The sequence below is a fragment of the Centroberyx gerrardi genome, chromosome 14, assembly GCF_048128805.1.
Source record: "Centroberyx gerrardi isolate f3 chromosome 14, fCenGer3.hap1.cur.20231027, whole genome shotgun sequence".
NCBI lineage: Eukaryota > Metazoa > Chordata > Actinopteri > Beryciformes > Berycidae > Centroberyx > Centroberyx gerrardi.
This window is the reverse complement of record NC_136010.1, coordinates 25147151-25219239: the sequence shown is the minus strand read 5'-3', so window position 1 is coordinate 25219239 and position 72089 is coordinate 25147151. Positions and strand designations below refer to the sequence as shown.

At 43.1% G+C, this 72089-nt stretch overlaps 3 protein-coding genes across 3 annotated transcripts in view; 1 reads left to right on the top strand and 2 right to left on the bottom strand.

The window, feature by feature from the left end:
* Positions 1-6754, top strand: part of LOC139911768 (LHFPL tetraspan subfamily member 4 protein-like) — a 19588-nt gene extending 12834 nt beyond the window's left edge. The window contains exons 2-4 of the mRNA XM_078288398.1: positions 3633-3869; positions 5875-5891; positions 6701-6754. Coding sequence (XP_078144524.1) covers positions 3633-3869; positions 5875-5891; positions 6701-6754 — 308 coding nt within the window. The remainder of the gene's footprint in view (positions 1-3632; positions 3870-5874; positions 5892-6700) is intronic.
* Positions 6755-19402: 12648 nt separating this feature from the next.
* Positions 19403-27747, bottom strand: LOC139911771 (SRSF protein kinase 3). The gene is made up of 12 exons (XM_071899388.2): positions 27701-27747; positions 26237-26340; positions 25427-25535; positions 24652-24739; positions 24357-24444; positions 23844-23950; positions 22968-23135; positions 22267-22338; positions 21656-21763; positions 20343-20412; positions 20055-20147; positions 19403-19587 (listed from the first exon to the last, which is right to left on the bottom strand). The coding sequence occupies exons 1-12, from the start codon at positions 27745-27747 to the stop codon at positions 19403-19405; spliced, it is 1239 nt and encodes a 412-aa protein (XP_071755489.2).
* A 5111-nt stretch (positions 27748-32858) lies between these two features.
* plxnb1a (plexin b1a) lies at positions 32859-63740 on the bottom strand. Its single transcript, XM_071899389.2, has 37 exons — positions 62868-63740; positions 62158-62400; positions 60427-60609; positions 57706-57834; positions 56060-56160; positions 55513-55645; positions 55114-55270; positions 54659-54767; positions 53444-53552; positions 52151-52987; positions 51285-51383; positions 50776-50898; positions 49776-49869; positions 49496-49665; positions 49190-49341; positions 48942-49047; positions 48020-48156; positions 47571-47744; positions 46862-47093; positions 45642-45884; positions 44937-45113; positions 44629-44777; positions 43808-43908; positions 43083-43300; positions 42549-42727; positions 42367-42433; positions 41374-41520; positions 40708-40882; positions 40358-40461; positions 40132-40216; positions 39609-39781; positions 39142-39302; positions 35843-35990; positions 35157-35221; positions 34405-34480; positions 34101-34175; positions 32859-33319 (listed from the first exon to the last, which is right to left on the bottom strand). Exons 1-37 carry the CDS (start codon positions 63735-63737, stop codon positions 33215-33217), a joined length of 6606 nt encoding a protein of 2201 aa, XP_071755490.2. The 5' UTR covers positions 63738-63740; the 3' UTR covers positions 32859-33214.
* Positions 63741-72089: the final 8349 nt, after the last annotated feature.

Genomic DNA, 72089 nt, shown 5'->3' with positions numbered 1-72089 from the left:
AGACGCCACAAACACAGATATCCTCCTACAGTGGTTTGAATGGTGTAGCAGTCATTTAAAAATCTCAAAATTCCAATTTTGGCACCTTTGATTGCTTTTGTTATCAAGTTTTTTAAAGGTCCCATATTCACCATTTTCCAGTGTTTTATTTTATGTCTTGAGGTCCATTCAAAGCTGTGTGTGTGGTGCCAAAAACAGTCAATCCATTTTTACACGTTCATTTTCCAGCATCTCTCTGAGCCTTACCAAGAACAGGCTGTTTCTGTCGCTGTGTCTTTAAGGCTCATTAATATTAACGACCATCTGTTCTGATTGGCTAACCGTTTCAAGAGTGAAACGTGAGACGCCGCGGCCCGGCGGCTACAGGTAGGGAAAACTCTCCGGTAATAAACAATGACAACCGCTCAACCGCTTTGAAAAAAACACTTTGTTAGTCTATTATTTCTTACAAAAATGATAATGAGCGAACCTTTGTGACGCCACAAAGTTACGGAAGTCCAAACGGCTCGTTTAGAGGCTCGCTTTTCTAATATGGATTGTGTGGATTTAGTTGGCGACCGTGCGTTTTGAAACTTTCACCATGTTTAGATAGACCATCCAACTCCTTTATAATCACAGAGGCAAGGGGAATCCTGTTTTACACCATATGGGACCTTTAACCTGAATTGAAAGTAGACATTAGTCGTTTCTTTGTGGAGAAAGTTTAACACATCTGGTTCCCTGAAAGCCAATGCAAATTAATCATCACCTTATGAAAACCTTGTCCTAAACGCCTGAAAAATTTGGGGTTTGTGTACATTTTTAAAGACCCCATGAAACGGCATCTTTACTTCCTTGATTTGATGTATTTCCTGTTGAAACAGGATGTTGGGGCGAGACTTAACACAGTGAAGGCTCATTCAAAAGTGTAAACCAGTGGAATATCAGTCAGGGAGAGAAAGGCAGTTTTATTTGTTGGAAGCGGTAAAGGGGCACATCTCCGGAGCGTTGCGTCTATCCGTCTGTCCAAACTTGCTGTTGACGTACGAGTCTTTGACGCTAACAGTCTCTAAAGATTCTGCCTCGTACATTTAGCCGTTTCCCAGCAGATCAGCGTAATCTGGTTAAAGCCCAAAGCCATCATCCTCTTGTGTTTTTACATCTCAGTCACTGATCTCTCTCTCTCTGTCTGTATTGGTTTGCCTCGCTCACCTCCTCTCATTTACATTCAAAAAGTAAGAGCAGACGCACAGCACTTAAAGCACTCACATGTTAACTGCACACCACTTGAGTTCGAGACGTTAAATCCTTTGAACATCCGTAGGGCTGAAGCGTAATAATCGACGTCTCGCCTGACGTTTTATCTTGGACCGCAAGTGACGTTGCCGGTGGATAAGACATGTCCGGTCTTGAATGAAGACCCAGTGTGATGTCTGCCATGCATGTCCCTCCTTTAGGCTGACTGCTGGTTAAACAGTGCTGGTAAGCAAAGACTATGGCACAATCAGCTCCCCAGTGATGCAGCTCACTTTGATGGATGAGGAGAGGTGCAGCGTATAGATTACCATTTGCATTGTAGCCTTGAAATTGCATGGGTGTATCTCCCCAGAGAGCTTCGTATGCATGCATCTGTGCATTTGTGCGGGTTGCATTCACTCACTTTTGTGTATGTGTATGTGTGTGTGTGTGTGTGTGTGTGTGTGTGTGTGTTTGTGCAAACGCGTGCGATTTACGTCTGTGTGTCTGCTTAAATGACTTACTGCCCAGTCTCAAGTGTCTCTGTGTGTATGCTGTGCATGTGTACGTGCATTCCATCATTCTACTGTCTCGCTGTTAACTCTTTACACCTTGTCTACCTGTATAGGTGTTGGCTTTGATGCACAGTCAGCTAAATTCTGTGCATATCTGCAGTGTTTAAAGCTGCACTAGGCAAGATTTTTCTGCACAAAAATGCAGCCGTCTTATCAGCCTAAATCATGAAGTGTGGCTGCAATAGAGAAGAGTGTCCTATCCCCACTAATTGAGACACTGTAGATTCACTGTAGATGGTGTTAGGTATGGACACTTCTCTGCCCACAGGAAGGGACAAATCAAAACTTAAGAGTGAAATCCCAAGTGTCTCCTAAACAGCAGTGAGCAGCACTCTGTCCAGAGAAAGCTGGACTCACCAAGATTAGATCTTCCTTTCTCTCATCCCTTTGGTTTCCTTTGGTATAAAGCATCACAGACTGGCTGGGGCTGTGACAAGCAGTTACCTCTCACTGCCATTTGTAGCTACCATGTGCGAAGTGTAGCTTATGATGAAAGATTCCGATGTTTCTGATGAAATGTTATGTTAGTTGACATGGAAATGATGACAAGGTATCATATGGTGTCCCATTTTTCAATGGTGGTGAGATGGCGCTTGCATAACCAAATGGCACCTAAGTTTTGAATATATGACTAGCTGAGGCTCAAATGAAGAGCTAGAATCAGCAGAGAAAATAATATGATTGACATAGGATTTGGATAAAGTTTAGTTTCTTACCATTAAAGGTTCCTTTGGAGAAACGAAGTGCATGTAGAACTGAAACAGTTAACAGTGTGAGCCCAGTCACCTTGATGGATGAGCTGTTTGGTGCTACAGAGCAGCCTGGGATTAGCCCGTCTCCCTATGGCTGAAGGTAGTGGAGGCAGGGTTAAGGTTCAGATGTGCGTCAGCATGCACACACACATATGAATGCACTCACAGAAACACACAGCTAAGCAAACGTGTGCTGCAAATGTAAGCATATGTACGGACACACACAGATACACACACCTCACACACCCATAGATGCAAAGACATGAGAATCAGTCTTAAAGGAAAACTCCCCCCTAAAACACTTTAACACTGTTACAAACGGTTGTTGGTGATGTTCCTTGCATTCCTGGGTCCATTTTGTTCTTTGGTTCTTTCTTATACCCATGGATATTTCCAGCAGCTACAATGCAGTCTGACAGCAGAAAATGTTTCAGTGATCTAAAAACGGTAAACATCAGGTTTTGGTGTCAGTCCCTCAGACTGAAAGAGCGAGGTGTGATTCAACAATCATACAGGGAGAAATCCATCGTAGAAGAGGCAGAGAGACCAACTTCTCCACTGACAGAAGCCTCAATAGACCAGAATGCAATGCAGCCACACGTTTTGAGTAAGGGTATCGCTATCACTATTTCCCTCTCCACCTACATGTAAAACCCACAGCTGAAAGCAACACATTCAGGCCCGTACAGTTAGTCATTATCCTAGTCTGCTATTTATGTATTTATCAGTATCATTTTTAACGGGGATGTATTCACATTCATGTAAGCTGAATTTCATTGTCATCAGCTGAATAGCCATGGAAATCCAGCAACTATCTCTCACCCCTCTCTCTCCCCCTTACTTCCCTCCATCTCCGCTCGTCCCACCTCTACTTTTTCACCCACTCCCTCTTTCCCTCTTCATCCGTCTCTCACCCGCTCCCCCTTGTCCCCCCACCCTTTTCTTTCTTTCTCCTCACATCGTCCATCTTTTACTCCCTCCTCCTCGTTCCCTTCCTCCTCTTACTCCCCCTCCCTGACCCTCAACTTCACTTTCTTTACCCCTCCTTCCTTCCTCGCTCCCCCCGTCCTCCTCCATCTCCTCCCCCCAGGAGTGTGCCTGGTGCTGGGCTGCATGATCTTCCCTGACGGCTGGGACGCCGAGGTGATCCGGGACATGTGCGGGGAGCAGACGGGGAAGTACTCCCTGGGCGACTGCTCCGTGCGCTGGGCCTACATGCTGGCCATCATGGGCATCCTGGACGCCCTCATCCTCTCCTTCCTGGCCTTCGTCCTGGGAAACCGGCAGACGGACTTCTATCTGGATGACTTGCAGACAGATAACAAAGGTGAGGGAGGAGTCGGTGGAACGCCAATGAATAAGTTTGTATTATTATTATTTTTAGCTCAGATGTCTGACCAGAGGAGTCATTCCAGTGTGGTGTGGGAGGATTTGACTCAACAGTCTGTAAAACCTGTAATAAAACCTGCCTCACCCTGCCTCAAGGAGCTGCTAACCCACCTCTGGCTTTCAATGGAGAGTTTTAGTGTCCCATGATGATCTAAATCCTTGTATTTTTTGGGGGGGGCATAAAATTGTCAAATTCAAAGATTAGATCAGGTCAATCCAAAGATAATGAATATCAGCACAAAGTATCATGATCCAAAAATATTGGCACTGGTATCAGCTTCAAAACCCATATTGGTCAAACCCTAACCCTAGTAAATATTAAAAACATATGTTAAAACTATGCTTCCTTATTCAAACAGCTCTTCAAACAGCTACACTACCAGTCAAAAGTTTGGACACACCACATTTTTCTTTATTTTTACTATTTTCCACATTTTAGAATAATAGTAGACATCAAAACTATGAAATAACACAAATGGAATTATGCAGTGACCAAAAAAAGTGTTCAACAAATCAAAACTATCTTATATTTTAGATTCTTTAAAGTAGCCGCCCTTTGCTTTGATGGAAAGGCAAAGGCTTTGGAAAGAAATTCACACATAGGATCAACTTCACTATTTATATTTGTCTGAGAAACACATTTCAAGCATTTAAGTGTAAGCCTTCAGATCAAAATGGCTTTAAGAGAAACAAAAACATAGTACATTCAATCAGGTGTGTCCAAACGTTTGACTGGTATTGCATTATATTTGGGGGACCATTAACAAAAAACAAGTTCAAGTGTGACTCCGCTCTAACCTGACCTCAGGAAACTGGTTTCAGTGCCGTATGAGAGTGGGAGAGAGTCCTCCAGAGTCTTTCTGACAGTTTGCACCATGTTGCATCAGGACAGCTGAATCGCATGGTTTGAGCTGTATGAAAAGAGAGAAGAAGAACAAGAAGGGAGAGATGACAGAGAGAGAAGAAGAAGGCAGTGGTGGGGAGTGGGGGGAGAGTGAAAGATATAAAGCAAAATAATAATAATAAAAAGTTCTTTGCGTGGATTACATGAGAATTATCTATTCGATTTGGCTGTTTAAACCCGCTGTACAACAATACCTAAAGAAGCAGAATGAGAGAGAGAGAGAGAGACATGACATAAGACAGACACAGTGAGCGAGAGATAGAGAAACATATATAGAGAAATAGAGAGAAAGCAAGAGAGAGAGAGGGAGAGAGAGGGAGAGAGAGAGTGGTGACATAAGATGTCTCGGTGCTCCAGCAATCTATCTCCATGATGGTTTCCATGGTAACTGGAGAGATTCCAGAGCGTGGGTGTGTCTCTCTGTTCTTATCTGATTAACCTTACTGACGGTCTTACACATTTAACGCATCTTCATCAGTTGTGTGAACTTGCATTTTTTTCTCTTGTTTATTACAGATCTTTTAAAGTAATAACGCGCAACATTTTCACATAAATAAATGTGTTTTGCTCCTCTCTGATTGCTATAATAGCACAATAGTGATTCAAGAGAAGAGAAACTCAAACTGCATCAACAGAAAATCCAAGCTCCGCCCACACAGTTTGATTGACAGCTGATCTCTGGGAAGTGCAGTGCAGAAACACCACAGCGATAAGCGCACATAAATGAAAAGAATGGGAAAAAAACAAATGAACTACAGCATTATGAGGGCGCACAAAAATAGCATCAGTAGAGCATACTGAGACTGTGAAAAAAATGAATGAAAAATGTGTACAATTGTGTACAACTTAGACACAGATAGCAAATAAATGGGGTTTTTGTTGTTGTTTTTTTTTCACCAGTAAGTGATGACCTAAATGCTTTGCTGATACTTACATAAGCATATTCATGTTTTGCACAAATATGCACTTTTCTGTTGTTGCCTTACTGTGCATATATACCAACCCTTGTGTTTTTGTTTTTGTTTTTTTTTCCTTGCAGATTTTGCTGTGTCAAGGGTAAGTCGACTTTGACTTTATGAATATTATGATCATTTACACTTGCTCCTGTATTCTGCATCACATAGATTTGGACTGTTGTGGTGTGTTGTTTATTGTGACGAGTAAGTTCTGTCCTGCCTGCATGTCTTGTGTTGGTTTGGTAGAATAGTGGATCCATTGGTTCAGTGACTTAAAGGGGCATTGAGCGATCTAGGACTTTTACTTACCAAGGAATTGCAACATCATGGACAGCTCTCTGGCACGGCCTACGGTGGCCTGTAGCTGACATAAATAACATTTTCCCAATGAAGAGGCGTAAGCTAGCTAATTAGAGCAGAAATCCAATAGAAACATCTAGTGAAGAGGTGATATATCACCATACTAAATCCTGGAGTAATAGGCTCTTGTCACAAACATGGCTGACGAACTTCCGCTTCGTCTTAATAAGGTACAAGTCGGTTCTCACCATTGCCAGCAATGTTAAGAAGCCAACTTTCTGTCGCCTCCCACTCTGTCATTGCATATTTTGTTTCAGCATAGTATATAACACAATAGAGGTGTTGTCACTGACATATCTTTCTGTTTCTGTTGTCAGACAACTGCACGACTGTAAAAAAGTGATTTGATCGAGGGTCGCAAAATGCTAACAGCCCAGAAATTACCGTTAGCCTTGGTTAGCCAGTTAGCATTTTGTGACCCTCCATCAAATGGTGTTTGTGTGTGTGTGTGTGAGTGAGCCCTATGGGGTAAATGTTATGGCCAAAGTTGCAGCAAAATGGACACTAAATTGGTGCAATAGTTTGAATCCTCTGTCTTGTTTTCCTCAGATTGAAGTTCGGGACAGAAGAGAGCCGAGGTACGGAGTACAGCGTCTTCACTGAGGGCAACGTCGGCCCTGGACAACTTCTCTTCTCTTCTCTTCTCTTATCTTCTCTTCTCTTCTCTTCTCTTCTTTCCACCCCATCCATCTCTCTCCTCTCCTCTCCTCTTTCTACTCTACTCTCCAATGATCAGGATACCACCCAATCTCAATGCAGACACTAAGTGTACAGCATTCTGTAAGATAAATAAAAAAAGAAACACACTGGGATAAACTATATTTTGAAAAAAAAAAAAAAATACAAGGTTGTACAGTGCATTTAACACTCGACTTTCTCAACAAATAACTTTATGATAAAAAAAAAAAGATTTACTGTATTTAAAGTCTTGACTTGTGTGAGAAATTAAACGAATCCTTCAGATGAAGAACCATATGTCCCTCTATAATTTTTCGATAGATAATGTCTTCAAATCTTGTTATTCAAAGACTTTAAGTTTGTGTGTTGTGCACATTTGTAGTTTCGGATAGCAGAAGTTATGTACTTTCAAGAACATTTACACTTCAAGTAATAGAGTCGACAATATAGCGGCAAGAACATTGAACATTGAAAACATTTCAACAGGGACTTATATGGTTCTTCATCTAAGGACTTAAAATGTGAGGAATTAAAAGGAGTACCCCATCGCAGCTTTACAGAACCTAACATCTCTGGGAGATTCTCTACTGTACATACTGAACTATGTAAATAGCATTACTGCTAACAAACAGACTACAACAAAACCTCATCTGACTCTAATGCATTCAAGTCTAGTATTTCTACCCTTGGTTTCAGTGTTCCCTGTGCCGGAAGAGCATCGCAGTGTGTGCAAATCCATTGTGTTTTTTATGACTCCTCGCTGAAACATGGTGATTTGTGGAATTAGAAAGGATATCTCGCTCGATATTCAACAGAAACGCAGAGCACCATGAGTCGAAGTGATCATGTGCGATCACAAATTTCGTCATAAAAAATGTTGAAGTTTTATAGGGGTAAATGAAGACATTGTCACTTGCCCTTGTATGAATATTACTTCAAAACAAACCCCTTATTGTAGTATTTTACCCACCCTGCCGCACTACTCTTACGCACCTACATTGCTCGACTGGATGGCAGCTGTTACTTTTCCACTTAGGTCAAAATCAGAATTAGAAATCATGGTTTGAGTTCACTTTGAAAAAAGCAAATTGCTTGCAATGACTTGCAAACCAGTTCAATCAGGGAAGACACGAAAGGTGATGCACAAAAGACAGTTTATTACAATGTAAGAAAAGAGCTTTGGCGTTGACCTCGTTGCAGGAAATAATTTATAGGGGATAAAAACCTATGAATTAATGAAATTCTGAAGATCCCCCCTGGGGAGCCATAGAGTGGTGGGGTCACCACACTGAAATGACAGGAAGGAAATCAGGTAGGCAAGTTTAAATGCCACCTGCCAGGCAAGATCATTGGCTGACAGAAAGCCTGAGCAGATAACCAAGCATGTTCATTTGTGAGCCAGAGACCCAGTGTGCAAAGCGGAAGGGATTGTCTTCCTGCTTGAACTTGCGCTAAGAGCTTCATTTGGCTCACGAACCCCTCTCCTAGTGTGCAGTTTACTCTTGTTTATCGGTCCAGCATGCAGCGAGCAGTTTACTCCACAGATGTCTTAAGGCTGCGTGTACATGGCTGTATGAATTGTGTCCTCTCTCAGAGGGAAGCCCCAAGTGCTGCATCGTTCTTAAGGCGAAGACACCTAGACGCCTTTTCGAGACAATGGGAATAAGCAATGTAGGGATAGAAAATTGGTAGGACAAAATCAAAGTGGATAACCTAATGGGCGTAAAGGAAGAAATGTGTCATGAAAGAATACAGTTGGTGAGAACTGTTGACAAAATTGCCCATCTACATTGCTTCAAAATGTTGCCTCTACATCATGGATATTAGTCACCTGAGTACTGTGACTTGGTATGTTACCGATAAATCCTTTCAACCATGCTAGATAGAACTTCTTGGTTACATCAGTGAAAAAATATTCTTAATGTAGCATCAGTAACAACCAATTGTTGTTACTGCGACATGGCAGACACATGGTCGTTTTTGTAACACTGACACTGATTATTGTTAATCCAACATCAATGAAACTTAATGTAGCACTCGAGACAATGACACCAGTGTCATTGGTTGTTATTGTAACATCCATGACATGAATTGTTATTGAAACATTTATGACAGTGACCATGAATATTATTGCAATTTATACAAGTTATTTCAACCAAGCAATCTGATTGGTGAAAGACGCGATTGGCTAGCCACGCTTTACGGGTTGCTTTGGCAACTCTTGTGGTAACAGGGCGCTAGTTAGCAATCTTTCTTATTTCTCCTGTTTTATATTCGTATGGATGTATATTACTTGGAAGAAAACTTTTCAGTTAGCGCACATGTGTTGGTAACCTCTAAAATCCATAATACCCACGAGGGAATTCTTTACTCTGATTGTAGGAACATTGATGATGCCGCCGGCACAAGGCCAGCACATCACCACTGTACCCATGGGCACAGTAAGTAATGCGCTGTTGGGTATTGTTGCTATAGCCAGTTACATTTGGTATTTTGACATCACTGACACTGATTATCACTATATCTGTGGCGCTGATGAAATTGTCGTTGCAGTAGGCTGCTGTATCCCATAGCACCACGGGGCCCTTATCCCTCTCAGAGCAGCACTTAACCGCCTAACGCACCAAACCTGGGTCTAGTAATCATCGAAATGAAATTTGTTGTGTAATAAAAGCACAACGCAGTTGTTTTGTATGAGAAATTGGCGAGCTTTGCCCATTTGGGGAAATCCAAACGGGTCCATTGTGGCAGGCGAGATCATTCATACGCAGAGAAGTAATTGAATCCATTTCAGAGAGCAATTCAACCCAGGTCCACCACACAAGGTGATCGTCTGTAAGCCTCTGACATCTGCAGAGAGCAGCTTATCTAAGTACCATCGCTAGTAAATATTTGGAAATTATGTCTAAAGAGGGACTGATTATACAACATTATATTATATTTATTCATAATCCGTGTTACACTGTATTAGGGATGCACTGATAACACTTTTTCACTGTTGACAATTCCAAGCACTAAAGTTTAACTATCAGATGACACCAAATGCTGGCCTGATCCATTACTTTTGTGGAACAATATAATCTTAGACCATAAGTTTGGGGTTTTTGGGCAAAAATGATTGAAACATAATCCATTTTTCTCCATTAGAGAGATGTAACAGATTCCATGTGTGAAAAGGCAGAAATCAAGTATTTTTCTTGACATGTTGCACATGGGTCTTGGTAATGGGTTTTCGTAAATTCTCTTATACGATGCCAAATTTTAGCCTGGTATCGGCCCGATATCTTAAACAAGTATGGGTATTGGTGCATCCCTACACTAATGAGCAGATAGCTAGATGTGCATTGTGTTTTTTAGAACGGTAGCTAGCTAACTCTCAGGAAGCTGTGTATACAGTACTGTATTAAAGGCTCATTCTGGAAATGATAGAACAATTGGGACACGTGAACTATCTCAAAATTATTACTCGATGCTCTAGTGATGTGGTCTTAGCTCAAATGACACATCGCTCCATAGCGTCCCTTGTGAGTCAAGTTTCGGTTTGACAAATTTGGACAAAGAGTGACGCTGTTCTCGGCTTCCAAATTGGGCCTTTAAGACAATATAAAAACAGCCCTTATGCTGAAGCTAATGATGCTGTCCCTCCATGCAGGCTCTGCACAGACCTTGTTTCAAAATGTGCCCTGGGCCTGCAGCTATCAACCATCGTAGTGTAGGAATGCTGGGCCCTCATTCAAGAAAAGGCTTCTTTGGCTTTATCCTCGACTTAACTGTACAAACAAATCCTAGGATAAAAACGTGAAAGTGAAATGGTATCTACAGACCTCATACATTTGGTATCGAAAGAAATGTCTTTGCTTTTGATATTTACAAGAGAAATCGCGGAAAACAGTGCACGGTCAGTTTTTATATCTAAAGTTTGCATAAACCGGGCCGTAATGTCTCTCTCGCATATTGTGATTTGGACATCTACAGCGATCCTATAGTGTGCATTTCTCATTTGGGAATACGATCATGGGCCCAGGACATATTTTACGACAAATCCGCAAAGAAAATAACAAAGAAAAAACCCTGAGGCCTAACTGGTCACGTCAGGCTTCCAAGCATCATTACCTGTGTGATCATTGGTCTGGTCTCCTTTCCGGGTACTCTGTTCCTGAGGACTTGACGATGAACTGAATAATACCTTAACAATGAACTGACGATACCTTAACCCTGATGAGCACATATTTGTACCACTCCAGGTGCCTCTAAGAACTCTTGATTTAATTCAGATGTGGTGCAGAACCAGCAAAACAAGTAGTGACACTGTAGTGTTTTTACTAAAGACTACATACTCTGACTGAGCTCTGAATCAAGTTGGTGTTACTGCAGGGTTGAGGTCAATTCAGTTTCAAACTGAAATGTCAATCCATTTGTCAACAATAGAATGTTTATTCCCAATTATTTAATGATACTGTGGATTCGATATGCTTTTGGGAAAAAAAAAAAGTTTTCATATTTAGAGAAACGTCCATAGATTTTTCTTTATTTTGCGATTGAACTGCATTCAAATACATTGAAGCTGAATTCACCCCAACCTTGAATCACAGAATCATATAGAAAGACATGAGGATGAATCAAAAGCTAATAAATGGATACAGAGTCGTTGAGAAGTCATTTCAAATCTCTAGCAGCAAACAAATGTTTGTTGACTAGTATGTAAATGTCATTCAATTGTCAATGATTTCATCATAGTTTTTATCATGCAATATCATGTATAAAGAAATGATGTTGGGGGTGGGGCGGGACGGGGCCGAGATGATAATGTCCAGTGATTTATGTTATGATAATAGTTGACTTTTTGTTAACATCTAAAATTCAAATGTTGCCAAAATATCATCAACTATCATGTGTCAACATGAAAAAAAGAAACTAATAATCTGTTTTTGTTTTGTATAACAAAAGAATGATATACTGATATTTGTCAAGTACTTCTGATGAGATCTTTGTTTTATGTGTTACTAAAGAAGCTTTCCTTTCTGTTATGGTTTACTTTCAATGTATTTTGGTTGAGAAGTATGATGATTGTTGTTCTGTCACATCAGACTTTACATCTCAGATTCAATTTTGACTCACTAATGGATGACTGCTTGTTGAAATCTCAACACCCAAAAATGTATAAAGTCTATTTATAAAGTTGCTTGATAGTGGACAAGTGGACAGAGACTGAAAGAGCCTGTTGCTTTTCATGGATTATGATGACATGCTGATTTTGATTTGAAAATTATAATGTCGAATTAATTCCTAGTTGTGAATAGTATTCCAACTCACCATGATGACAATTTCTGTTATTGAAACACATTTTGAGAAGGTCGAATAAAGATATTTTACATTCAAAAAGATGCCAATGATTTAAGACACTTTATAATCAATCAATCAATCAATCAATCATTTAGGTTCAAAGCGAAGCAATAAACACTATTATGATATGTGGATATACAGTATACATACAGTATTATACTATACATCCATAGCATATATAATGTATATGCTATATGCATAGAAGAGTGCCTGATGCCTATATCCATCATTTATGTACTAAGTTGTAGTTATAACAGGAGGATTTATGTAATTAGCAACACAGCCAGTGCATGCAGTCCTGCTGTACCACTGAGACTGAGTCACACAACCAAAAATATCATGTTAGTACCTGGAAGAAGTGCCAACTACCAAGAGGGTATAGTGAGGGCCAATGCAGACAGATGCCCACTAACAGGGTGGCATTGCCATTGATTTTCTGTGTGGTCTTCCTTCCCGAAAGTGAAATGTGGTTAAGAAGAGAGAGGAATTTGGCCTGGCAAGATCAGATGTAGGAACCACCACAGTTAGCAAACAATGTTATTCACTGAACTATGTGTTTTATCCATCTGAGAATGTAAAGCAGGACAAAGGTTTCACTGCCTTGCAGGCCAGGATCAGAATCATTTAAATTGCCATGTACAATAAATGTACAGTGATTTATCTTGGTGGCATTGGTGCAGAGAGATGCCGACAACTTCCAAGTTTTACAGGCACAGGCGCTGACCCAGCAGGTTTCTGTCATGCTGCTGTAGGTTAGAGAAGGAAATGAGAGGATGCTAATAGAAAAGCTGTTGACTTATGGATCCACAGCTTGTCATAACACTGTGATCATCGGCGGTTTGGTTGTCTGTGTGGTCCTCCTCTGCTGACCTACCCTACCTACCACACTGCTACACTGCAGCGGCACAACCTCATTCGCTTGTTTACAGCCGTACCTACCACAGTCAGCCTAGCAAACACTAAGGCATCTGTTGACTTACCTACCACACTGTATGACAGTCAGCCATTTATCAACGCATTTAGCTAGTGTGGAAGTACGGGTGCCGCCACCCTGCAATTCCTCCAGGATGTGGATCAAAGGTGCCGGAGCTGCGCAGCAAGCATGCAAATTACGGGACTTCTATAGTAGCAAAATGTGTGTATCTACCACACTGTCAGGTGGTCACAAGAGAAAGGTCAACAGAGGTACTGGGAGGCCATAATGCAACTTTAATGCTCAACACTGCTCACATCAATTTAGTGACCTCATCATTAATCCAATTATGGAGGAATCCTAGTTTTTGAATACAGAAATACATTTCCAACCGTGGTCTAAGGAAACATTACTCAATTTACACTCATACTCATATACTCAATTTTCAGTGAAATTCAAGTACAGAGTCCTGTGGTACAATTGTGTCACTGAGGTTTAGACCTAATTAATTATCAGTTTAGCTATTTGAATCTCAGTTCTCTGACTCCCTGGTTGATTAGCTGCCTTCATCTCTTCAATGGATACAGTAATATGCTACTTGGCTTGTTAGTTAACGTTAGCAACTGAACTGTCAGCAAACATACAGTATCTAGAGGCATTGACCATGGCTGGTGCCATCATGGGGATCCATGAGAATTGGCTGTGCACAAAGAATTGTTAAACATATAAAACCAGGCTAGAAAAAGAGATAGCCTACCTGAAGGTTGTGGTGTGGCTATAGGTCAACTGAATAAGGTTAAGTAAAAGTGAAAAACTGTCACAGTAACCTTGTTTCCAAATTTAGGTTACTGTGACACCAAAGCAAAACGAGTTGTGGCTAACAGAACTCTTAGCTAACGAGCCAGCAGGCTAATTGAGCATTAAGCAACTATTAACATGCGACTAGTCACTACTAATGCTAGCTTCTACTATACATTAGCTAGTGTGCTAATCAGATTGTTAACAACAAGACAGCTGATTAGATATAGGCTATGGTTAGCTAGTTAACAAGCTGCCTTTATACAAAATTAATCAGATGTATTAGTGATGAAATGATCAGTTCCCAGTCAAGCTGCAGAAATTAACCATGTCTATTTAAATTAGTTTGAGACAGACAAGTTGCATGTTCAGAAACACAACCAGCTGTTTACAGAGCTGAGGACCTCCAATATGGCCGCCAGATGGTGTGTTACGTCACTGGAAAGCCCTCTGTAGTATATTACATACATAGAAGCACTGCTTATACAATATGTCTTAGTATAAAATGTGAGCGTTGTGTTGCAAAGGTTCAGAGTGTTCCTGTGTGAGTGAGGGCGTGGGAGGGTGTGGTGGACATGAGGGTGGTTTCAGGGCCACCGCAACTTCCTTCCAGTCCCTTAATGTCCAGTTTGTTTTCTCTTCTGTTGGAGCGTGGTGTGCCGACCGGTTACTGCCTGGAGCCTGTCAGGAAGGAAGAGATCGGCCAGAAACGGTTATATGGTTTGTCGCATCTCCAGTGAAATTTGCCTATTCTTAGTTTGAGTGTGTGAGAGCGAGAGACAGAGAAATACTTTGCCTTTGTGTCAGAATCTGCATGAATTGATGTGTATGCATGCATGAGACAGCATTATGGTACATCCATCACATCCAGTCAGTATTAACATGATTTAATGTAGATTATTAACCTTCATTGATTCTCATTAACAGTACAGCAATGACCTGGCCTATACTGTGTATATACACAATCTATAAACACATTCACACACTCACAACAGGAAGCTTCCTGACATTGCCCTCAAATATTTGAGGGTTTCGCACCAGTTGTAAGACTAGATGCAGAAAGTATATAGCGATAAAAAATGCACCGTATTTCCTCCTGCACTACAGCACCCATGTTATGCTGTGGTATTGTAGTTATTTCATGCTATATGTACTGCAGCAAATGTAAACAGTTAAAAGCACAATATGTCCTGTGGAAATCGTGACGCTCTCTCTGTATATCAGATGACTTGCCTTGTGAGCTGGGAAAGAAACTGCCACTGTCCTGCAAAATCCTTGTATCTCAAAATGTCAAGCTTTCAGAAATAGAAGAACAATACATTCTGAAGTTCCCAATGTTTTTCATGCATTTTTGATGTTTCGGAATGTATTGTTGTGATAATTTGGCTTGAAACACTTTCTACACACAGGGGACAATGTCAGCGCAAAGACTTGTATTATGACAATGTCAGCAGTCACAAAAATAGGTTTAGCTTTAATGCTCCGGCAGCAGTCAGTTTGTGTGTGTGTGTGTGTGTGTGTGTGTGGGAGAGGGGGAGGGTGGGGACAGGGAGAAGGGTAAATGATGAAGACACGTATACAAACTCAAAAAAGACACAAACCCGAATATCTCCAGTTGGCCATCAACAGCATGATAGAAACCACAGCTAAACTAATGGACCGACATTATAAAGCCTGGACCGTCCTTTCACCCACATGGCCATACGCACCAAGCAAGGGCCAAGGGTAATATTTAGGGACGCATGGATACACAGCCAACATCCAAACACATCTTGCTCTGCAACAAAAGGTGGAGGGGCCAGGCTGGGATTAGCTGAGGGAACTAAACATTTGGTGAGATGATGTTTTTTTTTGTGTCAGATGTGTGAGTATAAATACAGGCCAGCGTCTACTAAGTCATCACTTTACTGGACTTTACTGGACATTCCCATGAGATTAGCACTGCTGGAGCTGGCTTACCTCTTGGGACAGACACTTAGAAGTTACAGTTAACTAACAAAATAGGAGATCAGGCTGCAGGTTAGAGTGCTGAAAGCTGGAAATACTGCGATCGGAAGAAGAAAGTTTTAAGATATCAGAAAATAGATCTTCTTTTATTTCATTTCATTTGTTTCACATTGCTGTCCATAGTGGAGGGAGGTGGACAGTGTGCAGAAATGTTGCCTCCAACACGTAATGTTCAGTGCTGGTCGCGCTCGCTGGTGTTTGCTGTATGCTTCTCCCTCATCCTTCTGTGGAGCAATGGATGCTCAGAAGCCTCCATATACCATTTCAAAGGTAAGAGCTATTTCTCTCACACACACAGAAATCAAATCAACACTTGCATAGTGACTTATAGTACGTGTAGCCATTTAGCCAGCCTCACCCTCCCTGACCTGGGACAGTTTCCCGTAGCGATCCAACCTTGCACCGGCCCTCCAGGGGCTCTTCAGAGCAGATCAGTGCGTTCCTATAGATCCCCTACACAAGGTGACAGCCATGCTCCCATGATGCCAGTTCCCACAGCCTGTAGGGACGCGAGGACACCAGCTACAAAAAGGGAAGTGAGAATTCAACAGTCAAAGGGGAGAGAAACAGAAAACTCACTGAAGAAACTAGATTCAGCCATTAAATGTGCCGACCTCTTACAGTAGAGTTTTATGTTTTCTGGCATAAGGAGAGACATTTATAGTCTTTGAAAACTGGAGGTACATTTGATTTAACGTCCCTGCTGTAAAATAAGGAGATTTTCACCCAATGGGCTAGGTGGAATAGGAAAGGAAAGGAAAGGAAAGGAAAGGAAAGGAAAGGAAAGGAAAGGAAAGGAGAATAGATTTGTACCCAAAAGTGCTAGACATGCAAGACATACTCACACTGTGTCATTTTGGTGCTGATTTCTTCCACAGGCATCTGCTCATATAAAGAAAAGTATTACAAACCAGGAGAGTATTTCCACAGAGGCTGTGACAAGTGCTGCTGTCATGAGTTTGGTTTCTTCTGTTTTGCGTGAGTAGATTATTCCATTCAATTCAATTCAATTCTATGATGCCTTGCTCCCAGAAACCAGTCTTGTCTTCTCTTGTCTTCTCTTGTCTTCTCTTCTCTTCTCTTCTCTTGTCTTCTCTTCTCTTCTCTTCTCTTCTCAGTCAATCAACCAATCAATCAATCAATCAATCAATCAATCAATCAATCAATCAATCAATCAATCAATCAATGTGTCTCTAACCTAGAGTCTCTCCTCCCCCACCCAGGCCGATGAAGCCCACCTCCTGGCCCAGAAAGTGTCGTCGGCTGAGGACAGAGTGTGGTTATGTGGTTGTTTACAAGGAAAACCCACTGGTGGAGTGCCGAGCCTACAGCTGGATAGGATGAAATACTGGGAGATCGGACACTTAACTATGAAAAAAATTTTCACATGTAGATATTGAATGATCTACAAAGTGCATACTGTATATAAACTATTCAAACGGGGGTTCTGGAAACCTTTTCAGCCCTACCATACAAATGAGAAGTTTGGTCTCATTTGGACCCACCAGACGCCGTCCCGTGACTCATTTTGGGACCAGACCCATATATATGGTATAACTTTGATAATATTAATGCATATTAATAAGGACAATTAAGTCATAATATGATGCTGATGTCTTACTGAGAACAAGGAGAAAGAGAGTCGTCTTTTTCTAAAGGTCAAGTTGCCATTTAATTTATACTCTTCATCCTACTGTGTTGCACTTGACAGCGCTTCATGCAGCGAAGTCTTGTAAGCTGTGTTTTGGTTAATAATTCAAAGGTTTGCGGGTAAAGTACAACGAGTAGAACGACTCCTTTCCTTCTGAACACAGCGGTTTGTTGGTTTACAGTGGCGAGCGGCCTTCTATACTCCCCCAGTTTATTGGGTTCAACGTGAGTTCACTCTGATGGTGATTGTCTTATGTGACCTGGAATTCACACCCTAAGGGCTTTGCTGCAGAAGACAATGAAAATATTATTCAGTTACTAGTTGTGTTTGAGAACATGTATAGCAAAGTTTCTAATGTTTAGAGAATTTAAATATCTTATATGCTGTATGGTGCATGAAAGTAACAAATAAACAAATGAAAAGAGCTATATTTGGCATTAAAGGAGCTGATGTTACCCATGATTTGAACTCTGGTATATCACTGGTTATGTTTTCACATGCCTGGTTTAATATGTTTACAGGACCGACCTCCTTTAGTTTGGTTTGTTTGGCCAGGTGTGAACAATGCCATTTGAACTTGGGTGGCACCTGAATCTTGGTCCTTTTCCAAGAGAACTGTGGTGGTGTTTGTTGGGAGTGAGAACGTAATCTGAACAACTACAGGAAACTACCCTTAAATGCAAGGGTTTATGGGTATCAGCAGACAGATGTTGACATGCGATAGCCAGCAGTTGGACTGATCCTCATATGCAGCTATTTCTTCATGTGTTTTCAACTGGTATGAACACCAGAAAAGAAGAGCTCAGACAAGTCCATCATGCTTAGCAAAAGTTACAGGGACTGGAATGAGCATCGAACTACTGCGAAGAGAAAGACACCCTAAGAGAAAGAAAACTTTGTGGAATAATGACTGAAACTTTGTCTCAAAAAGCATTACTAGAGAAAGTGTCCTCAGTAATCACGACAGTTTACATTTGTACTTCATCTAATTTTATTCCTAAACATTGTTCATCACATTAAAAAACAAAACAAAAAGAATAGCATCATTAGAGCAGCTTAATTATATTACATTTCTACATTGTTGCATAATTTCATTACCAACATTCATACAGTATCAACTTCAGTACAAACGTTTCATAAAAACTACATTGGGTCTTAAGGCAAGGTGTGACAAACAATACTAAAACTATCCTCTATCACAAACTTAGCACCAGTATTTTGTAACAACACTGAATTCTGAATAAGAATTGAACACAAACTTTTTTGACAGCTCTAGTCCTCCGTAGCACACATCAGACCTGTTGCCTGGGATAGGGACCTTGGATCTTCTTCGTAGCTTAATTTCTGGTCAAGGGAAGGATATTTTTTTCCTTTTCATGATATTGCAATTCAAGAATGAAAATGCTAGAATTTTAGCCAGCAGAGTCAGGCCGGTCAGTGTACCAAACACTCTGAGACTATCATCCTTTCCTAAGGAAGGGTTGCTGGTTGGGTGAAAGCATCCTGGGGCAAGGGTCAAAGAACCATAGAGCCATGGTGTAGGGGCAGATTTCCTTAAAGCTGCACTAAGCAAGATTCTCCCCATATACTCAAATTAAATTTTTCAAACAGTTACCCCTCACCACCATTTGGACCCGCCAAAGTGCGAATTTGCCTAGTGTAGCTTTAACATCTCCTCCTTAAGCTTTTAGCAGTCAGGCTGGGACTGAGTGGGACAGTAGGTTCAGAAGGAGGCCTGCCTTTGTTGGACAAAGACTCAGAGACAGGATCTAATGACAAGGCCCGGACGAGCTGCTGAAAACCACAGCCAGTGAGGACTAGAGATGGGGACGAGGGCTGCAGGGCTTTTGGCATCAGGTTATCAGGAAGCCAACCAAGGGTGGCGGAGGCACTGAGCGGCGGTGGCCCTCCTCTCCGGATGGTAGTCCAACATGCGGCGCAGGAAGTCTGAGAACACAGAGGCTTCCTCCAACAAGAAGTGGTATTTCTCCACCAGAATGTCATAGAGGCTCCAGGGCCTGAGCGGACCGATGCGACGCAGGTCACCTGGATGAAAACACATCACAAAAAGATGCTCACAAGTATGAAAGTTACCTATTTTCTTACGCTTGTCTGTATCATCAGTTGGGGTCTGTAGTACTGCCAGGTAAGGATGCTATTTGCAGTTATTTTTAGTTTCATGCAAATTTCTTTCCTGTACTCCTAATTTACACAGTCCTCAAATCATATTCATTAACATAATCTATATTTGAAGAGTTCCATTCCAGAACACAATGCATCCATTTTGGAAACAATCAATTTCTGAAGTCAATATCTCCGATGTGTAAAAGTGTTATCATTTTGTCAATCAAGGATTTAAGTTACATCTTATCCTTTATTAAAGTTCCATAAATTCATCATGTGCTATGAATCATTTTAGGTATCATTTTGGAAGAAAACGGATTAGTGCCACTAAAACAACAAAGTAAAAGCTGACTTAAAAGATTGATGAAAGGGTCAAACTGCATACCCACCTCTGCGGTTGAAGTACTCTGCAGCGTATTTGCCCGACAAGGCAACAGCTGCTGGGATTTTTCCAAAGAGCTCCATGATGTGAGCTATATGATCTGAGGTGGATGAATAAAAACAATACACACACGCACACACACACGCAGGCACGTGAACACATACACAAATATACACGTTACCATACTAGTGCATCAGCAACCACAAAGGAGGCTCAATGCAGCTACAGTGTAATCTCATTTAATCCTGTGTCAATATTTGTCACGCCTCTGTCGGCTCACTGTGCTGAACAGTACCTTCCTCCAGGGAAAAGGTCTTGCCGGCTTTGGGTTCAAACAGGGAATCTCCAGTGACCAACTCAAAGGCCTGGGAATGAATACGAGAGGAAATTGAAGGGTGAGATTGTGTGGTCCAGTACCTAGGGAAACCAAATCTCAACCCCGCAGAGCAATGACTCTCAGCCTTTTTTTTTTACTTTTTTTTTATCATGGCACAGAGAAAGTTCAAGCAGGAGGCTCTACCTTTTTGTCAAAATGCCCCAACACATATCATTAAAGGTACAGGATTTTTTTTCTTTTTATACACACACACTGGTGAAACATGTTTGCATCATTATCTTCTATCCCATCTTCTATCTATCTTTTATCCCAGAGTTTGCGATGCCGTACATATTTCCACTCAATCAATTGCACAGAAATGTCACAGTAAGTCTACAGAGGGCTTTCATGTGATGTAACACAACCTCTGGCGGCCGTATTGGTGGTCCTCAGCTCTTGGGTAACAATAACTGTGAGCAGCTGGTTGTTTCTGAATGATTTTGTGTTTAGATAATGTCAGCTTATTAGCTAGCTAATCTGGTCAGCTATGACTGTACTGATGTAAATATATCTGAGTTAGCCTTAGCAGTGGCACACAACTGTCATATTATGGCGTGATAAAAAAAAAACAACAACAACTTTAGAACCTGTTTTAAACAGATATCAGAAGGATAGTTAGGTCCTGATTTCTCAACTTTCATTTTGGTAGGCTACTACACGGATTTTCAGCGTTGGTGCAGGCCATGTTAACATTGCTTTGCTAAATGAGCCTGCTGGCTAGTTAGCTAGCTAACAGTTTGTTCAGGTTAACTGAGCTGTCTCTTCTCAAGCTACAACTCAGAGTGTTTTGGAATAGAGACTAGAGCTAAAGACAAGACAGTTTACTGAGTCACAGTAACTACATTTGGAAACAAATCCACCTTATCACACTATTCACTTTTACTGAGAACGTTACTGAATGGATCTACAGCCACACCACCAGTCTTTTACAGGACCTCCATGATGGTGCCAGCTGTGGTCGTTAGGAGGTTTGAGCCAATATAGTGAGCCATCATGGGTTGGTTGGCTGGTCAAGGTTCTCTCTCTGATGGTAAGGTAAGGTACAGTATGGTTTGGAGTGATGTGTGTAATGGCAGCATGTGTCAATGTGTGGTGGGGGGTGAGAGGAAAAGGTTGTGAAGGTATTTTGAGGACAAAGTTGAGGGAGAATGGTGAGGACTCTGAACAATGCTGTAATTTGTATGGCTGTTCCAGTTTCTCATGCTGTGTGGCTCCTGTGCCTTGGCCCTCACCATGCAGGCTACGCTCCAGATGTCAGCAGGCGGGCCGTAGTCAGATCCCAGCAAAACCTCAAGTGACCGATACTGACGGGTCTGGATCTCCTCACAGAAATGTTTGTACTGGTGAAGGAAAGAGAGAGACAGACAGAGAAGAGAGACAGAAAGCAGAGAAAGTTGCTTAATGTTTTTGGGCCTTGTGTGCAACAAAGTTTGGGTTTCTACTTTTTGGACGATTGGTTGCACTGTACACATATAAAACCAGTTAATCCTAAAAAAAAGTATCGGAATTAATTCAATATGGTAATTTGAACCAAATGTGATTACCAGAGGAGTGAGATAATTCCACTTGTTTCCAATGCAAATCGACTTGTTAAAAGAATTTTCATGAGTCACATGGTTTTCTTGAATCTGCCTTCTTTTCAAATATTGACACTTGCTTCTAAAAAAAATCCTGAAACAAGTGGAAATATCTCACCCAATGGCAGACTTTTTTTTACTTGATTTAAGAAAATATGAGACTAAATGACTTATAAAGATGGACCTTGTTGCACTGCAGGATTTCAGCAGTAATGTAATAGGTGAGAGCTTTATACTGGCCACATGTATACAGAGAGACTACTGACCACCCAGCAGGAGCTGCCCAGGTCAGCGATCTTCACTGTGATTTCCTTCAAACTGAATGGGTTCACCTGCTCCTCCACTGAAAGACACAACAATAAACCATGCATTAGAAGATATAATCCTAAGGAAACAAACAACTATCTATATATCTATACCAAAATTAAAATTGTGGCATTGAAAAATATAAAAATATATATTGGACTATGTCAATTAGGGTTACACCTTCTTACACCATCTTTTTTTTTTTTTTTTTTTACAGTCTATGGGTTACACCGATATATCAGTTTGCCAATATTGCCTTTTTATTAAAAATTCTGATATTGGACAGTCAGTGTTGTCTGATATTGTATGATGGATATGATGTAATTTGTTTGATTACATATAATTGCTCAATATTACACTGATTGTCCATGGGAAGCCCTTAACCTGAACTGATTCTAATGTTGCATTTTGATTGGATTCCACACAAGTATGCATGAAATTATTATTAGCAGTAGTAGTATTAGTATATGATGATCTTCATTCTGTAGCACAGAGCAGAGGCTTTGTATAACAGAAAGCCTCTTTGGCTCTAAGCACATCTGCTTTGTACACACACTTGATGAGCCTGTGTGGCTACTCATACAGCTCAGCCATCCAGGCTGTCCAGCTCTGAGACTTCACTCTTAAATAATCTGCAGCATCTGTAGCAATAAAAACCAACTGTGCCTCTGGACTTGGCCTCCGTCCCAGTCAGTATAGAGGGGGAGCTGCTGCCCCCTGCTGGCAGTTTGTGGGACAGCTCCTCCAGACGCAGCAGGATGTTCTCGGGCTTGATGTCTGTGTGGATGATCTTACACTGGGAGTGAAGGTAGTCCAGGCCCTCGAGCACCTGCAGAAGGAAGCAAACAATCAATACTGAACTGCTGCTTGACATATATGAGTCCATCAGTGGAGACTGGTGGCCAAAAAGATGACAACAGGGTTAAAATGCCGGACAGGGCTTGGTAAATAATAATAATAATATATATATATACAGCACTTTTCAAAATAGAGTTACAAAGTGCTTTACAAAGGATAAAAAACAGCACAGCAAAAGCAATGAAAAACAAGGTAAGCAATATAAAGAGTCATAAAAAAGGAGGTCAAAAACAATAATAAAAAAAAAAACTACAGCCTGAGCTCCTTAGGCAAGTCGTTCCAAAGTCTAAATTATGGGGTAAAAGGGTATGGGCCCAAAAATGATCCAGCCACCCATATGCATCAGAAGAGTGTGTTCTCTCTGTATAATGCTGCAGTCTTGCAAAAACCTTGTCACTCTTAAAAGTCAACTGTTTCAGGGGCTGAGAAAATCTGAGATCATCCCATCACAGTCCATTCATTTATGACATCTTACAGTGCGGTTGCAATAGCTTGACTTGATCCCAGGGTGATGCAACATTTCCTTCAGCAGAGACAATGTAAGCAGCTAAACTGGTATACAAGGATACAAGGTTTCTGCACGGCTAAAATATTAAACAAGCTGAACCTAGTTTTCTGCAACTGGGCACGTTCATTGAAATACATTTACTGTGTTCTCCAATAAACCCCTGTGCTTTACCTGAGTAAGTATTTGCTTGACCCAAGGCCGCGACAGTCCTGGATTCCCAAAACACAGCTGCCAGCTCCTGAGGTCCGGCCCCAGCAGCTCCAGCACCAGGCACACATCTGACCAGTGGGGGGGTTAAGGTCAGTTCTACAAGCCCACAAGCCATTGGCTAGCATTTCTCAATCTACTGTGTAATACTGTCCTCAGTAAGCCAACACATAATACCTGGACATTAACAATCGGTACATCTGACCATCTGATCTGGAAATCATGTTACATTAGAGTTTGTAAAAGGTAGATGAATACTTCTGAGATGTATTCTTTTCAAATATTAAGACTGAAGAAAAATCGTTACCTGGAACACATCTACTGGTCAGAGTTACAGTAGATACACTGACATTTACTGTCTCTGATGCTACTGCAATTGATTGATGCATGTTTCAGTGGGTCTTTTTGGACACACACACACACACACTCGGTGTCAGGTTTATGTGCCCAAGAAGTTGGCATCTTAAAAAAGGATACGGACCCCGTTGACCCCGGCCAGCTTGAACTCATCCAGCAGCTGAACGATCCTTCGGCTGGAGGGATGGCGGGCCGTCGGGCCGCTGGCCTGATGGAGCGGGGCAAGGGGGAGGAGAGAGGGAGAGGAAAAATGAAAAAGGGTAGAGGTTGATAGAAGCCACAGACTGCTTATTGCCCCTTTAAATTCTAAACAACTGAGACAGAAAACGAAGTGATGAGAGACGAGCAGAGACGACATTTGACAGAAAGAGTGAGACGGGTCAGAGAGGAGGAAGACGAGCAGCGGGACACTAACGCATCGTAGGAGAGCCAGTTCGTCCTGTCCCGCCTGGGTGAAGCCAGGGCCGCTCTTCAGCACCTTGACAGCGACCCGCCGACCCAGCCTGCTCACACACACACACACACACACACACACACACACACACCAGGTCAGCTCCGCTCACAGCACGGGACAGTCCAGTCAAAGCTCTATACACACTTCATGACTGAATGATGAATGAATGAATGAATGAATGATGGCTTGCATTTATCCATTTATTCACTTAGTTTTAATTCACACATTTATTCATCCACTATTTATGTATTTATTTATTTATACAGTCGGTGTCAAAGGGAAAGCAGCCAGTCTTTCTCATTTCTGAAAGGTGAACTTTTTTTTCAGATTCCTGCTGCAAACGGATAATATTTGCAGCATGCACGATAAAACGCAGTTTACAGGATGAATTTCAGAAATGTATTGCAAATGTAAATGTATTCTTCATAAGTGGCAGCCAGCCAGTTGAGTAACAGGCATATTTGCTGATTTTTTTTTTTTTTTTCGTTTTAGTTAAATGCCCATATGTAATCTTTATTTATTTATTTAGTTAGTTATTCCAATCATTATTTAATATGCATGCTCACTTGAAATGCTTGTTTCTTTTAATACTTGCTTATTTAATATACTTGCTTTTAACAGATCAAGAGGTCTAGACAGAACCTTGTTGTAACAGAATAGACTGAGCTGATCTCAAGACAAATTCTTTCTCTCATTACACAATTACCAAATAATATACCAAATATACCAAACCTACCGGAGGTCTAGACAGAGCCAGACAGTAGAGAAATAGCCCCATCCGAGTTTCGAAACCACCTGGTACCTCCTGTTGAAAGTGTCACCTATCTGGACAGGGTGGTACCCACCTGAGGAGATAAAGACACTGCTATTACTATCAAAAGAAATTAGTAATTAGCTATAAATGTATCTATTATTTTAAGTATCTTCAATGGGGTGGCAGGGTGGCTTAGCATCCGGAGAGTCTTGGATAAAGGTTTGATCCCTGTAAAAGCCTTGTAAAAGACTAAAACGTGAACATTTTTTATTGTATACATCTGCTTGTATAGCAGATGTATGTATATTTCCCTTTCAGCCATCGTGACATAGAGTCTCGGACAGCATCAGAAATCTTGGAATCGAATCGCTACTTCCATTATAAATTGAATATGATATTAGCTGGTGTATCAGGTATCTGTATCACACACCCAGCAGCTTATCTGCTTTTAAGAGATGCACAGAGAGACCTGTGAAGTGGGATGGTAAGGCAGGAAGAGGGTACAAGGTCAGAATGGTTATCAAAAAGCTAGGGTGAATGATACAAAAGGGGGGAGAGGGAGAGAGAGAGGGAGAGGTTGAGTGTGGCAGGAGGGTTGTGAAAAGTGTTTGTCGTGCTTACAGTCAGTGTAAAAATCATCTAGTGTGCACTAGCCTTAAGTGTGTACACAGAGAGAACTGGCTGAGTTGAGGAGGTGCAGAGGCCGACTATAAAGCTGTACCAACAGTGGCAGCAGTGAATCAATGTGTCTGCAGAGGACGGGCTGATAGAGTTGATAGACTCATATAGTACCACAGCAGTATTCTCTGGGGTCCTCAGAGTCCTGGCTGTCCTTGGGATCCAGCTGCTCATGGCTTCCCAGGTCCTCTAAACTACAAGATGACCCAGCTTTACTCCTGTAACACACACAGAGACAGGAGCAGACACACAGTCAGTTAATGGCATCACACATAAAAATGTAGCACCAATGAATATGCAAATAAGGAGAATCAAACCCATTTAATTGAACCTATTTCGATCACTATTCAAACTCGATTCTTTGCAGATGACAACGGCATGTAGCCACCTGCATTACTGCCTGTCCATCCCCTGTGTGTGTGTGTGTGTGTGTGTGTGTGTGTGTGTGTGTGTGTGTGTGTGTGTGTGGTGTTGCTGGGGGCTGACAGGGGAGTCGGACTACTTTTAGCCATTCCCACACTCTGATGGAAACTTGTCCCACAGCCTGGCTAAGAATGGACATGCGGCTGAAATCGGAAGTGGTTGCACCATTTACGACTCATGTAAATCAGTTTACAGTATGTTCACGCAATGTGATAGCTGTGCATCCCAGCTGCTTTGGACACATTGAGACTTCATCATGTCATGGCTTAGTAGTTCTGTGTGGTGAGGGACATGGCATCCTTCTTCTTATAATTACTGTGCATACATTCTTAGAGTGTTTTTTTGTAGATGCTTTAGTGATTTTGTTCTGCAATTTTTGTACTCTGCAAAATTTGTGCTTTGAGCTCTTAACTCTGTTTTATTTTGAATCCCTTATGAACTGCATAACCTGTGCAAATTGTTCCCCCGGGGTTCGGTCTGGACAACGCTGGTGATGGACTGGAACTTGACACGGTGATATCCTGTCTGAAACTGTAAGTCACCTCCATGAGGTCTAAAATAAAGCTGGCGTGCTTTTTTGTGCACCGGTCTGCGGCTAAACATGGAGGCATCCCTGCATCGCTGTGGCCATGGGAAAAAACCATTACGAGCCAAGCTGTAAATTTTGTGCAGCTCAATGGAGAATGCAAGATGGCATTAAAAAAAAGTTCTGCTTTGGCTTGGTAAAGAGGACGCAGGACATAATGTTTCATGCAAAACTTTTCACCAAATTTGGAACAGTGAAAATCATCCAATCCTAAACATTTTGTAATGTTTAGGAAAAAGTATGCTATGTCTTGTGTGCATGAGCTGTAGCATGAGTATGCCTTGGAAACATTGGTGTATTAGTATAGTGTCGGCCTGGTGCAGTGTTCAATTCATGTTTAATACACAATATCATATAACAATACAGTGCAACTCTCCCTGCAGTGCAATTAGCCTGATGCTTGAAGTTAATGGGAAGAAGGTTCCATCCATCAGATAATAATATTCTCTCAATTAAAACAATTTCTCAGAAAAACATCCAAATTCTAGCATTCGAGGAAAAAATAATGGTTACAATGAAAAGATTTTTGTGCTCATCTTGCCTGACGAATACATGAAACATCTACTCACGCATGATGCTGAGCAGCTGTATAAGACGAGCCGGGGCTCCTCTGCATGGCGCTTAATGCAGCCGCCGAAAAAGCTGACGAGATAAAAGTCAGGGCGCTTCAGGTGCAACAACCAGCAGAGCAATAAAAGAGCTGGCAGCTGGAAGAGAAGGCAACAGCGATCTGTTACGAGCCTGCAGCAGTGGAAAACAGGCAGCCTCTCTCTCTCTCTCTCCTCCTCCACTCCTCTGTCACGGCTTTCCCACAGGAGGGGAGACTAGAGTCCAGGGTGAGAGGACAAGATAGAGATAGAGGCAGCGGAGGGGTGTGTGGGTAAGGAGGTGACAGCTGCTGGATTTTTTCCCCCCTCCTCCCTCTCTCACTGGGAGCCTGACCCCGGGCCAAGGGATCAGGGATCTTCGAACACTAAAAAAGGCTCGAGGCCTTTCTCCAACACATGATACGATATAAAGTATCACAATAAAGCCATGAGAATGCAGGTCAAACAATGAGTGGGTATGGTGTTTCCAGTGCGTTCATCTCCCTTGTCAATCATTAAGTTGCAGTTGAAGCTTGGAGGCATTTGAAGCTCAGCTGTTCCTAGTAGATCTGTGGCTGATACTGGGCAGACTGTGGTCCTACTGGGCAGATCCCAGGTCTGAATGTGTGTATCCATCTGTGTCCGTCCGTCCGTCTGTCTGTCTGTCTGCATCCATTTTGCTCCTCAACGGGTTGGCCAATCAATCTGAAACTGCACATGGGCATTGAGCATTGGCATAGGCAGGGACTGACAAAGCCGATTTTTCCATTTTCCCAAATTTACGCTGTTTATGCGCCTTTTTGGCAAGTCTGCGCGGAGTTGTGGTGCGCGCATCCCCGGGTATGGACTAGTAACTCTATTAATGTGAAGTGTAGTGATGCTGGAAAAGAGCATACATAGTCACAAAACCCCTACCTAGATAAGTGAAGGGTAAACAGAAATTTTCATCTTTCTAAATATAGACTAGATGTTAACAAATCAGCACAGATTGAGCAGGAATGTTAAATATATTTTATCCTCTGGGCCGTCCATCAAATTAGACACGTGTCATCAGACCTCCATATGGTGAAGCACAAGTCACTGCAAGCCAACAGAGATATAGCACACCTCTTCACCTTCATCACTATGTGTCCTCTGAACCCCAAATACCTCCCCCCTTGTGTGTGTGTGGGTGTGTGTGTGTGTGTGTGTGTGTGTGTGTGTGTGTGTGTGTGTATGTGCTGTACATGTTCGGAAAACTTTCCATGTTCTGCAGTGTGACTTTCTGCTCTCTGTTGCCAACACTCCCGCACTGACATGGCACCCGATGACACGGCTGATACCGCCGAGCCAAAGGGGCTGCTGGGTAATAAGACAGCAGAGAGAGAGCGAGAGAGAGGGGGGGGGGGGGGGGGGTGTGTGTGATAAGAATAAGAGCAAGATGGGGAGAAAAAAGAGAGAGCAGTGATCATAGGACACGAGAAAAGAGGAGAAAAAGCGATTGGGGTTGGAGGGAGGACAAAAGATGAGAAATGAGAGGTGTGTGTGTGTGTATGTGTGTGTGTGTGTGTGTGTGCGTGTGCACTTGGCCTCTCAGTCTTTCAGATATCAAGGGCCTCTCAGCTTCACGTGACTGTTCATATCTTCATCATTCTTATCTGGGCCACTTAACTATTCTAACTGTCGGACATAATATGAATATTGAATATTGTGGCCGTATTATTCTATGTATGAAAATGCACAATAACATTAGAAAGGTCAAGTCGTGGTCAAGTGACACCTGGTTTTGAATTTTATCTTTCAAAATGTCTCTCCATTATTTTTCCTAGACCCATTTCCATCTATAGCCTATATTAGATTTTATTTGAATAAAATCTAAGTGACACATAATAGGTATACACAAAACTATCAACACATAAATCTCAGTTTCTTAATGCAGACTGCTTAAATATTAGGCAGTATGCATTGTTACACGTTGACATTGGAGTACATCTTTTTTTTAGCATAGCATTTTGGAATGAAACATTTATTATTGCCCCTATCCAGATTTCACCCTTGTGTGTTGCAGTGGGCACATGTGTCTCTATCATTTACTTTCTAATCTGGGTCCAGCCTTAAGCTGTGAAGCTTCTGCTGGTTGTTACTATTTTCCCATTCCAGTGGGCTGTAATGAGACACTTCCCACAGGAGCAGTAAGAATGTGTGTGTGTGTGTGTGTGTGTGTGTGCATGCTTGTGTTAAGTGACATCAAAACAGCACCTGCATAGGCAAGAACTAGAATATTGGGTCAGTAGGGGATGAATATCAGACGTTAAAGTTATAGTTATACATTACAATGATGCTTTATTTTCTCTATTTTTTTATTGTGATATGCGCTTTTCATCAATTTTGCCTCTGAAAATTCATATTAATTATTCATGATATTACTTTTATTTATTTATTAAAAACAGTGAAAAAGGCAATTGGTTGATCTGTGTTTATTCATGGTTCCTCAAACCACAAATAAATCCTGTTGTTAGTTCCTATGTTCACACGCACATATTCATACGGACATGCTCACACATGCACACTCTCACTCTGCCTGACTTTCAGTTTGGCCTGTCTGACCCTCCCCCCCCCCTCCCCCTCCCCCTCCCCCACCGCGGGTCCATCCAGGTCTCTGAAGGTCTCCGCTGAAAGATTGAAACGTGACCTGCATTCGTTTGCTGTGACGCCGCTGCTAATTTAACACACAAACACTGACCCTGTGTGGCCTCATTTTAGTGGTCACACACACACACACACACACACACACATATAAAATAACTCTCAAGGTTGTTGAGGGTTTTACGAGATCAATTTTATCACCCTTCGTCACCAATGAAACAAACATACAAACACACACACACACACACACACACACACACACACAGTTGTCACCCAATACTCACACCTCTGATGCCAGATGGAGAGGAATGTCGTCGTGTTATTTTGGTGACAATAAATACAGTATAATCCTCTGACAATCACTTGAACTGTTTCTCTGGACAGAAGGATGATGATCATGCTTAATATGTAACTCGATCCATGCATGTTATACCAACCATGTGCTCAAATCAAACACTGTGTGTGGAAATGAATTAACAGTTTCTTTATTATCTAGGTTTGAGCGGACTTCCCCCCCAATTTCATTACAGAGAACAATAATAATAATGTTCAAAAGATGTAAGAGTCATGGCAGAATACACTGAGACTAAACTTGACATTTGGACCACTTTATTGCGTGACATTAAGTTGCTGTTAGGTTCATCCTATCAATTGGTTAGAGAGCGCTACGGTCGGGATTACTTAAGAACAGCATGTATCTACAGGAAAATGGCAAACAAAACACTGGAATTCAGCTTTGCATACACAAGTAAGCGACACAAATGTTCATGGCAAAGAACGGTGATGACGTTTTTTTACTGTACAAGGTAATTGCTTGCGACGTTGCGAACTACATTCCATTCTCATAACTTCACTTCTAAAATGGATGCAAAAGAACTTGAAATAACAGTAACAGTACCAGAGTCCTAAAGCAGTTCACTGTGAATTGGATTTTGACGTAGAGTTAAGTTTAACTCTTCTCAACCCACAAACTTAAAAGGCGCAAAGGGGATCAAAACAAACACCAGGAGGCTTTAAAACGACAGGGTTTCTTGCTTGTTACATTTACAACATTGATTCAAACCAGCTGATTGTTTTCTTTTCTCAACCAGGATACCGGATCTAACATTTGATTGGTGGGTCTCAGGGTATAACCAGTGATATTTTATATCGTTGCAAATACATAACCAACCAACAAGATATGCAAGAAAATAAATAAATAATAAATTAAATTAGAAAAACCTAACAAAAGACTTTCGTGGCATTAGATTAAAAAAGCAAAAGCAACAGGGGCGCACAGATACTTTTAACAATTAGGATTAAAGACTGATTAAAAATGAGATGTGTGAGATTTTAAGTCTTGAGATACCTCCAAAAAGATGGGAGAGTTCAACAAGACCGGACACAGCTTTGCTCTGCTATAAAATCTGGCGTCTGCTCAGGCATCAAAACATAACGCAACTTTAAAGCTTAAAAAAGGGGGCATGGCTGTTCGTGGTAGCGCAAAATGTGTGTGTATGGTAACAAACATCCAGCGAAGGCAGCAGTTTCCTAACAACCTTGCAAAGTCTGTCCTTAAGCCTGGAGATAGGACTCTGCGTCAATAATATTAAAGGGTCTTAGCAATGAGATCGTCTTTTTCCATTGAGTTACAACAGATAATAGTAGTGTTAGGATGGGTTTTGTCTGGTTTGATGTATTTGGAAAATTGTACTTGGTCATGGTTTTGTCTTTAGGACGGATACGTTCTTATGTTTTACAGGCAGCTTTATCAAACTGTCTTGGGTCATACTATATTCAACACTGAAAAATTGATATCAACATTTGCGAGACATCTTGAAAAAGGGACATTCACATAAGCAATAGGTCACCATGAAAAAAGATAGCCGGTTGAAAGTATTGGCTGCACTACATCCTCAACAACAAAATCATTACATAGAACACGTTTACAAAACACTGCTTTTCAGTTCAGACTACATGAAGCAGCAGCTATTCATTAGAATGACGACTGGCGATGTGAAGCTAAAGACAGGGAAAAAAAAAACAACCTCTACTGGAAAACAGAAACATCACATATTGTCCAGCAAAAGCTACTTTAAACTCTCATAAGAGTAAGACTTGGAAGAGTGATTCAAGGGAGCGCAAGTGCGAGCGTCTCCCCTCCGACCCCTATGGAAGTCTATTAAGGCGTTCCACAGCGCTCCGACAGTGTCTTCATCTGTCTCCGTCCTCCTGGTAAGACTTTGACGAGCCGCGGTAGAAAAACTCCACAGCCGTCTCGCATTAGAGTTCCAGTCCTTTTCCCTTTTCCTCTCTCTTCACCGTTTCTCCACCCAGCAAACGCTGACAGTATCCATCCCTCGGCCCCAAGACTAGTAAGCGTGGTTGCAAACTCGGCGCGGGAATGTTTTGTGCGATCTTCAGTCTAATTCCACCGAGATACAGCCGGAAGAAAAGCAAAATTATCTCACTTCTGTTCCGAAATAAGACAAGGGAAGACCCAACGATGTGTGTCAAAGCTAGAGAAACATCCTTTCTCTCGATGTGCTCGAGTTTCTTCCTCCTTTTCCTCAGAGCGGTGTCCCCTTTCTCCCAGAGTCAGGACCTGTGGAAATTTTATGAGGGGCATCTTAGTCCCCCGGAGACAGGAACAGCAGGACCAATGGCTAACGTCAAGGATCCTCTTGACGTCGTTTCTCCCTTCACCGAGTCAGTCCGCCTCAATGACGGCGAAATCACACGAAGTACAGCAGTGTCCCTTTCTCTCCTTCAAACATCGCTATTTCCACTTTGTCCTTCAAGAAAATGTTCTCTTCTTTCTCCAAGAGTCAGGATCTATCCCCATTAAGTCCTTTCTTCAAGGCCAGAGGTTGGATATGTCCGTCCTCGGGGTCATAGGTCAGTGACCTTGTTCTCCACGGCAGCGGCGATCTGTTGGAGCCGGTAGCCCAGCTGCATCTTCTGGGCCGTGGGGTCTTCTTCCAGGGCTGTGATGATCTGTTGAGGCAGAGAAGGACTTAGATGGAGACTCATATGGCAAAATGTACAAGACCTTCAAGAACTTTCTTTTGTTGTACTGGGCTAATCTCAATGCTTCCTTTCATAGAATCCAGTGAAAGTGAAGAGTTGAGGGAAACCGAGGGGCATTCAATACTCTATGTGTATATCAGACATGTATTACAGATTCATATTTACCAAATGTGATACCATATGTGTGGAAGTCCAGATGTGACATTAAATTGAAATCATTAAATCTAATTGCAATTTCATTTCCCATACATGTGTGCATAATGTACAGCAAAATTAAAGTTAAATAATCCAATTTTCATGTTCATTTACATGTTGGAAAATGCATTATTACTGCCAAAATGAAAATGAAAATGCATTATTTAGGACAAAAATAAAATGAAATCTCAATGTGCCAATTACAATTAAAATTGTATATATATGTATATATGTATATATATATATATATATATATGTGTGCATTGTATACAAATATCGGAAATGAATTTGCAATTCGATTTAATGATTTCAATTGAATAAAGTCCAATCTGGACTTCCATACATATTTACAGTATTCTTAAATATTTTATTTTTAAAAGTAATAGTATAGAGGGATTGAATAGTACAGCATGTCTCATGGATTTGATGGATTTTCCAAGCATATTGAAGCATAAGATGTATTTCCATCACAGCACAACATATGATGGCAACCCAACCAGCATATACCCATTCATTCATACTGCACGTTTATATGAATTTCAATGATGCTTACCTGATCGTAGTATTTGTTGATGTACTTGTACAGCTCATGCAGGGCCACAAGATAGTTGACCTCTCCAGCATAATTCTATATAGGGAAAGTGGGATAGAAATAGAGAGTGGTGGGGAGGGGGGTAACTGTTAAAAACTGCATTGGTCGGCATTCATTTTTCATTTCAAACACCGGATTTAGCTTGTTCGCCGCCCGCCGCCGGGTCGGAAACTTCAAGTATCTCAAATATTTCAAGTGTTCAACCTCAAGTTTCTGGCCTCAAAAGTTGTTTTGAAAACAGGAAAAAAGAAAGTGGGTAACGTACACGGGAGAGTTCTGCCAGAGCCGAGTTCATCTCCTGGTCACTGGCGGAGATGGTCTGACGGATGTCTGCGTAGTACCTGGAGGGAGAGGAGGAGAGGGAGGGAGAAGCAGAGAGGAGAGAGAAGACAGACAGAGAGAGGTTCAGAGAAAGCTGTACGGCATCAATGTCGAAATGGAATCAGTGAAATCTGTCCATTCTATTCAACTGTTTTATTATTTTAATATATTATTTAAAGCTAGGCAACTTTGTACATTGGCGGCTCCAAATGGCAGCAAACTTCAAAACCCAGAAATCCTGTAAGGTGAGGTCAGTAAACTGTTTACCAACCCGGCCGGTCTGTGATGCTTTAAACTGTGATAATCGTCCTTACACCAGAATTTAGGGTAAATTTGGGCAAATAGGGAGAATCTACAGCATGTCAGTTAGTGTGGATGGGGCGCTCTTCTCTCTTGCAGCTCCACTTTGTGATTTAGACTGATAAGACGGGTGTATTTTTACATAAAAAAACAGTGTAATCTACAGGGTTTAACGTGTAGCAGACAGTGTTAAGTGTAGCACAGTCTGCTGTCAGACCATCCATGCATGGAAGCCTTGCAGGCTTCGTCTGCCCTCTGTCTGGCACTAACAGATTGTCCCGGGCCTCAGCCTCTCCGTCCCCCCCACCCCCCCACCCCCACCTCCCCTCCGCTCTGCTTTGCCAGAGTGTGTTTTATGCCCAGGGTCAGTGGGGAGACCGGCTGCCATATTCTCACCTCTCCACCATCTGTTTGTAGCGCGGGATGTCTCTGGCGTACAGCAACTTGTTGATAGGAGAGTCCTGCGGAGGGAGGACAGATGGAAAATTGCGTCCTCAGAAGCACATAAACCAGGTAGAAATAAAACTTGTGGGCTCATTACTGGTGGGTCATCACATGGTGAAAGTAGGACTATTGTAATGAGGCGGGGTCCTGCTATGGGATGATTTATCTTTCATTTGGGTTTACAAACTCTGAAACAGAGAACTGCAAATGAATGTAGATCAATGTCCTGCGATAACTTCATGGATACAAACAGTCCTTTGTATCTCATATCTTTCTTTCGACTCAGTTTTTCTATCTCTACTTTTGAAGTCCTTTAATTCTCAAAGTCTCTGGCATTGTCACTGTTAGATATGTTAATTAAATCCTTTTACTAGACAATACACTCTCATTGTCATCCCCTTATCCAAACCACTTCTCTACAGTAGCCTACATTCCGCTTTTTATTCCTATAATGAATTGAAACGATATTATATGCAGGATCATATTACTGTACTGTAGTACTGTAATGAATGCAATTTAATACTATAGAGCCGGAGTAGAGTTTTTGGTTTAGTTTGTTTTATCGTAGTGTAATAGTAGTATAGTACTCTTCCTATAATATAGTATGGGGTGTAAGTGTCTTAGTGTGATCAGCTCACCCGTCCCAGTTTGTGGTCAGCGATAGTGCAGGAGTCCATAAAGGTCTGGGCAATGACAGACAGCACGGCGTCCACATGGTCCGAGGCCTGAACGTCAAAGATGAACTGCGGGTTCTTCAGGATATTGATCCAGAACCGCAGTGGTAAACTGGTTGGGAAGACAAGGGAACGAATAAAGTAAGTAAAGTTTATTTATATAGCACCTTTCACAGAACGAAGTCACAAAGTGCTTCACAGGAGTAAAATAGTTAAAATAAGACCATCAAATAGTAAGAAACAATAAAACATAAAAACAAAGGACATAAAAAACACACAGAAATACAGACACAAGAGGCTAGACAAAGGCCAGTCTGAACAGATGAGTCTTCAGCTGCTTTTTAAAAGTGTCAACAGAGACCGCAGATCTTAAGTCCAGTGGAAGAGCGTTCCATAGTTTAGGTGCTACAATTTCAAAGGCTCGATCACCTTTTGTTTTGAGTCTGGAGCGAGGGACGACCAGTAAGCCCTGGTCAGAAGACCTAAGTGACCTGCTGGTAATGTAGGGATGGAGTAGGTCGCAGATGTACACAGGTGCCTGACCATGCAGGGCTCTATATGTGATTACAAGAACCTTAAATTGAATCCTAAACTTGATGGGAAGCCAATGTAAGGAAGCTAAGATGGGAGTGATGTGAGACGTCCTGCTGGACCTGGTCAACAGCCTTGCAGCAGCGTTCTGGACCATTTGTAGACGATCCAGAGATGACTTACTGAGGCAGGTGAAAAGGGAATTACAGTAGTCCAGGCGGGATGATATAAAGGCATGAATAATCATCTCCAACTCAGCTTGTGACACAACAGACTTGAGTTTGGCAATGTTTCTAAGATGGAAAAAACATGTACGGGACAATGACTTAATATGTTGATCAAAGTACATAGCCTGATCAAAAATAACACCAAGATTTCTAAGGTTAGACCGTACAGTTGAGGAAAGGGACCCAATACACTGCGCAACCTTGGAAACGATACTGTCTGAAGCAATAATAAGAACCTCAGTCTTGTCTGCATTAAGCTGTAGAAAGTTGTTGGCCATCCAGTCCTTAATGGCACTCAGACAATCGTGCAAAACAGACAGTTTGTCAGTCTTATCTGGCTTAAAAGAGATGTACAGCTGAATATCATCAGCGTAGCAGTGATAAGAAACACCTTTAAATTTGCCAATAATCAGTCCTAGGGGAAGCATATATAAAGCAAATAAGATAGGACCCAAAACAGAACCCTGGGGCACACCGCAGGACAGGGCAGCAGTTGCAAACATGTAGGGACCAACCGACACAGAAAAACTCCTATCCAAGAGATAGGAGGAGAACCAGTCCAGGGCGCTCCCAGAGACACCCACCCACTGCCTAAGCCTTTCGATCAGAATGCAGTGATCTACAGTATCGAAAGCTGCGCTAAGATCCAGCAGCACCAAAACAGAGCATTCACCCACATCAGAAGACATCATGATGTCATTGGAGACTCTGAGAAGAGCTGTTTCAGTGGAATGCTTCTGACGGAAACCAGACTGGAATTTGTCAAGAATGTTGTGTGCATTCAGAACAGCAGTGAGCTGTTTGGCAACAACTTTTTCTAAAATTTTTGAAATAAAAGGCAACTTGGATATAGGCCTATAGTTTTTGGGCAGGGATGGATCAAGGTTAGTTTTTTTTAGGAGAGGCTGAACAACTGCATGTTTAAAATAAGATGGGACACAACCAGATTGCAGGGAGCTATTAATAATAGACACCAGGCACGGACCAATAGACCTAAGTACATTTTTAAACATAGACGTTGGTAAGATATCTAAGGGGCTTGAAGACGTTTTCATACTGCCCACCAGATCAATGAGGTCTTGCAGGGAAATGGGAGAGAAGCAGTTCAAAATTGACGGCCGAGTTGGGCAGACGGAAAGGGGAGTGGAAGAGGGGATGATGCTTGCCCTAACATCTCTAACCTTATCCACAAAGAAGGAGAGAAAGTTACTGCAATCCTCATTTGAAAATACAGGCACATCAGGGGGTGCAGGAGTGACAATGTTGTTGATAGTGTCAAATAGGACTTTAGGATTTCGTTTACTGGAGGATATTAGGTTAGCAAAGTAAGAAGCCCTCGCATCCTTAACCATATTGTTAAATTCAGTTAAAAGGTCTTTACAATAGATACGGTGAACTTGGAGCTTGGTGGATTTCCACAGTCGCTCCACCCTCCGACATTTACGCCTGAAACAACGAATAGTGTCGTTTAACCAGGGGGATGAACTGATGGAGGGAACAAGTCGAGTTTTGCGAGGAGCCACTTCATCCAAAATGGAAGAGCAATGCACATTAAAGGAGTGGACCAGACAATCAACGTCAGCGTGAGAAGATCGCACTGCGCTTGGGTCAAAAGCTGCAGAAAATTTCTCTGCTGAGAGGCGATTTAAGATGCGAGAGCAATTTACTCGTTTACAGGGCAGATAATCTAAATTAAAAGACAGGTTGAACAAAACACATTCATGATCAGTAACATGCAGCTCCTCAGAGGAAATAGAATCAATATTTAAACCAAGCGTAAAAACAAGGTCCAAGGTATGACCCCTAATGTGCGTGGGACCAGACACATGTTGAATAAAATTTAAAGACTCAGTGACATTAAGAAAATCAGCAGCAAAACTGCTTGTATTGTCATCAACGTGAATATTAAAATCACCAACCATAATAATTCTGTCCAGCCTAATGATAGACGATAAAAAATCACTGAATTCAGACATAAAAGAACTATTTGAGCCAGGGGGGCGGTAAATTAAAATACAATAAAACGGATTTGAACGACCAACTTTGGTCATCTGCAGTTCAAACGAGGAGAAAGACCCAGTGCTCACCGTCCGACTTGCAAAGCAGCTCCTAAACACCACAGCGAGTCAAACAGGTAAGCCAATAATTTCCTGATTATATATTGAGACTGCAAAAACAGAACCAGTGTCACACTCTGGTTGTACTTCCAGATATTTTTTGTGAGAAACTCTAAGAAGAACCTCTGGTGAACCCCTTGTCTTTAGAGTGTAGCTTGTTTATGATTTTCTGAAACAAAGTCCCGTCATCCATATGTTCTGTATGGGCATGTTTGCAGTCGAAACCGGAGGTTCTTCATCCTTGGGACCGAATCCCATATAAACTGCTGTCATATGGCGGCCCACCAGAAGTTGGCCTGCGACCCATTTTGGCTTCCAGCCCGTAGCTTCAAGAACCGGTGGAGACAGAACACCCAAACATCGTGCCAGGTGCTGCTGGCCAGTTTACCTGTTGGTCTTCCAGATGTGAATGGTCTCAGGGTCTGTGATGTTGTGCTGCAGAGCCTGCTCATCCAACATGTCGAAGAAGTACTTGACAGCCAGGGGGACGGGGCGGCTGGTGCTGAGGATCGCTGTGAACAGATCGTCCACAAACTTCTGCAGCGTGCCCTGAGACAGCAGACAAAGACTTTTACACATTTGTCTATTTGCACATGGCAAGAATTGCTGTAGCCTGCCAATACCTAGATGGCCAGTGTGTGCCTCTGTGTGTATCTGTGGATGATGCTGTGAGTTTGTTTTTCCTGTGTGACAGTGCATGTGATTTTGTTCAAAGAGGGCCAAAGCAGGGAAAATCTTGTGGTGGCTGAGTCTGTTCGTCTGTGTACCACAAGCTTGAGATGGCATTGCTTTGAATTCCCAGCTTAGTTTTTGCTGTTGAATCACTTAGATGCTGTGTGCACTTGTGTGTGTTACCTTCATGGAGAGCAGTCGTGTGAGGTAGATCTCGGGGATGGCCTTGGCCCTCTCCCCCCCTCTCTCCCTCAGACTGCCTCTCCTGTGCTTGGGCAGCTCGGCCTCCTCGCTGGCTTTCACCAGATGCCAAAGCCTCACGCCTCCCTCCTCCCCGTCGTCCAGCATAGGGGTCTCTGTTAGGGGGAGACGCGCAGTCAGATCAGGGTCTAAAGACAGCTGTGAGGAGTATCAGTAAGCTGCAGACACACTTGATTTTTCGGCTGCCAACATAAATTCTCAATGTTAATCTCCTGTAGTGGATTAATAGATGGCCCCATGGATATGTTTACATTAAAAAGTGTCACACATCGTCTCATCCAGTGTAAGGGATATACACAGTGAAACAGTGACATCTCCTGGTGATTTAGACTCTGTCCAGCTGCTAATGTCGATCTGCATGGATCAACATTGGTTAATAGTTAAATTTGGACATGCATCTGCATAAGCACACATGTGTAAGCCACATAAAGTGTATGAGACTCACTCTCTCCAGGCATGTAATCATGGCTGTCATGGAGGTGATGTTTGGTGTTCCTGGGAACCAGGGCGACTGTTGCTCCATCAGGGACCTGCACAGCACAAATGTATCACAACTTCCACTAGGGAACACTGCTTTAAACGCATGTATTTTATGCTGCAGAATTGCATCTAGGCTAATTTCACTGGCCTTCATGCTAGGCTGCCAGCAGATGTGTGTGTGATGCACTGACCTTGTAGTGTTGTAGTGTATTGAGGCGCTTCCAGGAGCCTTGTACTACTGATGTCAGGTCCTCATCTGATAGGATGAGGTGACCTGCAACACCCGCACGCCACTCTGGAGAGAAAAAAAATAAAAACGTATATATTTAACTACATCCTATATCTTACCAGGATACAGATTCAGTGTCAGTATCAGCAAAATGTTGCAGACAAGTGTTGCCATTATAGAAGTCCTACTTTTTCCTGTCTGCAGTACTAATGCAGGATAGCTGCAGGATTAATGCATGAAGATGGTGTCTTCCCTGGCTACCATTGTGGAAATACTATATGCATGAACTTGTGTGAAACAAAACGGACTTACCGAGGTGTAACGAGTCAATGTGTGGCCTCTGGGAGAAAGAGGTTCCCTTCCAGGTTTGTTCCAGAAGTTTCTCCTTCACCTGGGTGATGGTGTCACAGTCCAGGACCTTGGCTGGCACCGTCTGGGTGGTGGCAGCGCCGCTGGCCCCTACAGCCGGCGTCAGGACATTCAGGGTCTGGGTGGATGCATAGAAGGGCTGGTTACTGGTAGAAATGTTTTAGTACACACACTGTGCAGAAGGTGAGTTTGTGTGCATGACTTGAACTTGACCTAAGAGCATTATATTCTAAATAAATGCCATCATGGAAACACCTGTCAGTTTCACTTTCTAATTCAAAATTGAAAACAGAAAAATGGAAAATTGAGTATAATATTTCAGTCTCAATTTGTTGCCCATTGGCTCGTTTTCTCAATTCTCTAGTTTTAGTTTTGAAAAAATGAAAAAGTCAGCTTTTTTAGAGAAAATCAGCCTCATTTTCAAGATGTACACTGGGTTATTTCAGATTGCCGTCCTAGATCCTACAATCATGACACATAATAAACAAAGTGTACTCTCAGTTCATGTCAAAAAAAGGGAAACAAGCAGGAGATATGAGATTTTCCCTGTGACAGTGACACCAATATGTGTGTGCGGCGTTGTTATTACACATCGGTGTGCGTTCTAACCAGTGTGCGGTACTCCACGTCCTCTCGTAGCAGCCGGTTGTCGTTCAGAGTGTACTTGGCTTTTCCTGTCACAGCGTCCACAGGTCCCTTGTCCACCTGGTGCTTTATGGCTCTGAACAGCATGTAGAACGACTCCCCTGCTGATTCCTACCCAAGCATAAATATGGCGGGTCAATTATATCCTAACACAACAGAATTTAATGAAGAGTCACACACTGGGTGTCCTGACTACTTTTGAACAGCCGGGTGGGACCACCCTCCTGTTGAGGTAGCCACCGTGGCCAAAAGCTTTTCATTTGTTTTGTTTTCAATGGAGAGTTTTTGTGTCACATGTTCTAAATACAGATTCAGAGACGTTTTCATCCCCAAAGTTCTGGCTGAAACAGCTTCTAACATAACAGGACTATCATTAGTGTGTATTACATAAGATTAAACATTATTGATCCCTGGGGGGAAATTAGGTCTTTGCAGCAGCAAAGTAATAAGATTGAGCAGGGAAAAAAGACAAATAGAATATAAGTACACAAACAGAATAGAGAATAAGCAATGATGCAAGCGAAATAATGAAAACAGTAAAACAATAAAGCAGTAATATGCTGCTGGCAATTTCAACAGGTTAAGTAGACTGTATAGGGGTGGGAAATATGGGGGAAAGAGTATGGATTACTAATTTATTCATTTTCAGCTGTTCCTGCAGTTACTTACAGATGTTACTAGCAACCATGATTGCTTACTTAAATACTCAATGCACTGACAAACAATATAGATGGAAAGAGTGTATGTGAAGGGAATACAGCCCTAACCCAAATCCAGAGTCAATTTACCAAGCCATTGTAGAAGCCCCCCACCCTGTGTCCTGTATTAGTACTGCAGGATAGAAGCAGTACAGCATCATGTACTATAAAAAGCGGCACTTCTTTGATGGTTACATCAGTGTCATGTCATGTCGATTTTCGATCTATGATAGAGGAAGCGGAATACTGAACTACGTACCCTCAGAAAGGTGAACAGACAAATGGACATCCAATTGGTCAGGAGCTTCTCAACCACTGACTCAGTTCTGAAAAAACAAACAAACACATATGTGCACACACATAATCAATGGATGAAGAAAGTCCCTTCTACATCCTTTCAGTTTACCCAGATAGCTTGGTAAGTAAGGACTTCCCCCTCACCTCCTGAGCATGAGTTTGGGGTTCTTGGCCACATACTGCTCCACCAGATCGTTGAGCAGCGTCTTCAGGATGTCTGTGAAGTACTCCAGTTTGCCATGCAGGGCCACAGTCAGCAGGGAGGCCACATAGGCCCGGTCCCTGGGGGAAAACGTCCGCTGGACCTCCAGGGTGTGAATAAACTGGGGGGACGACAGGGACAAGATGATGTGGGTCAAAACTGTCTGAGATAGTTAGAGAGGCAGCTTCCATGATTTAAGTGTATTTTTGGTGACTCACAAAGTAAGGTTTCACCTCATTTGCTGTTTGACAAGGTGCACAATTCAACCAAGTCATTACTTTTGATCTCACCTCGAAAATATATGAATACGGTTGAATTATACTAAAACTATAAACTATCCCCAAATTCGTTCCTCTGAATTTGACTTTCGCTGGATGGAAATATACCTAGTGTTTTGATTTTATTTCATTGGATATCAATGCTGTTCGGTTTTCCTGACTATTCACAGAAGAACAGCCATAACCCTGCTGCCTAACCTTGGTGAGGAAGAGTTTACTGTTGAGCAGGTTGGACAGCTGAACCAGCCCCTGCTCCACCGTCTGCCTGCGGCTCTCCGGCACGTCCAAATCTCGTCTCAGCGGCGACTCCTGGTGGCCAGGGAAGAAGATGCGCTCGGCGTACGCCCGGTACTCCAGGAAGGGAATCCCCGAACCCACCAGATCGCTGGACATGTCCATCATCTCCGTCATGAGGTCTGGGGAAGGAGGGGGAAGGGGAGAGGGGACGAAGTGGGTGAGGAAGAGATGCAGTGAGAAAGGAAGAGGAGAGTAAGGGGAGAGAATGAGGAAGAGAGGGTAGGAAGTAGCAGGATGGAAAGGAAAGTGAGAATGAGAAAGAAGGGAAAAAGTGAGGGAGAGAAGGTGGCAGATGGAGGAATATAGATGGCAAGTGTGTTAGAAAGAATAATTTCACTATTCTTGATTACCTTGACATTGTTTTAAGTTAGTAGACAGCAGTAGGAGTAGTTTGGAGTAGCACGCTGTTCCAAAATAAAGAAAAAGCCCAAACCGAGGCTTGCTGATGCAAAAAACAAATTAAATAATCCCTAACCTTGTTTGTTTTTGCACATTTTGCCCTGCAGCACAATTTATAGACGTATTTTTTTTGCATCAGTAAGCCTCAGTTTGGACATTTTACTTATTTTGGGACAGTGTGTGGGTGGCTCTGATTTTTAAAAAACTAAAAAGCTGCTGGACTGTACCTGTGAACTCCTTCTTACAGCGGTCTCTCACACTGGTCTCCAGGTTCTCCAGCTGGATCTGGACCTTCTTGTAGTCCCTCATGGCCTGTTTGCTCTTCCTCCTGAGAAAGAGTGATGGATAGACAAACATTTAGGGAAATAGAAGAATCAGTGCTATGCTTACTATTGCTTACAGGGAAAAGAGGGAGAAAGTAAGAGATAGAAATGACAGTGCATGTGTATTTGTGTGTGTGTGTGATTGTATCAGCGTGTGTGTGTATGAAAGCCTGTGTGCATGAAACTGCATGTGTAACACAGATTTGATGTTTTCTAATCAGTGAGAACAGAAGAAAGCTGCATGGAGTCGTGGTTTTTCAATTCCCATCTGGACCTCATGGATATATGGCATAAAATTGGGTCCCGAGGCATGTGACTTGTATTTGAACGCAACACACAACAATGGAAAAAAAGATAAATAGAGACTTGATTGGTATTCAGAGAGACGTCTCAATTCAGTCAAAATTGGAAGCCAAATACCAGAACCGAAATGTGTTGAGAAATGAATGAGACAAGTGGGAGAAGTGTGAGTACAAAAACGGTTGTGACATCTTTTGTTATTGTTACTCTACTCACGCATCTGTTTTCAGCATCTGTCAGTTCATATTGGTATCAGATATGAGTTACATCCGAGAAGAGATACGAACAGTCATCCAAAAATATGAAATATGAGCAGCAATTCAGACTTGAGCATGAAGGCCTGCAGTATGAAAGTAGCCTTAGTGTCGGTCTGTCTTTCTATGGTCATGTACTGCATGTGTGTGTACCAGTCAGCACATATTCACCTGTATATGAGCACTATGATGAGCACAATGAGAGCCACTATGGAGGCTCCCACCCCGACTCCCACCTGGGCCTCCAGAGGAAATGTGGACTGGGCCTGGCTGTCGTACTGCACTCTGCCCAGGGAGAAGTTCAGGTTCCCCATCTGAACCTGGATGGGACAAAGATGGACAGTTTAGATTATACAGGAGTGGGGATGGGATGGTATGCTTATCACAATGCGATTCAATACGCGATACGATTCGATACAACCACAATACGATGTAATAAGTAAAAGTTCAATGACAGCTTCTCAGTCACACTGACTCACTGTGAACTCAGGCAGACTGTCCACACCCTCCTGTTTCCTGTTGGCCATGACAGAGGGCTGCTGGGCCGGCGGCTCACAGTACAGGTGGTTGTGGGTCAGGGTCTTCACCGCACACACCCCCTCCCCTATCAGAGCCACCACCTCCTCCTTGTAGATGGCCAGGTCCAGGTTCTCTCCCTGGACAGGAAAGAGACAAAATGACACACAGTATTATTTGTCTGAGTCATTCTCTGAGTCAGAAATTTAAGTGTTGATTATTAACAACAATAATACAAATTAATTTGTATATCATTTTTTAAAAAACTGTTTACAAAGGTCTTTAACAATCAAACAAAAGCAAACATCTTACTCATAAAATAAATAAAAACAAGATAAAAATACAGATATCACAAGATAAAGAGATAAAAATAGAGGGTAAAAATAAAACAGTGTCAAAAAATGGCATCACATAAAAGCAAGTCTATAAAAATAAGTCTTAAAAAGTGATTTAAGCTCCTAAAGCAGGTCAGTCCAGAGCCTAAGGGCCCTGATGGCAAAAGTCCAGTCACCTTTACTCTTAAGCCGGGGCTTAGGATCAAGAATGTGAGGCTGCACACCGGCCCAGCGGCGGCTAAAAGGTCAACAGTACAGCTTGGAGCAGAGAGAAGAAAGAGCAGTCTCTGTAAAAAAAGAAAAGTATATATAGCGTTCAGTATCACCACCCACCTCGACGGAGATGATGCTGCCGGGTTTGTGGTGGTACGGTTTGCCGGGGTCATTCTGGTTCAGCGGGTAGAGCACCGGGTTGGGCTCGTAGCGGAAGGCCTCGCTGCCAACGGCGCCGAAGTCAAAGTGGAGGCTGTCCAGCAGGAAGTGGACTTTGACCCGGGCCCTCCTGGCCTCTGGACCCACCGCCGGGGTCGGACACAAGATCAGGGAGGAGCTGCTCACCGTGCAGCGAGACTCGACCTGGAGAAAATGGAGGAGAGCAAGAGGGAAAATGAGATTGTGTTGTAGAGGAAAAGTTTATCTAGCGGCGAGAGAGGATAAGAGAGGAGGGGTGGGATCATTAGTAAGCTGGGATTTTCTAAAAAGGTACAGAAAGCTGATCTGTCAAGCAAATACATATGACAGGATTAAATAAAATAGAGAAGAAACGTGTTGGAGAATTTGTCAATATCCGGTTTCAATTGCATCAATTCTCATTCTGACAATGTCAATTTCCCTTTGCAGTTCAGCCTTTAACTTCTTCAAACAGAAGTAGAATCAGGGCTGAAGAATTTCTTAATGCGTAAACTGCGGGGATCATATCTTCTCTCCAATAGTCAAAGTTATAGTGTGCAGATCCAATTTCTCATCCTTTTCCAATAATTTCTTTAGCTCAATATATAAAAAGATAAAAAGCATAGATCAAGAGGTGAAAAAATGTAAAATAGAAAAAAAAAAAAAAGAATTTATTTTCAAAGTTTTGCCTCCTAAATTGGAATATGATTTTATTTACCAAACTAAATATACTTGCAATACATGCATTCTGTGTGCTCTGCATGCTGAATTTGAGTCATTGCTGCAGAGACAACAGCTTGAAATACTTTTCTTTGAATTAAGGGTGGAAATAAAGAGAGGTTACATGCTAAATTTGTAATATTTGATTTACTGTGTCTTCATTTCATGGCAGAAAGAACAAATGAATGTGCTGTTTTTCAATAACAGAAAAAAAGGATACTATTATATATACATTTTTTGCACAGGCAACTTGACAAGGAGCTAAACTAATTATCTTGAATTCTCCAATAATTCTCCATAAATGTAACACCATTTGTGTTGTATTGGCTGCTAAATTGCATACCGGTAGGTTTATAAAAAACTCACAAATGCGTATATCTATAAGATGAGTGCATCTCTCTCTCTCTCTCTATCTATCTATGCTGGAGAGGACATGCACGTACCTGTTTGACATCACAGAGCGTGCCCTCGGGGCAGTCCGGCTCCGGGACCCTCCTCCATCTCTTCGGCGGACCCTGGTGATCTTGCCCTCTGTTCAGGTTTCCGCCACTCCTCCGCCCGGCGCTCCTTCTCTTCCTGGGAGGAAGAGTGTCAGGAGGACTGAGGGTGACTCTGATCTTCGGCTCCTGGACCACATCCAGGTTCTGACCAGACACTCTGATGATTCTGCCTCCCCTGGGGAGAAGAGTGGAGGGAGAGAATACATTCAAGTATAGAATACAAGGAGGTAAGTATGTGCAACATTAATAAAGTGTGGTAGGGACATCACTTCTCTGGTTATCTGTCTCTTATCAGTTTCACAATTTACTTTAAAGGAATACACCACATTTTTGGTAGATTGGCCTGTTGGTCAGCTTTTTTAGAAAAGTGCTATACACAAAAGGTATTATTATTATTACTAATATTTCAATGGTAGAACACATTGCAATCACAATGCATGAGATTTTTAGAAATCCCATACAAATAAGGTAGTACTGTGATGTTCTTGTACTAAAGGAGCAGTGTAGGAATTCCTTTTTTAAATATTTTTTATTATTATTTATTAGACACCCAGTAACCATAGGAATTTATCATAATTTTATATTTCACATATAAAATAAATGAAAATCTATTTGAGCAGCTTCAGATGGCTCTACTGTGATTGACGCCCACCTGAGGAAGCTTTTGGACGGAGCAGCCACGGTGATGTTGGGGTTGGGGGTGTAATGATACACCACCCCCTGCAGGTGGCGCTCTGCCCCACCAAACCGCACAGTGATGCCGTGTTCCCCTGTCCTGTTGCTGCCGCCGGTCAGACAGCTGATCTGATCCTCCTGGATGCTTCGCCTGGACCAAGGAGGTGGAAAAAAACAACTTTAAACCACACAACAGTCATATGAGAACAAGGATCTTTGCGGGAAAACACTAAAAAGAGAAGCAGAGTTTTTGATAAGGCAAGAGAAAATTTGGTTTTATTGTCTTTCATTTCTCTATTTTTGACCAAATGCACTGTTTTTTGGACCCTATGAATAGCAAGTTTTTCTTTTTACCCTTTATGTCATGACTGATACTGAAGAGGTGTAAACCAGGAACATAATTCATGGTAATTTGGAGACACCTACACAAGACATGGCACTCCCCCGATCAGGACGCTGACTTCACTGGGGTGTCCTGTCCTCAGTCTCTGGCCTCTGATGCTGAGAGCCGAGCCCCCCGCCTTGGGCCCTCTCTGGGGGAAGATGCTGCTCAGGAAGGGGTCCTGGGGATGGAGAGACACGGAGGAGGAGGAGGGGGGAGGTGAAGATGCGCAAGAGGACAGAAAAGATGGATAATCAATAATCCGATACCAAGCGAGCGATAAATTGAGGAGATAAAAGAGCTTCGCTGACGGTGGTGCACTCTGGGAAACACTGGAATGTTCACTGATAGCTGGCTTGCAAAACTCAGTTAATTAATTTGTCTTTCACTTGTAGCAACTGGGGCAATTAATTAAGGTCGTTATCAAGCCTATGGACCTTTTGCTTTGATGTGAACCAGGGGATGAGTTGCTGCTTTATTGCATTGCATCGGTTTGGTTATGTTTCACTCAGCAAAATTTCAAGCGGACCGTCATTTATCAACAAACGCAATGTGGGAGCCGTCATTTCCTTCATTGGTCAGAAATGTGCTGTGGGAAAGGACTTTCCGCATTTGTGGACTGTTTAACCCATAATTCACAGCGCTTCCTGCGGCTTTGTCAGATCGTAGTCGGATCATGTTCTCCAAATGAAGCACTTCAGGATTCGTTATAATACTGAGGCTTCCCTCTCAGCACGCTCTGCTGCAATCGCTTTCAATCGCAGTGTTGTCATAGACCTAAAGGAGCTTAACTAAGGGGGAAACAATCCAGGGTTCAAAATAACTGACTGCTCTACACAAACTAGGTGTGAAAATGCCCTAGAGATGTCCCACTTTTGCTTGTTTCAGTGCCTCTGCGTTGTTGTAAAATCCTGCAGTACCAAGGCAGGAATGTTGACAGGTTGTAGTCGTTGTTGCTGCATTTACCTGGAAGCTGAAGGTCTGAGCTGACAGCCCGTGTCCTCCTCCCCTCACTTTGACCGACGCCTGACCGCTCTTCTCTCCTCCACTGCCTGTGGTCTCACACACTATCCTAGAAGAGAAAGACACAGAATTGACACGATTATAAAAGATGGAAAAGGGTTCAGTTGCCACTTTACAAGCAGTTCTATGCCTTAGTATTTAGTTACTTGCAGTCGCTTTTGCAGTTCGGGTGTATTGTGCCTTGTACTTGCCTTGAGGAGACTTCATATCTGCTGTGGATGACACTGCAGGGAACCCCGGCAACGGTGACCGAGTTCTGGATGTCTTCAGCCCTCTGGCCAAGGTTAGAGCCTGAGATGGTCACTACTGTCCCCCCCTCTACAGGACCGGACACCGGGTCCAACTGAAGCAGAGGACAAGCAGCGGGTTGGAAAACAGAAAAAAAAAACATTGATTTTAAAAATGGGTGTCAGTCATTCTCCTCATTCCCTTTTTCCTCCGTCAAAGAACCCCAAATAAATCTCTCATAAAGTGTTTAAAAAAACAAAAGGTCTTACAAAGTGAATGACAGGTGCAGGACAGGTGTGTTTGATCTCATCGGTGCAGGAGTCCTGATACACACAGCGAGAGCTAGCGGCGCCGCCACACCAAACGCAGCCGTACTTCGGGTCGGCCGTACGACATCGGCTGCAGTCCGACCGTCCCACCGAACAGTTGAACAGAGTCACTGCAGCCAGGGGGAGAGGAGGGTGAGGAAGTCAGAGATGAGATCACACTGGTCTCTAACAAACAAAGAGACACACACACACACACATACACACTAATAACCATCCCCACCATACAGATCCTCAGCGCTGTCGATGAGGAAGTTGTTTTTTCGTCTCACGTTGATCATGGCTTGGTATTCCTCCATCGAGGCAGAATAGGCATACTGAAACAAAAACAGTAAAAACAGTATAAACCACTTTGCTATTTTCAAAGATTCTACTCCACTACATGCGATATGGTTTATGAGAAAATATTATGCGAAGCCATGTTCAAACCAGTCGTTACGTGTCATATTATCTGAGAGGTAATGAGACGCACTCATGCAAACACAAAGGTACATTATTGAGAAACAGCAGTTCATTGATTTTGAAATGTAACGTGCCACTGGTTTATTGGTGTTGGTTGTGGCCCTTGTTTGTCTGTTGATAGATTTTTTGGTCATTGTTAATCAGACCAGTGTCAAATGGTATTTGTTAAGCATTTGCTCTAATCCCCTTAGAGTTCCAGATAGGTGGTTTTACTGCATCAGGATGATTCAGGTAGTATCAGCGAAGTTGTCAATCAGGCAAATTAATACTTAAAATAAGAAGTGTCGCTTTCATATAAATAAATGATTCTCTATCACACAGTAGTGATTCAATCTATATCCAGTTCATGAAAGCTTTCACATTTGCTGTTCTAAACACCCGGTGTCTGGTAGCTCTTTCCTGGGAAAAATCATCTGGCTTAGAGGAAGTGATGGGTTTTGTTTGGAATAAACAGAAGAAGAACTGGGTAGTTAGCATGAGCAGTGATAGCCACCATGGCTGAACAGACAAAGAAAAGAGAAACTCAAACTGCATCAACAGGAAATCCAAGGAAAAGGACGTCACAGTACTTAATATACTTTAAAGTAATTTCCTCTCCTATGTGGAAAACCCCACCCACTCTAAGCGGAATAAACCAAATGCTAAGAATTCTTTGAATACTATTCGACTCAGGTCTGTTCTTAAGAGAGACAAGGAGAATTATTGCCAGATTTGAACAGTACATCCTCGAGATAAAGCACTACATTGAGATATGTTCTGACCTGGTGCAGTTGGCAGGTGATAAAGAAGACTGATGGCTGCGTGGCGTCCGCCTCCACGATGGCGTCCACCACTACTGAGTGGTTCTCAACGTCCAACACACACTCGTAGTCGAAATCCTTATCCTGAATGTGCACACACGTATAAACACACAGACATACAAATAACAACATTAAGAACTGTATTTCACCTATGTCGTATAGGCGGCATCTACAAGTTTTATCATTATCATAGTACCACAGTGTGATACATACCAAGCATCTGAAGCAATCACCAAAACTCTGCATGATGCTCTTTTGGATATGACATTTGAAATCTAGTCTAGTAAGATAGAATATGCATCTGATATTCCTATGATCTTAAGCAGTTTAATATGAGCTTTTACATCCTAGTGAACTGAGCCAGAAAATGATTTTGGTACCAACGGGCCAAACTCCCAAAAAGTCAGTGTAGTTCTTTTGATACACTACTCAGGCAAAGGGCTGCTGAGCCTGTGGAGCGGTTGCGTTACCTGAAACAGGTTTAGGTGTTGTCCCACCAGAGTGATCTTCCTCTCCACATTGACGGGGAGGAGAGAGGTACCCTGAATTTTCTCCACACACGGACACTCCTGCTGACACATTATCAACCATTACGAGAAATATAAGAAATATCAATACATAAAGGAAAAGAAAATAAGGCCAGGCAGCCTATATTGAAAATGGTTGTCATATCTAACATCACCTTTGAATTCAATCGGTCTACAGTGGGAGTAGCAATGCCATCTTACCAAAAATCACAGAAACTAGAGACCCTGAAGACAAGTGAAAAGTAAATAAAATGCAAAACTGACAGAAAAAACGAATGCAAAAACTAAGCAAACAGCAGAATGAAAAAAATCATGGAGAGCTCACTGTAACAAACATTACTATAATGCAACATTTGACACACAAGTCATACATAAGGAGGGAGGTTGGCTTCTTAAATAAAGTGCGAGCAGGGATGGAATTTTTTACTAGCTCATTCTGGGTTAGTGCAACATTATTTTTCCCAGCTGGGATCTGAATGTGGCTGATGGAAATGGTATGGAGAGGGTCGTCGATAAGACCTGCCAGGTTAGAGCCCTAAATTTCTTCCATCAATGCATATGAGACAGAGGGATTTTATATTGATTTTGTGTTGATCATTTGCCTTTCTTGCTGACTGGAGAGAGAGATAAGTGCAATTCTCCACTGGGACAATACATCAGCAGTCTATGATGTATCTCACATCACCTTGTCAAGTATGAAGTGGTAGCCATTGTAGAAGTCCCACCACAATTTTGCATGGGGGTGGAGAATCAGCGCATGGAAACAGCAGGATTTCTACAATGGCTGCACTCGTAGCTTCTCCACTCACCGGAAATTTAGAGTCAGTCGACGAATCTGATTGGTAGTTTGCTGCAGAGTCAGGGTTAGGGTCAATATCGGTGTCAGGAGAGTGTGTATAGGCGATAGACTTTTCAGTGCCGCCTGCTATAGATGGGCCTGTCGCAGAGAGAGGCGGTGTCTCCATCTCCACCTCCGTCTCTCCCTCTGCCTTCTCCCACTCCTTCATCAAGACCGCTGAGTCGTTCTCTTCAGTGTTAACCAGAGGGATTCCCTCCTTATCGCCATCGCCGGCTAAATCTGCCAACAGGGAAGTGGAAGTGGTCGAGCTTACATCAGAGGAGGAGCCCACCGCTTCACCGGACGGCTCTAGAAGACCGAGGTCGGGGTCGGCCTGGCCGCTAGTGCTGCTGGGTAACGTAGTCAAGGGAAATTCCTCAAAGACGTCTAAGGATTCGGGCTCCGTTACCAGGTCATCCCCACCTCTGGCATCCCCCGCGGCAGCTGTGGTGGCGCCACCGTCTCCCTCCGTCGCCGCCTTCCCGCCATCGGTGGTGACCTCCAAGTGTGCGGTGGTGGCCTGGGTGGAGAAGCTGACGAAGGGGGAGGTCCTGGCCAGAGGAGGGGGTGAGGTGGATACAGCAGTAGGCTCTGGGGTGGTGGGGGGTGTCACTGAGGCGGTCACTGAGACTGTGGAGGGGACAGCTGCTATAGTGGGGGCAGGAGGCTCTGTGGGTGGTGGCTGGGTGGTTGTTGGTGTCGCTGTTGTTGTTGTTGTTGTTGTTGTTGTTGTAGCAGGCGGGACAGTGGGAGGTAAAGGGGTCAGTTTTCTGGTGGGTGGTGAGGTGGTGGGTGCTGGCGGTTTGAACTTGAAGATGGAATAGCAGCCAATGAAGGAGGGGAGGAGAGGATGAGAAAGAGGCAGGGGGAAGACAAGGGGAGAGGGAAAGGAAAATCAGGGTAAAACGGAAGGGTATGCAAATACATTAAAGTGACACACTGCAGCAACCAAAACAGATTCATGCTCAAAATAATACTGAAAAAAGACAAAAACAGAAAAACACAGCAAACAGAGAGTACAAGCATGGACTAATATGCATGACATGGTACAGTACAGTATGATAAATGCTTGTTTCTCAGCAAAACAAAGCTATATAGTGGGTTCAAATTACGTTCCACACAGTCATGTCCTTTAACCATATCCATACCCCAAACCTGCTAATCCATCTGCATCTAAACAACATATCTCACAACAACAAATCCTCAATGTACATCTTCTCAGTACTTCTAAAACCTTCTCTCTATGGACTGACTGTGGACTCACATTCTGGTTGTAGATGGTGACTCCTCGGTCGCAGGTGTGTTTGTGTGTGCAGACGTGCTGGTGGACACACCAGTTACACCCCCAGCGACTGCTAACACAGCCTTGGCACCTGGCAGAGCACAGAGCACAGATCACCAACTGGCACTCAGCGATAATACTGGTCTTTATTTAGAAAAGGTTGGATAAGAATCTAAGGAATAATGATTAAAATGGGTGATAATAAGAAAGCAAGAAAACCCTAACCAAAACTCACTATAACATTTCTATAGGGACTTATAGTGTGTCTGCGGTACTTAATAGTAAGCTAATAGTGGCCTTATCGTACTCCTATGATATCAATTCAGGATTTTCTGTGGTATAATTTTTGACCTATAGTAGCTGCATAATATGTTTGTTGTGATATTTATATAGTATCCCTCGAAAATGTGTTATGATAACTATATACCTTTTTGATAAAGGAATAACTAAAACTGTTACAGTATATTGAAAGTATTTACTAATATGATTCAACTGTTAAAGTGTTCATTAGGCTTCAGACAAACAAGGACAGCCATAAATTGATGAAGGAAAATGCTGTATGTGCTGGTTCTTATTTTGCACATTTTAAAATTTAACAAAGTTAATCCACTTAACTTCGCTCTTTGTTACCTATTGCATTTAAATAAATCATGTATCCTTCTCTAATCTAAAGAGCAAGATTTTCTTGCTCTTGCTCATTAAAGATTAGAGAAGGATATACTCATTAAATTGCTCATTAAAAGGCTACTTGCAAGTCAGGGATTCACACTTGCTGACCTACAATATCCCTCTGTTATACTTATTTCAAAGTGGTTCTGGACAAGAGCTTCAGCTATAATATTGTAATTATATTTTCCTATGGAGTAACACCATATAGCATATATTTGGAATCCTGAGTTTGTCAGAACAAACAACAGATGTATGACTTGGATTACACACAAGATATGATGGTGGCACAGTAAATCTGTTGGTGTAAGTCACAGAATTGGTGTGTCAAAGAGTTATGACGTTATTTAGAGGTTAAGAGTTCCAAATCTTTGCTGGGCCAATCACTAATAACAAAAAAACTGTTTTATTTCAGTAGATCAATTTGAATAAGGTGTAATCCAACTTTATATATTAGTGCACCATTGTAGAATGTCAAAAGGAGTGTGTGTGTGTGTGTGTGTGTGTGTGTATGTGTGCTTGTCTACTCACGGCCTGCGCCCAGAGAGCTGCTGGACCAAGCTACAGTTGTAGAAGGTGAACTCTGTCTCTGCAACCGTCACGTTCAGGAACCTCAGGGACAGCGTCACCATCACAAAGTCTGCATCAGGACAAAGCAGCTGTCAGTACATTGCAGGCACAAATTACCTGACCAGTCATTCTCTAGCCAGACCCTGATGATGACTGATGTGTACTTGTGAATATGGCAATTTTTGCCAATGTTGTAGGCATGATCACAAGCTTAATGAATTATATGCCCTGCAGTAGAGAGATATGAAAAGCAATAGACAGTCATTAACCTTGCACCCTATTCTTTTATCCAATTCAGTTACCATTGAACACAAAAACACTCAGGTATGGTTATTGTGATAGTTTGGACAGTATACTCTACAGTGATGGTTTGGACAGTAATCATTTTTTTACTGGCCAAATAGCATGTCACTCACCATCTCCCTGGCCAATGGGAGGCAGGCTGCTGGCATCAGGAGTGGAGCATGTCACACCGGTGTTGGTGAGCGAGGCGGGAGTTTCTGTGTCCTGGAAGAAGCAAGAGTAGGCTTCTGCTTCTCCTAGACTGGGGAGGCCTGCGACTGACACTGTGATCTGAGGGAGGGAGACAGAAAGAGAGAGGGATATGAAGAGAGAGAAGGAAAAGGGAAGAGGTGGGCAGAAACTGATTGCAGTTTTAGTTCTACAAACATTTCTCAGCGGAACTAAACCTCCGGGAAAGTCCAGAAGGGAGTCGAGAAAGGCATGATCGAAATACTTGCCACCTCTATTGATTCATACACACAGACAGTACACTATTACAATTCATCACACCCCTCTCGCCCCCTTTGTATTACATCAGTTTTCTCCCCTCGGCTGATGTTGTAGAGGCTGAGGTGCTGCACACCGAGGCACTGCTGCTTCTGGTCAAAGCTCCACAGCCACTGGCCCTGCAGAGAGCCTCGCTGGCACTCCCAGCGCTGGCCACATCTGAAATACCACAGAGGGGGAAAGGGTGGGGACAAAGGGTGGGGGGAGAGGGGGTGGAGGTGGGGGGGGGGGGGTGAGGGGTAAGATCAAAAAGGATAGGGAGGAAGAAAATAAAAAAAGATAAATAATGAAAATGGAAAGAAACTGAGCAAATGGGGATGACTGGATGATGGACATAATTTGTTGCTTTGAATATAGTGATGCAAATGTATTGATAAGGGGATTTTTTTTTTTACAACAAACGTATCCAAATCATTAAAGTTTATTGTTATCTTTTGGTTCTCCAGAAATACGTGTAAAGAGATAGACGAGTGACACAAATGTATGAGAGCATTCACACTAGCCACACTATTACATTTCTCTATAACACACACACATACACACCCACACACACACACACCCAGACTGACTCACCGTCCCTCCAGGACACACCAGCCACAGTAGGGATCTCTGGCAGACAGACAAGACTGGCAGTCCAGGTGATCTCCACACTCTGCCACAGGACGCTTCTCCACCTGAAGATGACAAATGAGTGAGTCACAAGACTGAAAGGTGGATTTGTTTGGTGACTAAGGGCGGAGGTGGATATACTGATCATCATCTCACTCCCATCTTTGCTCTTTTTCTCAACTGTACAATATCTACTGAAGCAGAAATTCAGTTACAGTACACAATTGTAAGTGTCATTGCATTCATTTGGGAAACTTTTTTTCTGGAACTGGTTAAGACAGGTTGGAGATGGTTCTACAAACATTTTTGTAAGACAGAGCTGTGCTGGAGGCAGTGGTTGAGTTAAACCTCAGTGGGCAGAGCCACAGTTTTCCAGAGCGCAAGTTAAGCTAACTGGCTAGCAAAGAAGGAACTGAAGTCAAAAAAAATATTAATGGCAATGACAACATTTTCATTCATTCATGACCATGGCATTCATGATGTTGGAAGGTCAGAAGCTAGCTAACTAGCTTTCCTGGATATCTATAGGCTAGTATGGCTGCTTGAACTTGGGAGGTCAGCTAGGCTAACTAGCTAATCTAGATAATTTAGCATGGCTAGACTACATTTTTTCAGTTAGTAGCAGAGTTCTAGTCTTCATAATATTAGCTTCCCCCTCTCTTACCTCTTACCTTTTTCACTGGGCTTCAGTCAAATGTTACCTAGCCAGAATAACTGTGGTTCTTTGGCTCCGCCCACTGAGGTTAAACTCAACCAATTCGATTATTTCTGCTTCCAGAGCAGCTCTGCCTCTGATAAAAGTTTAGAGAAGTAGAACCATTCGAATAGTGTTCTATATGTAATTTTACATGAGGCTAGAGCTCTATATTTGGATGACCGAGTTGACTCTCCGGATCTGAGAAAAGCCATACAATGTATAGCAGTTTTCCATAACCATTTATCAGCTTCCAGCTTCCCACACAGACACTCTCTGTAGGGAGTGTGCCAACACAATGGAGGCCACTTTCTCTGATCAATACCATTGTTATGTCTGACCCTACACCTCCTGCTGACTGTTGTACCACTCACAGTGGGGTTTGTGACCTCTGACCCCCACGGGCAGCTGGCTCCTCTGTTTTCTTTCATACCCTTTGCCTCTTTTTCTTTTATCCCCTTTTTCAGTAAGAGAGACACAGCTTGAGGAAGTACCAAAGCCTGACAAGTCTGACAAACGATGAATTGCAAGACGATGAATTACAAGTCATGTTCAGTCTTGTGTATAGAGACATCTGGGTGAGTGGTTGCATTGGCAGAGTCACCAAAAAGGCTATGGGCCTTTATGTCTGTGTGCATATGTGTGTATTGTGTGTTGCATGCTCATTCAGTACACGTGTGAGTGCATATACTCTACATGCATACATACACACGTCTCACCTGCTGAACAGGAATATAAACATTTACAGTAAAAATCCAGCATTTGATATATGATAGGGCTTAAATCTGTATTTCTAGTGTGGTAAGAATGCGTGTTATGTGAAAAAAGTGTGTCCCATGTATTCTCCTAGCAGAAAATGTAGGTTACCACCTAAATGTGTCCAGAAGAGCATGGTACTATGTCATTTTAGACTTACAGCAGTGTCGGTCATGATGTAGATGTGTGCTCCAGTCTGGTCCAGCAGAAGGTCACTGTTAATGGGGGAGTTGGGCTGGATGGTTGTGGTTGCATACATCTCCACCTGGCCATCTGGGCCCAGAAACACCTGAAGACACAGAAAAACACCAGAGACTTCAGAGAATACACTGACAAAAAAAATCCCAAAATGTTTGACGATTCGATTCCAAAAGTTCTGGCTGGGGGAAGTGAACTTTCTCCTCCATCATATTGTCCTGAAGGCCCTGAAGCCTCAACTCCGTCCAGTGGAGAAGCTCAGTGGCAAGACAGCAGATTTATAGAACAATTCCCAGGTGTGAATGTGTATATGTGTGTGTGTAAGCCTGGCTGCAACTTAGGTAGGGTAGTTTTTTTTTTTGTTTCTGATGCTGCTTAGTTAAAATGAGGGTTTATGGCTAATATTTATCCTCCACATATATATTTCTTGGTGTTCTTCATATATATACATCTACAAAGAAACAGTGACAGGGACATTTAGTGCTACTGGGCTTCTTCTGTGTTACAGGTCTACAGCACAGAAAAGAAATCATAGTGTTAGTACAGAATAATGGGATGCTACTCAGTCTGACAGACTCCAACACAAAAGTGGCATATCCCTCACATTTCAAGACTGAAAGCAAGAGCTGAAAAAACAACAAAAAAAAAAAAAGGAATATCTTCTTCCGCGTGCAACTCGATCGCAAATCAAATCAAGCCCCACGCAGAATCACAGTAGAAGTGGCCACGAATGCGATTACCGCACAGTCAAATCTAATATGAAGGACAGGAAGACACCTCTGGCTTAAGTGATTCCCAGGCCCTCAAACTCTCATGTTACCTCTTGTTAATGAGATTAGCAGAGGGTTTCATGCCTCTTTTCATAAGCCGCTCACTTGATCACTGTGCAGAGAGCGGAGAATCGGTTTGGCCCGTTAAGAGGGATGCACTCAGCACATAATAATACGAGAAGTTGCTCCGTAAGGCTCGGCAACTCGGAAACATGTTTGCGGGTTTGTGATTTTGTGCGTCATGGTTACAGAAGGACATGTCATGCCGTATGTCACATTATGAATCTGATGGATAAAGAGCAGTGGGGTTATGAGACAATGAAGTCGAAAGTGAGATTCCATGCATGTCACCCACGTATAAGCCCTAAGACAATGAGGTCTGTCCCACGGGTGTGTGGGAGAGTGAGGAAGAGAAGGACAGACAGACACACACACACACACACACAGAAACAGAGTCCTGTATCTGGACGCAGTGGAATTTGTCCTGCTGTGAAGTGATAATCCAGTTATAATAGCTTACTTCAGCTGGCTGCATGGAGTGGCGCTTTGATCTGCTACCTAAAAGTACTGTGTCTGGGGCATGTACACACACACGCACACATACACACACACACACACACAGAAACAGACAGACCTACCAGACGATGACCAACTCTACAAACACCTCACAGCAGAGGTATGTCTGCAATCCCCTTATCTACATCCCTTCATGTAACTATGCACTATTAATGCTATCTAGATCTTGGGATTTTGGGCAGTATATATAGGCAACGCTCCCACCAATAAAAACAAGGTGAGCCGCAGGTTCAAAAATCTACTCTGACATCTCTTAGCAACAAGATATGTCCATGTGATTAAAGAAAAACAGTGAAGTACCTCCACTATTGCCCACAAAGCTGGCCAGGGTATCACTGCCTTAAGGCATTTGCTCAAAAATGCATCAAGTCCTGGCCTCCAACAACCACACGCTGCAGTCCACAGAACACAAAGCGAATGTATTAGACATGGGGTCATGGAGATCTGCTAGTCGACTGTGTATGTTGGACCAGACGGGACGCTGGAATGACTGGAATACTCCAAGTTCCAGGCATAACAATGTAGTAATATATGGGTGCTGGCATGGACTTGGACAAAATATGCTTGAAATTGATAGCAAATGTTGAAACTGGTGCGAGGAGTGTTTGGTTTGCTTGCAATTGTCTCTTAGTAGGGGCAAACAGCACCGTCAGCTTCTGCAGGTATCAGGTAGAAGGGGAACTGCTCACTTCTTTGGAGCCACAGAGGGATTATCACCATGCAAAGTCTCCATTTCTTGTCCTGCTGTAAACATCTCACTAATCTTTTATTAGGCACTTACTTGCAGAATGGGATAGCATACTTTCCATTTTTCTGGGGGGATGTGAAGTTTATTTTGGAGTTGTTTTTTCCCCTACATCTCTGAAAAGAATTGAAGTCTAGATTTCATTTCCAGAGTGCTACATATCCATTTTGTAAAATGACTCAATATCACTGAAATGTAGGGAATCCAGACAGTATTCTATTTTTTTTTAACTACCCTTTAAAAAGTTCCATAATTTGTTTGATGTTCTGCTACCAATCAGTTTGTATGAGCAGGTATTTCAGTTTTCAAATGGTCATATCTCACTGTAGAACAAAACAAACAAAATTTAAAATTGGGACAGTGGCTCAGTGAGCACTGAGCACCTAACAGCAAGAAGGAAGCGGGTTTAATTCCCGGCCCCGGTTGAATTGGAGGCTCTAAATTGCCCGGGTATGAATATTACTGTCTGTCTACCTCCCTGCCTTCCACCCAAAGCATGCTGGAATAGGCACCAGCCCCCCGTGACCCTAAAGCCGAATAAGCGGGTAAAAAAAAAACCCAGAATGAATGAAAGCATTGTGTGACCGTCTACCTTGTGAAGTTTCCCTTTGGAGTCCCCGAGGAAGGCGATGCTGTGTCCGTCTCTGACGCTGACGGCCACAGCGGTGAGGCGGGCGGCCGGACTGTCCAGCACGGCCTCCACCTGCAGCGGGACCCGGCTCGCCATGGGACTGGGGGTGTGGTCCGAGCCGCAGGGGTACGCCTTCAGGGTGTTCTGCGACACATGTGACCCAGGTAGAGAGTTCAATGGGTGACTTGTCCTTTAATCAATGTTCTTACATGCCATTGGTTGATTTTTTTTTTATTGATTCGTTAATTCATTGCATGAGTAATTTCAACTAACTTTCTCTTTACCTGATCTAACTAACTAAAGTCCAACACTAATGCTTCTGATTGACGATTTAATAATTTAATATTCACGTCTGTTGAACCAGAGCTCCACTCTTTCCTGCCATTGACTCAGGGCCATCGAATCCTCTTAATTCATCATAAGAGGATTGCACCATAGATTAAAGTGGTCTCATACTGAGACTGCAGACTCGCTCTTTTGGTTTTGCAAAACAACCACTCCAAATCCCCCTTTTCCAGTAAGTCTCCGAGCTCAAGCTGTAGCTCCAGATAATTGGCCCTGGAGGAAGAAGGAGAATGGGACGTCGTTTTTATTCTGCTCAGAGCTTATTTGTTTTATAAAAAAGGCTTATTGTTTTTCAAGGGGAACTCTCTGTGCTATTACATGTCGTTCTTCTCCTCTCTTACTCTCCACTCTCTCTCAACTCAACTCTGTTTTTCTTTGAGCCTCATTGTTCCCTTCTGTCTCTTTCCCTCTTTCCTTCTTTCTTTCTCTGTCTGTCCAATGGTCTTTCTTTGCCCCTCTCTTTCTCTCTCTCTTTCTCTATCTCTATCTGTCTTTCCGGGGCTCTCTCTCTGACCCCCCTTTCTGTCTCTCTCTCTCTTTCTCTCCCTCTCTCTCTCTCTCTCTGTCCTCTTATGTCAGTGCATTTCAAAAGAGCCCCTATCCTTCCTTGTCAGAGCTCATTAAGCATCAGCGGCGCTGATTCAGGGTTAGTTTGTTTTATTGATCCCTAACGATCCCATTAAATGGTTGTGAGGGCCGGCGGGGCCTGAGCGGCTGCAGGGCGGCACCGGGGTTCACTGGAGGGCTGCAGCTGGGCAAAGCTGCTCCTGAGGCATCTGGGAGCTCCGGGCAGTTCAACAAGGGCCTCATTAAAAAGGCTCTGCTGTCTCAATATCTCTCTATTTCTCTACACTACCATTCTTCCCTTCACTCTGCTTAATCTTGCTGATCTAGTCATCCCTTGATACTGAGCTTTGCTCTTTTTCCTCCCTCACTCTCGATCTATTTGTCTTCCTCTCTCTTTCCCCGACTTGTTTTCTCTCTCTCTCTGACCAATGAAGCCATGCAAGCCATTAAGGTCAATAAGGTTGAGGTAAAGAAAGACCTAACTAGCTTCACTCAAACATGGATGGAGTTTGTCTCTGACAGCAGAAGATATACTGCTGTATACTGTAGATCTATAAGGGCGGTACCCATACCATACCAACGGAATACATAAAGCAGAAGGAATACATTACAATATGTACTGAAGCGTGCAGTCTGTGTGTGCATGCCATTAGGGAATTATTATCATTTTAAATTATCATCTCATAGCTCCAAACATTCCGCTTTTCATGAACCAGAGAAAATGTTCATCTACGAAAGCTTGAGATTTTACCACAACAGCTTCTCTTGCAGTATCCTTACCGTGGGCAGGTTGGCACAGCTGGACTTGACCTCGTACTCTATGTAGGCCGCCTCCCCTCCTCCCTCCACCCGCCCGTCCTGGGTGTAGCAGAGGTCACGGGTGGAGTCGATGCGCCTGTCCAGCTCGTCCAGGGGGTAGACGCACAGTGCCGAGGCGTCCGACGGGTTGTTGTTCGTGGAGCTGATGCGGGTGGAGAAGACTCCCAGCAGAGCCTCGCCCTCCCGGCCTCCACCCTGCCCCACCTGTCATAACAGACAAAGGAACAAGTCAAGAAAGGAAAATGAATGAACGTAACCTTGATGTAAACTCATTCCTGGAAACAAGATGTTTCGCTCAAGCACTCTCATTCCTGAAACGGTGACTAATTCAAGTATAAGCTCATCTATGAAGCCAGTCAACTTTATTGTGATGTATTTTTCCCATGAGGAAAGTATTTCTAAGCAATGATAGGATGCTTCAGGCACCAACATTTCGGAGAAACATATACATCAAGGGTCTCAAATGATGTGTCATGGATGCAGGTTTTCGACCAAAGACCAAGTCCAACCAAAGACTACACCAGGTGATTTCAGTACACATTCAACCAGAGAGGAAGAACTAATCAGTGAAATCATCTCGTGTAGTCTTTGGTTGGAACAAAAACCTGCAGACTCTTGGCCCTCCATGCCACATGGTTTGAGACCGCTGACATACATAGACATCAAAGTACCTGGGCTGCCTGGAGAAGGTTGTAACTTCTGGAAAAGGAAGAGGAGGACGGGGAACGGCAGACAAGAGGAACCTCCACATAGGAGTAGTAGGAGGTGTCGTCCAGGCACACGCGGGCGGCGTAGGTCCGGTACTCCCTCGACGCCGCCTTGATGTCACGCCGGTAAAACAGGAAGTACACGTACGTGCGCCGGGCAAACGCCGCCACGAAATGGTGGTCGTACTCTGAGAGCCGCCCGGCCACCGCTAGCTTGGCCGTCTCCTCGTAGGAAAACACGGGTTCCGACGAGAGGTGGCGGGTGGAGATAGGCGGGTGGCTGGCGGTGTAGCCCCGACCCACGTACATCACCGTCCGCTCCCCGCCGCGAGGCCCCACCACCAGCCCCACGGTGGACACCGTCGGGTCGTTGGCCGCAACGTACTGCGTGTCCACGGGCCTCTCGGTGGAGAAGAGCACCTCCCCGACGGACGCCAGGCTGCGTTTCTGGCAGGTTCCCTGGTGGACGCTGCCGCAGGTGATCAACTCGGACGCCTGCGGGTCCACCAGCAGCAGCTTGTTGTGGTTGCTGGTCCTCTGGGCCAGGGGACAGTTGGACTCAGTGACCGGGGGGAGGCAGTCTTTGCTGTCGTTCACGGGACCGGTCCTCTCCTCCTGTTCCAGCCGGAGTCCGTCTAATCCGTCCAGCTGGAAGAGGCGGTCCCTGGCCCCCACGTACACCGTCCCCACAGAGGGGTCCGGGTGGAGAACCAGGTGCTGGAAGACGGTGTCATTGCGGGAAAAACGGGAGTAAGAGCGACTTAGGGCAGTGGCAGTGAGGATCAAGACGAGGAGGCAGAGCAGGGCGGAGTTCAGGGCCTTCCCATGTGGCATGGCAAATATTCTAGGGAGAAAACCAGAGGAGGGTTAGCTGCGGGAGGCCAAGACTAGCAGATGTTCGAGGTTGTTCAGCATCAATGTTCAGCATCAATAAGACTAAAAGCCGCCTCCATTCTTGGGTATAGTGCAAGTTTATGATTTAAGGAGCTTAGGTTTAGGCTGACATTAATGTTAAGATGTGTTGAGACCATCTTAAGGTCTTAAGCTAGCAAGTAAATGCGCTTACTCTTACTCAATTAAAATGTACTCTAGAAATCATTACATACTCAAACTGATATTCACCTCAACCTTAAAAATATGTAATAAAAAAACTTTTGGGAGTGTAACATCTCACCATCTGTGTCCTATGTTAAGCTGAAGAAGACGTCCTCCTCCTTATCGCCTGGAATCATATCCCATTCCTGTTCTCTCCGTCTGTAAATATTAACACAGAAGATGATTAACATATATGCTGTATGTACACATAAGAGAATGAGAGAGTGAGAGTGAGAGAGAGAGACAGAGAGAGAGAGAGAGAGAGAGAGAGCGAGAGAGAGAGAGAGAGAGAGATAAAATGGCTCAATGATACAGAGGCAACTCAGAGCCAAAACACATCAGTGCCTCTGTCAAATCACATTATTCATCAATATGTGACTGCTTCTAGTATATGATTACTCGCATAATGCTTATAATTTTGCCACTTTGTACAATGCATTCATTGGAAACCAAACACCAGCAACCAGGTTATTCCCTAGAACCGGAACGTTCAAAACACCAACTCTCACTTCCCATTTCGACAGCCATCACTCAACACCTTAGAGGGAAGTGGCCTGTGGACACTGGGAGCTCCTCCATTAGAGCTGAAATCCCATTCATTATTGAACTGGTTCCCCTGACCCTTCACTGACCTCAGTGGGAAAGGTCACGACGGAGAAAAACATACAACTGTGTACTGTACTTCATAGTGTATGCAGCATGTGACATCAAAGACTTAAACTGGGGGTGCAGTGAAAGCAAAGCAAAAGTATCTTGATAGAGGATGAAACAATTAATTAAACAGATTTCATTCAAATAGAGGTATTATTAAGTATTAACATAGCTTACTACCCAGACTTAAGACTACCCAGCTACTAAATGGCTCCCCAGTCATACATCAGCACCTTATGTCAATTGACAATGCACTTAGACAACAGTCTCTTTAATGCACACTATCATTGTACCAGATTTCTTATTATACCTCAAAGGTGATCTACTACTTCGACTTTATTCTTGTACTTTTTGGGTTTTTAAGTCTTACAACCATGGATGTATGCACTTTATTTATGGGGTGGGGTGGGGTGGGAGGGGGTCATTAGTTTTTGTCATGTATTTTATCATGTGTCTGTTATGTTATATTATGCTTAAGGTCCATGTTGTTAATGTTCTGTTATGAGAACACTGAGACAAATTCCTAACAACTAAGTTGGTATGGCAAAAAAGTATTGAATCTTGAATCTTGAATCTTACTTAGGCTCCTCTGCATAATGACAATGACAGGAGAAATTGTGCAGAAAAAGCTATGTTCAATTCATACTGCAATTGCGACATTTAGAAAAAAAAAACAATATTGCAATATGCCTTTTTTGTCAACATTGTGCACCATTACCTTATAGAGTGAATACATTTGAAATATTAGATATGCAGTGCCAGCTCACCTAACTGTCCACCCCCTGGGGTTGCAATCAGAAAAAAGATGAGGGGGACAGAAAGGGAGGAGACCAGGACTCTGTGTGTGTGTGTGTGTGTGTGTGTGTGTGTGTGTGTGTGTGTGTGTGTGTGTGTGTGTGTGTGTGTGTGTGTGTGTGTGCATAGCCAGGGGCCATCCAGGAGCAGGTGCATGTGTCTTAGTGTGTGTCTGGTAAGTGGCTGAGTGTGTCTCAGGCCTCCTCTTTACTTATTCATGAGGAGAATAAGAAGTCTATCAGTGCTGACCAACAACCTCCACACCCACTGTCAAAGGGTCTAAGGAGTGTGTGTGTGTGTGTGTGTGAGTGTGTGTGTGAGAGAGGAGGGGTAGCCATTACACTCTGTTAAACAAGGCTGAAAAATCTGTACAATCCCAAGAGACAGGAGAGAAATACTGTTGAAGTCTATGAAAAATATATAAAACAAACCAATTCCTTGTGCCTCATGTTTTATTGAGTCAAACCTGCACTGCATCTTGTACACTAGCCACAACACAACAGTCAGCGAACAAAAACAGCAATGCAGAAGTTCGCTATCCGTGGGACCAGAGCTGAAACCAGGCTTTTATGGTTTTTGGGCTGGAGCTGAACGGTTACTATGCAAACGTCACAGTGGAGGAACAGAAACAAAGCACAGTACACATGAACTGACCAACGCTGCAGACCGCTGCTCTCACATCATCCTAATGAGCGGTTTTCTTTCTGAATACTCAATTCAACCTTCTACACTGCAAAAAATATCCATCTTAACAAGGATTAGTTTAGTATTGAGTCTTAAAATCTTGATTTCCTTTAAACAAATGAAGAAATCTGCCAGTGGGATGAGATCATTCCACTTGTTTCCAATGCAGACTGCACTGGAAACAAGCAAAATGATCTCACCCAATTGGTAGATTTTTTCACTCACTTTGTTTTAGCATAGGAAAACTTGATTTTAAGACTCAAGACCAGACTAATGACATAAAGATAGACATTTTCTGTAGTGTAATAGCCAGCATAACCCAGCTGCTGTAATAGAGAGCCTGGGAACAATGGTAGACAAATTCTCACTGCTGGTCTGTGCAGGCGTCCTCACCTGCTCTTTGACCGGCCGACATGCCGCGGTCAACATATTTATAGCCTACAGCGACCCCATCGCCATGGGAACTTCCTCTGACTAACCAGCAATGATGGGCTACCATGAGATCAGACTGGATGGCTGCGGCGTGGGACTAAATGGAGACGGAGGGGAAAAAATAGATACCACAAATACAGTTGTGCTTGATGTAGAAGGAAATAGGGGAAATCCAATTTGCGATGTTTCTCTTGACATCTATGGCCTTTTGAGTTTTGTATAAGATTTTCACTTCATCCATCAACTAAATAGCCACTCTTTAGCTTAGATCGCTCTTTCTATAGTCATCCATCTAATTCTGAATCCAATTGGGAGAGTCTTGGAGGCCATTTGGGTGAATTAAGTTGTTGTAAATTAAAGACCAAGGTTTATCCAAGCTATAAAACGTGTAGACACACACATTCTGCAAAGCTCTGTACAATCAAGTGTGCAGCTAAAAGGTTTTGAGTTGCTTGCATGAAGATATTCCAACATGCACAATTAATACAAGATTTTTACCTTAGCGCATGTTCGTTCCTTTTACCCATTCAGCAGACCGGTGCGGTCAGGTGCTGGAGGTTCAGCTAAATTGAGTACAACTGGCCTTTGCCCCGGTCCGCTAATGCTGAAACCACAGCCGCTACTTCCACTACTACTGTGGAAGTGTTTTGTAATGACATGAATACCACCACCACCCCGCTGAGGAGCTGAAGGGGGTTTCTCCCATGCCGTTAGCCAACAATCTCCAGAGTTCATCAGCCGTGTCTGGTATGCGGCGTGCTCGGCCCTGGTGCAGTCCAACAACCTATAAATAACCTCTGCTAGACCATTGGGTTGTCAGCAGAACTGGTAGGGGTCGGGGTGGTCATAGAGCAGCTATAGAGTACAGATTCACATGCAGGCACAGATATAAATAAGCATATATTAGTGTTTCTCCCAGATGTTTGTTCTCATCAGGGTGGAAAAGCCTCTGAAACAGCATTTAGACCATCATGGGACACTAAAACTCTCCATTGAAATGCAGGATAATGCAATTCTTATAGGTGGGATAGCATCTCTTAAGGCAGGGTGACACACCCATCCCAATGGTAGGGGTGCCCTTGCGCCTACAAGTATATTTATAGACTTCTACAACATAAACTTCTCAGAATGTGGTCTGATCAGTGAACTTTTGCCCCGTTTCCATCCCTCCCGCCTTCTCTCTCTGTCCATGTTTATTAATCATTGAGAGTGTCTGCTGTGCATGTTCAATTCTAAAGCTCCTTAATGAGCCGTGACAGCCCACTGAACGCTAAAGACCCCATAAAATATGTGGGGTCAGCAGCCGAGGGACAGGGCTGGCGGTTCTTACAGAGAGGGGGACGACAGGGACGACGGGCCCGGGGGCCATGGAGCCCTGCCCAGCATTGTTCTGTTCTGGTGGGCCGGCTGGCGTCTCGCCCCCGGGCCCCCAGACTCTGCAACTGGAGCATCTCTGGATCGCGTCCAGAGAGTACAGTAGAGACCAGAGCAGCAGCGGCGTGTCTGGTCGGGATCGGCGAGGAACCTCCGATGAGCATACGCAGGCTACCGTTAAGTAGATAAAGAAGAGACGAGGACGTTTGTTTCTTTGGGATTACTTGGGGACTTCAGGACATTTCTACTTTATTTGAAAGTGCACTCAAGGGCGAGAGAGTATATGTGTGTGTGTGTGTGTGTGTGTGTGTTTGGGTGAGGGGTGGGGGCACATGACACAGGTAAAGGTATAAAAGGTAATCAAGGAAGGCCAAATATTCCAAAAGAAGGACTTAAAGGATTTTGGCACACCTGTCCACAACTCTCCAAGGACATATATTATTGGCACTTTAGCTTGTGTCAGGCAATAAAAAGTTTATTCAAACTCATATCTGATTCTGTTTCCTATTTTAGTCTGTATCTAACAGCCTTAGCAATGAGATATATCATGGTAACTTGTGTGAGCAGCACACTCCTGGTTGAGCCATGTGAACTCAGAAAGGTCCGAGACTTGACTTGGGTAAAAGTGAATGGGTGATGTATTGTGGGTATTACAGTTTTGACTCCCCCCCACCATGAAAATCTCTAACTTGGCAGGATGACAGGTTAGCAAAACTCCGTCCAATAAACAAGCTACTTGTGAGTCCATGTGACTTTTGTTTACCCACCCTGGTTTGCTTGTAATTGGGCAGTGGGAACCTCAATGGACCAAAGAAAACCAACTGGAGGTGTGATCGCACCCTACTTCCCATCCATAAATCAGACATCCACATACAGTACAGTTCCTACAATGGCCACCATGAGTATATATATATATATATATGTGTGTGTGTCTACTTAGATAGAGAGATCAGTGAAAGCGCTAATATTATGAGAGGCGGATGTACACACGCTTGGCCCCTCTCCATTTCCGTCGGCCCGCTTAGGTCAATGGCGGACTCTTTCTCCTGGGTTCAGATGGAGGCACAGAGGGTCTCTCTCTTCCCCCTGAAGGGGCTCTCTGTCTGCTGCGGAGGGGAATAGTGTCCCTTTCACTGCGCTCTGACCGAGTGGCTGCGCTGAACGGACACAGGATGAAAGCCACTTCCCTTGGTAAGAGAGCCGACGCACACACACATGGACACATTCACACACGTGCACTGCAGCGGGCAGACACACACACTTAACACGTTTTCTCACGTGCACGCAAATACCCCGATACACACACACACACAGATGAAAGAGACCCTACACACACACACACACACACACTCAGCCTGTTTTATGACAGGATCCTTTCACCCTACAGACAGTAGCGCTCTCCCTGGTAGAAGCAGGTGTTTAGCTTAGCTGGCTGGTACAGGATGACACCCACTGTAAGTGTTTCAGACTGACGGGCCGATCGACTTTATCTGTTAATATTCAAATTAAAGAAGATTTTTCACACTCTGTGCTTTATGTGATCTTCATTCAGCGTTCCAACACATTTTTGCAAAGCAAATTTAATGACCTTTTTAGAATTCATGATGTGTACAAATGTGTTCATTATCTACTTTTTAACTTTAAAAACTGTCATTTGGGATGTTGAATAGGACTTACGATATTTAAATTAGCTCTTCAGCAAAACAATTAAATTCTAACATGGAGTGCCTGACAAATTAAAGAATATTAATATCTGAATATGAATTAATAATATTAATATCAATCTATCTATTTTCTTCTTCTTTTTTAGGCCTGGAAAACACAATGCTAAAATTAATCTATATATAAACTTAGTCATTTTTTATTAAGCATATTTTTCCATAACCACTATAATGTATAATGGTCAACTCCTCCTTAAGAAGCATAGTGTGCCTCCCATATAGCCAGACAGACAGACAGACAGACAGACAGACAGACAGACATGAAGAGAGACAGACAGGTAGACAGACAGGTAGACAGACAGGTAGGTAGTTAGACAAACAGAGTGATGAAAGGACAGAGCAGCACTGTCATGGAAGTAAGAAGGACTGGAACTGATGGTGCTGTAACTCTCACCGTTCAACAGGCACAAGGATCAAAGAGCAGTCGGGAGGAAATGTGGGGGTTAGACGGGCGAGAGAGAGAGAGAGAGAGAGAGAGAGAGAGAGAGAGAGAGAGAGAGAGAGAATGATTGACAAGAGCAGCTGAAGCCCCATTTAACTTTTTAACCAGGGACAGGCAAAGGGCTGTGGGATCTAAACGGCCCATGTAAAATATGCCGACTTTATAAGCACATCATCTATAAATCCAAAAATGTATATTTAAATATAGTTCAACAAAAATACATGGTCCATGCAGCGCAATTTGCCTCAAATACTACACTGTGAACCAAAACTAAAATAGGACCCCATGGTAAATTGAAATAATAGTAGTGGGTTACACTAAATGTGTGTGTGTGTGCGCGTGGATATGTACATGCATTTGTGTTTGTGTGTGTGAGTGCAAAGAAATGCATGTGTGCTTTTGCGAGAGCTTGTGTGTGCATTTTCCTGTGTGTGTGTGTGTGTGTGTGTGTAAGAAAGGGAGAGTGTTAAGTGGCCGGTGGTCAGATCCTTAGAGAGAGTCTCTGCTGACTGGTTTGGACCACAACAGTCCGGACAGCAGCCAACAAATCCTGCCACAATGACAGAGCTCAGCTCTCTGGCCTCCCGCAGGAGAGCGGGAGTGTGGGTGTGTGTGTCAGCCACACCGAAGAGGGAGAACATGAGAAAAAAATAGGGAATGGATGACAAAGCAAAGGCAAACACATGCACTTGCAAAAAAAACATAAGCTTGCACAATCTCTGAATGTAGCCTTTCCTGAAACACTGGCTATGTTTACATCCACAAAAACTCTGGTTAAGCTCTTATTGAAGTTAAGCTGTTTTTTTCTGTTTGCTGTGTTCCTACCTGTGGTGTCCCAATCACAGATAGAACAGTCCACCAGCATTGCTCTTTGACTGAACAGTAAGCTAGTTCTAATACAGGGGAAAGAAATTATGATCCTTATAATAATAGTAAATACTGATTGCTGCCATGTTTTTTGTTGACATGCCTCAACCCATGCATGTCATCTGTAACCCATGTAAACCCTACCTGAGATCATAAATGTAGCCACTGACAAAATCACTTTCAATGGTTACAGTGTAATACTTTTTTTATTAAATTATTTTTGTTCATTTACTTGTTTACTCTCAGCATGAAGCCTATATTAAATAAAGTTACCCCTATGCTGTTTCATTTCCAAAGTGCACTGACGCTTTTCCCATAGTACGCACAGAAAAATGACAACTGGAACGAGACAAAGGTGCTGGCGTTGTGTCTCCGAGAAGACAAAGCCAGCTCGAAAAGCTTCCTCTCTATGGCTAGATTGGAGTTTTTGAATTCAGCCCGGCCATATGCTGGGATGAAGCATCACGTCATCGAGGGCGCGCTGGTAAAGTATGGTCATTGTGCGGCCCTGCTAAGACAGAATGCTAAGGAGGTGGCGGTGGGACGTGCATGCGTATTCATTTGTTTGTGGATGGTCTGCATACATTACCACCCACGGCTTGTACAGCCACATCTCTACTCCAAGACCAGCACACGCACACTACACACACACACCGCACACACACACACACACACACACACAACCGCCTCTTCTTTCACAACACTCAATAGGCTGAGAAAGCCCTTTGTCGTCCTTCGTTGTCGTGACGACGTGCCTGGGTCGGGTGAATAGAGAGCGGAGGTCTAGCTCTCCCAATTCGTAGGCATTTTAATCAGCTTGTCACACTGTCTGTGGGCTACCACCACTTGTGCGCTCCCCGGTCTCTCTCCGAGGGTGGAGTCGCATGCTAAAACAGGCTTTTTTTTTAACAAGCACATCCCCAAAGAAACCATTTCGGCATCACTTTATGATTCAGAGAGCTGTGAGAAACGTCCACCCTGATTTTCCCCTGCATCCTTCAATGGCAGAGTCTAAGAGGGGATAAAGCAAAATCATGCAGTACCCAGCCACAAGTGAAATGATAGTGAACCACACTCTTATTGTAAAGACCTGGACCGCGGGTGTTTCAGGGTAGACATTCATTT

Excerpts from the sequence above, each read along its gene's own strand:
- LOC139911771 (XM_071899388.2), bottom strand. The coding sequence starts at position 27,747 with ATGCAGAGGAGCCCCGGCTCGTCTTATACAGCTGCTCAGCATCATGC. Across the intron at positions 26,341-27,700 it reads ACAGCTGCTCAGCATCATGC|GAGTAAAGCTGGGTCATCTT; the intron begins GTGAGTAGATGT and ends TGTGTGTTACAG. Across the intron at positions 24,445-24,651 it reads AACTGGCTCTCCTACGATGC|GCCAGCGGCCCGACGGCCCG; the intron begins GTTAGTGTCCCG and ends CCGCTCCATCAG.
- plxnb1a (XM_071899389.2), bottom strand. The coding sequence starts at position 63,737 with ATGCCACATGGGAAGGCCCTGAACTCCGCCCTGCTCTGCCTCCTCGTC. Across the intron at positions 55,646-56,059 it reads TGGTGTGTCCTGGAGGGACG|ATGTGGCCAGCGCTGGGAGT; the intron begins GTGAGTCAGTCT and ends GTGGTATTTCAG. Across the intron at positions 43,909-44,628 it reads ATCATAGTGCTCATATACAG|GAGGAAGAGCAAACAGGCCA; the intron begins GTGAATATGTGC and ends ACTCTTTCTCAG.